General features: G+C 35.8%; 4 protein-coding genes and 2 pseudogenes across 5 annotated transcripts; 5 read left to right on the forward strand and 1 right to left on the reverse strand.

Annotated features, from left to right (window-relative positions):
• Positions 1 to 6,302: 6,302 nt before the first annotated feature.
• On the forward strand, positions 6,303 to 10,937 carry LOC114162361 (ribonucleoside-diphosphate reductase subunit beta). Of its 2 annotated transcripts, XR_014984464.1 has the most exons (6): positions 6,303 to 6,681; positions 6,784 to 7,032; positions 7,208 to 7,286; positions 9,034 to 9,112; positions 9,199 to 9,365; positions 10,692 to 10,937. XR_014984464.1 is itself a non-coding variant. In XM_028046222.2 (5 exons), exons 1-5 carry the CDS (start codon positions 6,403 to 6,405, stop codon positions 9,248 to 9,250), a joined length of 738 nt encoding a protein of 245 aa, XP_027902023.2. In that variant the 5' UTR covers positions 6,303 to 6,402; the 3' UTR covers positions 9,251 to 9,509. The 2 variants fall into 2 exon arrangements, 1 of the variants encoding a protein (XP_027902023.2); XM_028046222.2 differs by lacking the exon at positions 10,692 to 10,937 and having other exon boundaries at positions 9,199 to 9,509.
• Positions 10,938 to 24,343: 13,406 nt separating this feature from the next.
• Positions 24,344 to 24,913, forward strand: LOC146883675 (uncharacterized). Its single transcript, XM_085666689.1, has one exon. It carries the CDS (start codon positions 24,344 to 24,346, stop codon positions 24,911 to 24,913), a length of 570 nt encoding a protein of 189 aa, XP_085522815.1.
• Positions 24,914 to 27,636: 2,723 nt separating this feature from the next.
• On the forward strand, positions 27,637 to 28,407 carry LOC146883676 (secreted RxLR effector protein 161 pseudogene; annotated as a pseudogene).
• A 4,145-nt stretch (positions 28,408 to 32,552) lies between these two features.
• LOC146883677 (uncharacterized) lies at positions 32,553 to 33,146 on the forward strand. Its single transcript, XM_085666691.1, has one exon. The coding sequence runs from the start codon at positions 32,553 to 32,555 to the stop codon at positions 33,144 to 33,146; it is 594 nt and encodes a 197-aa protein (XP_085522817.1).
• A 1,755-nt stretch (positions 33,147 to 34,901) lies between these two features.
• Positions 34,902 to 35,411, forward strand: LOC146883678 (uncharacterized). Its single transcript, XM_085666692.1, has one exon. The coding sequence runs from the start codon at positions 34,902 to 34,904 to the stop codon at positions 35,409 to 35,411; it is 510 nt and encodes a 169-aa protein (XP_085522818.1).
• Positions 35,412 to 46,049: 10,638 nt separating this feature from the next.
• LOC146883679 (uncharacterized) lies at positions 46,050 to 47,162 on the reverse strand (annotated as a pseudogene).
• Positions 47,163 to 72,089: the final 24,927 nt, after the last annotated feature.

Raw genomic sequence — 72,089 nt, forward strand, 5'->3', positions numbered from 1 at the left:
ATCACGAGCATTGCACAAGGACTCATGCTATGTTGCACCCACCCCTTTTCTAACAACTCATTCACTTATTTTTGAATTTCCTTAGCCTCCTCGAGACTAGTCCTATAGGCTGGCCTATTAGGCAAAGATGAGCCTTGTATGAAATCAATTTGGTGTTCTATACCTCTTAGGGGTGGGAGACCCTTTGGAGGTTCTTGAAAAACATCTTTGAACTCATCTAATACTAATGACAAGTCTAAGGAACATCTAGAGTGAGGGTTTTGGAAGGAGGGGAAAGATTCACTAGGATAAGCTAGGAAGATGGGTTTTTGGGCAAGCATTACCTTCTTCACCCCTTTGAGGGTGATCATGCTCTTCTTGGACTCATTGCCATGCCCTTACGCCTTCTCTTCTTTTCTTTTCTTTATCATTTGCAATTGTTCCTCATTGACTTCTCTTGGTGAAAGAGGTAGTAATGTGATCTTTTTGCCTTGGAAGCTAAAGGTAAATTTGTTGGCATGGCTATCATGAAAAGCTTTCCTATCAAATTGTCATGGCCTTCCTAATAAAATGTGGGTTGCTTCCATGGGCACTAAGTCACATAATACCTCATCTTTTTAGTTTCCAATGGAGAAGTTAATAAGGACTTGTTTGTCCACTTTAGTCTCACCTTCCTCATCTCTACCAAGGAAGCTTATAGGGCTTGGCATGAGGGATGGTTTTCAAGCCAAGCTTGTCCACAACCCTTGTGCTAGCCACATTAACACAACTTCCACTATCAATTATGAGGGAGCAAGTTTTGTTTTTGATTTGGCACCTTGAGTGAAAAATATTTTCTCTTTGGTTTTCAAATTCTTTAGGCACTTGGCCTAGCATGCGCCTAACCACCAACAAACCTCCTTCATTAGGTTTGATTTGATCCTCACTTGAAGATTGGGAAAAAGTGTGGGAGGAAGAACTTTTAGGGGAAGGGGGAGAAGAATGTTCACTTTCAACCTCTCCTTTAGGGTTCAAGATCATGTTCCTCTTTGTTGGGCAATTTGAAGCAATGTGACCATAGCCCAAACACTTAAAACATTTGATGGAACTAGTTCTTGAACTTTGAGAAGAGTTTGCACTTTCATGGGAGGTTCTAGAAGAATTAGTCCTAGGTGGGTGGTCTTTGGAAGGTGGTTTCTCACCCTTTCTTTCCTTTCCTTTCCAAGTTCTAAAGTAGTATTCATTGTATGAAGTATTCCTTCTCCTCTCATCTTCCCTAAGCTCAAGTCTTTGGATGTGCTCTTGTAGGAAGATCTCACTTTGCCTCCTATCCGCCCTCAATTGGTCAAAAGTTTCTCTCCTACTCATTTCCATCTCACGTAAGATGTTGGCAAGGGTCATTTGTTCACTTTCTTGGGCCATAAGAGTTACCATGGGAGGGGAATAAGGTGAGGCTGACTCCTCCTCTTCCTCTACCTCCAAGATTAGATCCATATTCATGTTCCTACACCAAAACTCACCAAAAACCGAGACAAAGAAGAGGTTAGCTATCAAACAATTCCAAACCCGAGACCAAGTGTGGTCTTCTCAAGCACCCAAGTGTTTTTTATCACACTCCCAAAGCACACAAGCAAGGCTAGCACTCAAAAACCTTCCATACAAGTGAAAACACCTTTAAAGAGATGAAAACCTTTTCAATTCTCAAACAAGTGGCTCGGCCACAACACTATAGGAAGACAAGGAAAAGAAAACTACTAAGACAAAACAAAGATTAACTAAAGACAAGCAAGCAAAGCTCAAAAAACAAGAAAGTTTAACTTCTAAGGAAACTTGTTTTTAAAGACAAAATTTGAACAAGACTAAAACAATGAAAAGCACTTTTAAGGACTGTATGGAAAGCATTTGAACAAGCCAAGATTATACCTCAAATCATGCATACACCATGAAAGATCATAACCAAGTCAAAACATGGAACTAATTTGCCAATATCACCCAAAATCCAAGTATAAAATTTGATAGCATAACACCTAGTAAAAATGGCCAAATGGATTCACCAAGCATTGTAAAAGCTCTCAGCCAAACTGTTTTTGGTCTTGAAAACACTTTTTCTTTTCAAAACTAGGTACTTAAAATGATGAGAATGATGTTTTAGGGTGTCTTGAACACTTAGTTCCTTAAAATTAGGTCAAAATCAATTTCAAGGAGCATACAACAACACAAGGCATAGATCTCATGCAATAGTTCAAAAACTTAGAAACAAAAACAAGAAAACTCAAAGAAGCATATGATAAGAGACTCAAGCAAAAGTTAGACACATTTAAAGACTAAACATGACATACACAAAGACATAAACATGTAGCTATCATGTATTTAAACTCATGGATTTGAGGCAAAGACTAAGCATCAAAAGACATGTTATCCAACCACATTTAGGAGCAAAAGAGTCACAAAACCGAAGCCAAAATTACCACAACATAACCTGAAAATGTTGTTTTTCGTATTCTCGACAACTCTGACCTTTTCTCACTCATTTGATCATAACTCTCTCCACAGAACTCCAAATGCATTAATTCTTTTTTTTGTTGGAAACTAGACTCACAGAGCTTTCTTTTGATATAAAGAACGTTATTTTGGACCAATGAGCTAGCTGCAATATTTTTTTCAAAAACGCACACGTTGCTGCCAGCACTGTTTTTATGTGGACCATTCAAAGATAGCTACACAAGACAAGGTTAGAACATGAAAAAGGATTAACTAGCAAACCCTAAACCTAATGTGAGAGTGAGTCTTGGCCAAGTGAAGGGAGATGATTGGTGGAGGCATTCCCATGAGGATTCTAGGCCAAAAGAGGAAGGAGACCAAGTGACCTTCTAAGGCATAAACCACAAAGGCAAAAGGAGACAAGGTACATGTCTACTTTTGCTTTTGCTTTATGCTTTTTGCTTTCCTCTCTCTTCCACTTCATCCAAGTGCTCCAATCACCAAGTGCCACCTAGCCATGCTCTGCTTTCTCTTAATTACCTACAAAACAAGACAAACAAGGATTAGCATGCTGGTTTAAGTTAATCTAATATTGGTCAAAGGTCAACTTTCGATCAAAGTCAACAAGTCAACCAAAATAAGTCAACTAGAAACCAACTTAGGGAATTCAAACTAAAGTAATGCAAAACAAAGATAAAGGTGATGGAATAGAAGACTCCCCTCTAGACATGCTTCTAGTGATCCTTCTTGAGGGAGCTTTTAAGGAGGTGGTCACGCCTTCATCAGAAATCAACCGATTGATTTAGAAATCAACCTGTTGAATTTCGTAACAGTTTGACTATAAGAGCTGTTATTTTTGAAAGAGAGGTATTCTAATCATTTTTTAGCACGAAATTGTTCTGGAAACTCTCTCTTTCGTGATCATTCAGATTGCACCAGTTGAAAATTGATCTTGGATCAATTCTTGGAGCTTTTGACTTGGTTTGAAGCTTGGATAAAGTAGTTTGTGGTAGGTTGGGTTGTGCTACCATTGAGGTTTGATCTTTCTCAAGTTTTGTGTGTGTGCCTGGTGGTTTTCCAAGTCTGCAAGAGGGTTCTTGCTATGCTGGTGTGATTCTTGTGTGATTCAAGAGTCTTTTGTGTGGTTTTTGCATATTTTGAAAGTGTAAGTGTGGATATTTTTTAAATCTTTTGAAATAGTGCAAAGTCAAGCTCAGGTTGCCTTGACAAACAGGATGCAGCTCAGGTTTGAGTGAACTAGTATAAAAATCTTGTGATCTCACCTTTTCTCTAACCCTTCTCTCTTGCATAATCATTTAAAGTTTAAAGAACTTGAGTTTTAATCATCTTTTTCATGTTCTTGCATGCTTTCATGACATCTACATCATTGAGCATGTTTACATAATCATTTTGAACTTGTCTTGATCATTCTTGTGCACTGTTCCTGGTTTAAAACTCGAAACTATATTTATGCATTTTTCTCAGTATTTCAGTCGATTGTTTTTCTATTTCAATCGGTTGATTATACCAAAACAAAATTTGTTTAGTAAAATCAATCGATTAACTCTATTTTTGACCAATTGAAAGTGTACTGTCCAGTAGCTTTTGCATCCTAACTTGGTGATCCAATTGATTCAATTAAAGGTGATTTTTAGCTTTCAAAGATAGCCTAAATTTTTAACTAGCCAATTCAACCCCTCCTTCTTAGCATTTCAACCATTTCAAAACTAATAACTTTTAAGCCTTATCTTGAGCTAGACTCAAGTGGCGACACACATCCACTCATCTCCAAGGATCCATGGCTTTTGCCTATCCTTGAAGTGGCATGCTTCACTCACAATTTTCATCTCTTGCCTTCCATTTTTATGCTTGTTTCTTCTTCCTTTTCGATTCGTATTTACCCATGGTTATTCATCATGTTTGTTTCTTGAATCAATCCATTCCCTTTCTTCTCTAGAGTCTTTTGTAGTGCACATTTACATATAAATAGCTTGTTATCTTAATCTAGAGAATCTTCACTAGACTTTCTTAAGCAGCTCTCACCTAGAGCTTAGGGCTTAGGGCTTTAGGCTTAAGGCTTAGGATTGTATTTAAGTTGTTTATACTATTGACACATTTTTTCTTTAATGTTAAGTCAAATACTATTATGAAACATGCTTGAAATGTCAAATAAATTTAACAAAATTTGATTAAAAGGACCAAAGCCACGTATTTCGAGAGATGAAGGACTAAATGGGTCCAAAGTTTCAAAATGGACTAATTCTAAAATTCACTGAAAGTTAAGGGACCAAAAACATATTTAACCCTTTTTCAATGTGGGCTTTTTTGGCCCTCGCCCACATGGGCCAAGGTCAAGCCTTGTGGGCTGAGCCAAATTGACACCTCCATCAATACCCTCATTCTATTCTAATTCAATTACACAAGTCCAATAATTCTCAAAACATTCTCATGACTCACAATCCAATTCAGTTATAAATATCTAACTAACTCAAACTAACAGATAACTCACATAACCGAATATGTAAACCCAACAGAATTCACCTTCTCAATACCTCTCTATTATCATTCACAATTTATAATACAATAAAAATTCAGTATAAACTATCAGTACAATCACATTCAACAATTAAATCTCATCATTTATTTCACAAAACCCATTTAAGAGAATCACATTTGTCTCATTCTTTCTCATTGTTCTCGGTCCACTCAACAAATTTATTTAAAAAAAAAACATGCAAAAGACATCAAATATATTTATAAAGGACTAGCTTCCCTTACCTTGTAGACTTTGCTTAGCAATGCTCTTTTTCCTAAACTGGCTTTCACCCATAGAATCATTCTATCTACGCAACAAAAGGCCCAAACGACAAATCAAGGTAGAATTTTAAGATCTCAATTAGAGGGAGTTTCATCAAGAATGAAGAGAGATAACATGCAACTAAAAGGAAGCTTGAATGCGAGGAATAAAAGATTGCTCTATAGAGAAAAGAGCATAAATCCAAACTCACCTAAACGAGAGATTGACCAGAGGCTATGATTGGAGTTCTTCGCATGCATACGTCACTACAGTGGTGTTGGATAAAGGGAGGCCCAACCTGATGAAGGTATGGCGGTGAACGACAACGATAAATAAAGCTTGCCGAAGATGAGACGACACAGTCCGATGAGTATGGCGATGGAAGCTAGTGGCCACGGTTGACGCACAATGATTCCTGTCAAGAGAACCCTGAATCAGCTAGAGTGATGGATACTTGTGAGGATGAAAATGGTGATTAGGTCTCACTAAAAGCTAATTGACATAGGAAATGTTAGGGGTTTTGTCTGTTGTGCTCTTTTGATGAGGAAGAAGAAACGAGACCCGTGAGTTGTGGCTGGGGAAGACGATGATGATATCTAAAGGAAGAAGATGATTTAGAGGGTTTTTTTTTTTTGTTTTGAAATAAAATTGAGGGTTCTCATATACATTACATAAGTATAAAGTGACACGTGTAAAAATAAATAAAAAATATTAAAAAGAAATTGACACATGTTACTAACTTTAATATTATTTGTAAAGAAATAACTGATACTGACCAAATTAAATTAATTTTAAAAAATTCATAACTAAATTGAATCAAATTAAAAATATTAAAATTAAATTGAGAAAAAAAAACAAAAACGGAAAGACCAATTATAATGATAAAAATCACTTTTATTTTTACGAGAGAGCCAACTAAATAATTAAAAGAATTACTTTTAAAGATATAAATAGATAAAATTTGTACAAATAAAAAACTAAAGAAGCAACTAAACGTAGTTTTTATTCTCAATATATAGTGATTATTTTTACGAGAGAGAAAATAATAAAAGAAGAAAAAAACAGAGAGTGAGTGACTCCAGAAGGCAACATAGAGTGACAGTGGGAAAGAAGAGGAAGCGTTGTCGTTTTAGTATTATTGTAAAACTCTAAACCCTTCGAGCCTCATGTCGACCTCCGAGTACCCAAATGTAACAACCGCACAAGAACCAGAACCAGAGGCAGAGGCAGAACAGGAACAGGAGCAGCAATCGGAAGAATGGGAGACGATGGCTCGAGCGTGGCTCTGTTCCTTCCCGGAGGCGAAGGAAGTGAGCATGGCAGAAGTGGAGGCGTGGATAGACTCCAACCTTGCCTCTCTTCCGGAAGGCCTCCGATCCATGCCTCGCCCCGATCTCTCCAACCGACTCATCTCTTTCCAGAATTGCATCAGACTCCCCAACCAGGTTCCAACCAGTTCCACGTTTTCTTCAGATTTCGTTTCCTCTAATCACACGGGCGGCTCCTTCTTTTCGCTCTCTATTTGTTACGGAGTTTGATTTTTTCAGGAACAGGAAGCGAGTCAGCTTGATCTTCCGCACGCGCGGTTTCAGCGCACTGATCAGTGGATTCCGGTGTATTCGTGGCTGGAGACTTTGGATAAGGATGAGGTGGTTAAGTCCAAGGAGATTTCTGACTGGTTAACGGAGAACCCTAAGGTCCAAGAACAGTTGTGTTCCCGGCATTCGCGATACCATTTGATGCATTACATAAAAAAATGCCATCTCAAGATATTAAAAAGAAGGGATAAGAAGAAGGTATTCAATTCCTTCCATCTTCATTTTATCACATTGTGGCTATCTGGTGCCCTTTTTATCCTTTTTGCACTAATTCCTAATTATCTGGAGTCATGGAATTGAATATGATTTTTAATATTTATCATCTGTGAATTTTTTGTTCGGTGTTGACTTCACATATTTGTTTGCTCGACAGGGTGTAGAACAGCCTGACAAAGACTCGCCGTTGAAGGTTCAGAAAGATGTGGTGATGAAACACTCAGCTCCCCTTCCAAGTATGCATTATTCTTCTTACCTCTAAATTGTCTATGCTTTTTGCGGTGGAATCTTCATTAGGCCAAAATTGCACTTATTATCTATTATGAACCCTTCTTGTTTTTTCTTTTTCCTTTAAACTTTAATAGTTCACATTCTACTATTTGTTTTTTCCTAATTTGTTATGTTCTTCTTCTATTAATTTCACTAATGTCTTCTACCTTTTGACTTCATTAATATGTTTTTAATTCTCCTAGATTGATTGGGATTGTGTTTGGAAAGTGTGATTTATTGTTCATCATAAATTCCTTTAAATTCGGGATTGTTGTTTCCTTTTTTATTATGTGTAGTATAATTTTTTTAGTTTGCATTATTATAATATTTAACATACTGTTCATTCTGCTTCCAGCTATCCTGCTAGCGTTTTCAGAGTTAGCCGTAATGCAATGCTATTTGAGATTGATAACTTCCGACGCATAATAATTTTATTCTGTTTTCAATATATTGTGGTTTGACTTACTCTGTAGGGTACAATTTCTAAGTTTTTCTCATTTTCCAGTGGCCTTATTTACAGGCTTCTGTTCTGTGTCAGTGCATGTCTGTGAAGTGTTGTCGGAAACCACTCTAGCTTTAGTTGTCCTGAGGAGGAGGGAAATTTGGGTGGGTTAGTAGAGTATGCATGTTGTTGGATCTTGTGTATACTCTTATATTTGGTCTATCTCCATATTCTTGTTTGCTGACTGGACTAGTTAAAATAGATTCTGTAGATTTGTTTTACGGGTTATATGATTATATTCCCCAGAAAATGGCATTGGTGGGATTAAAAGGCATGCTTGGTTAACATTTAACTTTTTCTGAAATGTTTTTGAAAATTCTGATGATGATTGAAAGTATGTGATAGAAACTAGTAAGTGGATGTTAATAGTTGGGTTGTAAGATTATTTGCATCCTTGTTTCCCTTGCCATGAGAAAGCAGCACCTCTTATCGTGTAATTAACAATAATTAAGCAAGGCACGATAAAGTCATTCTCCCTTGAAATGCATAATGTCCAAGAATATTTTTCAAAACATGTTATGATAAAAGTGGGAATATCATTTCAAAATTCATTTTCTCCAAGTATAACTTCTGATGATGATTGAAAGTATGTGATAGAAACTAGTGAGTGGATGTTAATAGTTGGGTTGTAAGGTTATTTGCATCCTTGTTTCCCTTGGCTTGAGAAAGCGTCACCTTTTATCATGTAATTAACAATAATTAAGCAAGACATGATAAAGTCATTTCCCTGGAAATGATAATGCCCAAGAATACTTTTCAAAACATGTTATGACAAAAGTCGGAATATCATTTAAAAATTCATTTTCTCCAAGTAAAACTTCATGATCATTTATTATAAACACCCTATTTTTTTCATTGGAATCTGGAGTTTAATTCGCTTTACTAATATCATGCCACCTCCCCATATATTTTTTATTTCTACTATGGTACTTTAATATCTGCACAATTTGTATGCAAATGGTAGACTCTAGAAAATTCCAATCTGATTTTGAGATGCTCAAGCTCAGACATTTTGTGTTTTTTTTTAATTTTCTTATTTCCTATTCAGTATGGCTCATTTTTTTTTTATATGTCTAATTCTGCGCAATGTCAGACCATAAAACAATTGTGTATTTTGAATCATGCATGTGTTCTAAGATTTATGTTAGTACTTTTCATTTCTTTATATTTGTAGATATTATAGGTGTTGATCTTTCCTCTAAACTTTCCAGGTAGTTCTGTAAGTAATCTGCCCAAAGATAGCGATTTGTTCATGGCCAAAAAAAGTGAAGCCTATCGTAAATATGAGATGTAAGTGAATGAGCACATTTTCTTGTATGACTACGTAGGTAGCACTTTATCATAGTCCAGTTCTCCTCACATTAATTTTGTTTCAGTTTAGTGGAGTTGGAGAAGCTGCTTTCCCCCACATTCTCAAAGCAACCTTAGCATATAAATCAATTAGTGTTGGAAACATCAACTGTGGTGGTGTCTGCAGATTGTCATTCCCTGTGCAATGCTGTGGCTCGTAAGTGTTTAACTTGATAGGTGTCTATTCTCTTTACATTGAATGGTAGATCATATATGTAAAAAGTAGTGTAGCAGAAATATTTTTACCATCATCTGACCATTAAAGCAACTTCAGAAATGATAAGTCTGAGCTGGTCTGAAGTTTCCCAACGAGTAATTAAACATTTTTGTGAGCTTCTATGTGGTGATGAATAATTGACACTAGATAGGGCTATACTACCAATAGAAAGGACTACACAAATGATTTAAGCTAGCTCTCCAATTGCATGCCGTAAAAAGTCAAAGTTAACAGTTGCATATTCATGCTCCCCAATGCTTATATATATATATATATATATATATATATATATATATATATATATATATATATATATATATATATATATATATAATCAACGGCCCAATTCAACTATGACATTTGACAATATACTGAAGTGGTAAAATATTATGAAATAAAAGTTTGTGAATTTAACCCTTCTAGAAAATTTTCACGGCCTGGTATTATTTATTTCAAATTCCTTAAAACCTCTGTCTAGAACAAATTCCGAGGATAATTTGTGGATGTATTGTTAAACTTGGCTACGCCGGCCTGTGCGTGTTTCTTTACGGCTCAAAGGTGTTCTGATAATTGGTACGATGTATGGATATGATATATATATCGGATACGACACGTATCTGATACATCGATACATTTATATTCAAAATAATAAGATACATTACGTGATAGATATCTGATATATGAATATTGAAGAATGAACAATAATTCTTAAAAACATAATAAATATATGATCGATATTGTGTGAATCCAAAATAAAATTATGTACTAAAATTGTCAACATAAAAAATATAAATTATTGTTATCATAAAAGTACCATTACAAGAAAACTTTTAAATAATGACTAATTTTAGTAATCAAAAATATGTTGGAGATCAATTTTTTAATTGAAGACTAATATAGAGGCTAATTATTTTGGTAGCCAAATTTTGGTACTTAATGTTAGTGACTAATTTAAAAATCACTTGTTTTGGTAGTCAAAACTTTGGTAGTTAATATTAGTGACTAATTTAGAAACTAATTCATAATAGAAACTATTTTAATTATCAATTTAAAGACTAATTATAATTTTTTGAAACTATTTTAGTTGTTAATAATTTTTAGTTTTTAAATTAGTACCTAAATTAGTCATTATATAATGATTAATTAATTTTTGTTGCTACAATTGATCATTATTTAAAAAAATTCTTGTAATGTACTACAACTTTATAAATTAGACACTTCATTGGTAAGTATCGAACACATATATGTGATCCGGTGTTAGTGCATCATAAGTTGCAACAAATTGATTTATGATTTATCAACCATTGGCTGCGTAAGTGGTGTTCAGTTTTTTTTAATAACTTTGAAATCAATCATGAGAACTATGTCTTTCATAGTTTCTGCAATGGGTCCTTTTGCGAAAATGCATTAAACGGGCAAATCATGAAGAATGTGATGTAGGAGAAAAGTTTAACACGGTCGGATTCTTTGCATTTTAAAAATATGTATATTGAACTCCCAGAAGGCATCAATGAGGGAAGTAGTCGTTAGGACATATTGATTCTAGAAGACGTGCTGTTAATCTTTCGTTGTCTTTATATTATGCATTATGGAGAGGAAGAAAACAGTAAATTGTAGGGGTGGGCATGGATTGGATATTTAATGATCCAATCCACATCCATTTTATATCCAAATAATTGGATTATATTTTTGACCCAAATTCATTTTTTTAGTAAAAGTAGTTTGGATTTTGTTAGAATCCAGATCCAAATATTTGGATTAAGATTTAAATCCAATCCAAATATTTGGATCAAGTTTAAAATCCAGAATCCATTTCTAATAAAAGAAATTTAAATTGAATTTCTTAAAACTTGTGTCATTAAGGCCCGAATGACTCGGATGGGATCGATGATCCGGACGGACCCGACAACCCGGATGATCCAGACGGGCCCGACAACCCGAACGACCCAGACGGGCCCGATGACCCGAACGGGCTCGACAACCCGAACGGGCCCGAAAACACAAATAGGCTCGACGACGCGAATGGGCCGGATGACCCGAATGGGCCCAATGACCCAAACGGGCCAGACGACCCGGACGGACAGGTCCAAATAGTCGGGCCCAATCGGGTAGTCGGGCACGTTCGAATCGTGGGGCCCGTCTGGGTCGTTAGGTATGTCAAGGTCATCAGGCCCGTCTGAGTCGTCGAGCCCATTCGGGTCGTAGGGCCCGTCCGAGACGTCGATCTCGTCTAGGTCGTAGGGACCGTCCGGGTCGTAGGGCTCGTTCGTGTCATCGTGCCATCCGGATCGTAAGGCCTGTGTAGGTCGCCAGGCTCGTCCGGGTCGCCAGGCCTGTCAGGGTCGTCCAAGTCGTCAGGTCCGTCCGGATCGTCAGGCCCATTCGGGTCATCCAGCCCGTTCATGTCGTCGTGCCCATCCGGGTCGTAAGGCTCGTGTAGGTCGTCAGACCCATCCGGGTCTTCGGGCCCGTCTGGGTCGTCAGGCCCATCCGGGTCGTCAGGCCCATCCGGGTCGTCAGCCCATCCGGGTCGTCAGGCCCATCCGGGTCGTCATGCCCATTCGAGTCGTCGGGCCCGTTCAGGTCGCCAGGTCGTCCGGCCCATCCGGGTCTTCGGGCCCGTTCAGGTTTTTGGGCCTGCCTGACTCGTTCGGGTCTTTGGGCTGCTTGACCTATTTTCGTCATTGGTTCTGCCTGGTCCGTTCGGGTTTTCAGGTCCGCGTGACTCATCAGGTCATTGAGCCTGATCGACTCGTTCGGTTTGTCAGGCCTGTCCGATCCGTATAGGTCGTCGAGCAAGGCCCATCCAAGTCTGAATTTAGCATAGTTCATCTCAACCTTTAGTCTAACCCAACTAAAAATTTAAATTGAAATTTTGGGTTGGATTTTTTGGATTATCCATATTTAAAAATCTTGATTTATAAAATGGATATCCAATCCATAAGATATATAAAATGTAAATTAGATTGGAATCCATATCCATTAAATGGATTTTAAATGGATTAGATTTTTAATATAATGAATTATAAATGGAGTGGATTGGAGCAAAAGTAGATTGGATCAAGAAAATTAAATTTTTTGTCCACCCCTAGTAAATGGCCATGCAAAGCCATCTGTTATGTTGGCGAGCTCCAAGGGAGAAGTTTACATAACCAGCAAGGAATGGAGTAGTAGGCATAATTGGGGCTTTCTTCCTACACCTTAAAAAATGTCTAAAAATTTTAAAAATATATTTTGATTATTTGAGCAAAGTCACGTAAATAACATTTTCAAAATTATTTTCAGATGTTGACTTTTAGTAAAAGATATTTTTAGTAGAATTTTAGAATATATATATATATATATATATATATATATATATATATATATATATATATATATATATATATAAACGAAAGTTGAAATCCGTTTATACAAATATATATTTTTTTTCTTTTTTTCTAATTTAAAGTTTTATCATTTTCATTCAAATTTTTTCAATTTTATTTTTAATTTTATTTATATTATAGGTATTTTTATAATTATTTTATTTATATAATTAATGTGTGTAGTATTTTATACTCTATTTGAATTTTTTAATTCTATTTAAAATTTAAAAATTTCATTTTAATTATATTTTTTTTAATTTTTTTCATTATGTATTTTTTATATTTTTAAATTCAAATTTATTTTAATATAATTTGTTAAAAATTAAACAAAAATAAAAATAAAAAATAATTAAAAAGGAAAACCTTAAATTTTAAAAAAATGAATATATATATATATATATATATATATATATATTCTTTATCTTTTTTTAATTTAAAGTTTCATTATGTATTTAAATTATTTTTTAATTTTATTTATTTTATTAGTATTTTTATAATTATTTTATTTATTAATTAGTATATATATATATACATATTTGTTTTCTATTTTTTTGATTTTTTTAAATTCTATTTAAAATTTAAAATTTTTATTTTAATTATTTTTGTTTATTTTTTATTTTTTATACTTTTAAATTAAAAATTTACTTTCATATAATTTGTCACAAAATTAATAAGTTAAAATTAAATATAATTAAAAAAATAAACTTTAAATTTGAAAAAGAAAACCAAATATATATATATATATATATATATATATATATATATATATATTTATTTATTTATTTCCGGAAGTCGACTTTTAGTATTTATTCTTTTTGACATCCAGAAGTCCAAATTCTTCACCGATGTCGACTTCCGGAAATATCTTTACCAAAAGTCAACATCTAAAAATAAATTTAGGGGTGTGATCTGTGTATCTTTTCTCAAAAGGTCAAAGTTTTAGGTTTTAAAAAACTTTTGGAAGTGCAAAAGAAATCTTAGAGGTGTAGGAAGAAATTCCCACATAATTTAGAACCCATTTCTCTATAACTAAGCCTGATTGTTGCCCAAAGAATGCAGAGTATAAGATGGTGGCTTCAACACTAAAATTGTGGCCACAGAAAACTATTCTATATGCCTTGTTTTCAAATTTTTTTGAGGGTGATGTTAACAAGAGAAGGACCAAGTGACTCTTTCATCCACGTAACAAAACTAAATAACATTTATTTGTGTATATAAGGATCCATATCAAGACTTGAGTCATCTAAGCACAATCCTTTCTCTGGTTGGATATATGATGTGGGCTAATAGGCTCCGTGTAGGCAGCCATTTGTTAAGCGTCTTTTGAGCTCCTCTCCACACCTTATGGTGATGGTGCAAATCACTTGACACATATTACAATTACTAATAATTAACAATTTCTTTCTTAATACTCTTCCGTTGAAATTGACCTTGAGAGCAAAGGTCAACCGAAGGAAATTTAGCCTTGATGAAGGAAATATCCCAAGTAATGTTGGCCTCAGATAGATAAAAATTTAGAGGCAGTGAAAAATATTGCTTAGATGGATCACCAATGCACTTCTTAAGAAGGGAAAGTCCCAATTTTTTATAACAATATCAGCGCATCTCAGATTTGCAATCTATTTGATTCTATTCTGAGCACAAGCAAGGTTTTCTTTAGCTTTACTAAAACCGTATCGTGCAGTTGTAAAATTTGGTCAATCTCAGAACAACAAAAAAGCGCAAAGTCCCATAAATAATATGAAATGGGGTCAATGCCGGCTAAAATTTGATAAGTAATATTATACTAAAACTATGTTCAAGATAAGAAATCTAGCCATCCAAAAGGATGATTGAAGACAAAGCAACAAAGTTATGTGGAAAAGAAAGTAACAATAGAATAAGAATAAGAGAGAGTTGAATTGTGTTTTGAAAATTTTGTAATTTTCTAATATGTCATCCAAAGATTTTCTATAAGATAATTCGTCGGAAGATTCAATTATCTGAAAGAAGTTATTTAGAAGAGTGATTGTATCATTAGTCGGAGAGGTTGTTCGAAAGAGTGATTTGTTTCATAGCCATGAAGGCTACTCGAAAAAACAATATTTGTTCCATTGGTCGGGAGGTTGTTTGGAACAACGATGATTGTGTAATGTTGTGTGTATTATTTCGTTTATTAACTTATTTTACTAGCTTTGTTTAGATCATCTAAAATTTTGGGTTTTGTTACAGGTTATTCAATTTGGAATGAGTTTCATTTTCTTAGTTAGAAATAAAATGAATGGAAGTAACTTGGGAAAAATTCAAACTAGGAAAGACAAAGTTTTTAAGCTTGTTTGTTGTAACTAGCCACTATTTCCTGTGATTTTAACTTGGTTAACTGTCACATGTTTTACTTTTAACAAAAAAAAAAGATTCTTGGAATTTTTTTTTTATATTTTCAAATTTTAAATATTTGAGTTTATTTACAGAACTAGGGTTTTTTTTCTTTGTTATGTTAGTTTGTCCTTTTATTTGTTGTGTTTATATTTTTTTCATATTGATAATTGTGTTCTTTACACACGGAGTAAAGGATACAATTGTAACACCTTTGGCTAGGTGTCACAAACTTGGCTAGGTGTCAACACCATGAACAAAAAGGAGAAGAAAAACTATGTCTAGAAAAGGTTGGGAAAAGGAACTCTCAAGGTGCTAAAGAGTCGTCTAAAGCTTGGGAGTTGATTATCATTTATAACTTTGAGTCAACTCCCTATAGTCTAATGTAAGAGTTCTCTGTTAGGAAGGTTGTCTAACGAGAAGTCGTCTACTCAAGGGTTGTCTACTCGTGGGTCATTTAACACAATGTCGTATAACACTCTATATCCTCTAATGGGTAACGAGTCATTTGGTGATTATATTTGTTTCTTTTACTAATCTTAACACAATGTCTAGCCTATACAACTCTTAATTGTACATATGAATATCATTTAAAACACCAAGAGTTCAAAATAAACATCTACTCATTCTAAATGCTCAAGGAATAAGAAAGGAGGTTTCTAATATATCAGTTTATGAGACTTAACTTTTACATAACCATTAGGAATATAGTTCATTAAGTTTAAGCACACATTATATAAAACTTAAACAAATATAAAGGAGTTATGATTGTGTGGATCTCCAAGGTGACTACTCCCTTCCCAATTATTACATTTTTTAAAGGAAATTTTCCAAAATGCAAAGGAAAGTTCCAAAAGCATCCCCACAAACTCCTCATAACTAAGCTTCTCCAACTGTATCTGCACCATCATCTACTCCATCATCTACTGCAATATAATCCAAGTTATACGATCATTGCATGTGGAAACCATAACCACAAACATGTAAGGGTGAACTAACCATGCCACATACCACATAATAATGCATATCAACATACAACTCACATAGCATCATCATAATATAATATAAACTCATTCAAGATATCAACTATCACATGTTCTCATACCCAACAGGAAAGCAACCTAATATTACCACCAAGTAATACTAAAAAGAATGGCATTATTTCATAATTAACTACTCAACCAACTCTCGTACACAATTTACCAAAGACGTCACTTTCCATTACTCTCAAAGCGAGCCCCGACGAAGTTTACCACTTCCCATTATTCATATCAAAAGCCTCAATGAAGTGTACAAATTTTCATTACTCTTATCGAGCCTTGACGAAGTCCACAACTTCCCATTTCTCTTATCGAGCCCCGACAAAGTGCACTACTTCCCATTACTCTTATCGAGAGCTCCGACGAAGTGCACCTCCAGTACAATTTACACATAGATACCTTCCAAAACATTCATATTTAAGTATACACTATCTCATCATGATCACACATAAATAAACAATAACATGATTATCCACATGCATGATCATTAAATACTCAAGCACATTAAGGCCTCATCATCACATGCATCACAAAACATGGACATCATATAATCATCATCATTATACTTAACATACATCATTCATCATGGCCAACATCCAATATACTGCAAACAAAGGCTATAACAATTTATTACAACCAATTATCAACATAATACACCCTTGAAAACCCAGCAATCATGCGTAACATATATCTCTAACTATAGACCTTCAAACTTAGATCACACCGTTCAAACTAAAGAAAAACATGTTATGGACCAACTGTCAAAATTTTAGCTAAATAGAATGGTTAACAAACCATGAAACACAATTTTACGAAAACTGCAAACTAGAAAATCAGTAGCGCCATAAGCCAACACTTAATGCCAGAACCCTCATAAAACAGGTTTCTTAGAGCCCAGAATCAACGATTAACGCTCGACCTCTCGTAAAATAGGTCACTCAGCGTCCAAAATTAGCACTCAATGCCAGACCTCTTGTAAACTCACCCAAGACCAGCGCTTAGTGCCCGAGGACACACAAACACGCCCAGAAATATGAAAAATAACGTATTTACAAATGATTTGGTCATCTTAAGGCTCACAAACATCATGGAACATTAAAATTCATTCACCATACACATAATTTCACAATATTCTAATCCTTACCTTCTAAACATCCATTTCAAGCACCCATTCCACCAATGCAACCATACACTACACTAAGGCATTCATTCACACAACATTGTGAGTTCTTATTGATACTAACATTTTACTACACCAAAACAATGCAATTTCCCATGTTGACAACATTTTCACATCATAAGCATTCACTCAAAATAATCAAGACTAACCCTAATTAATTTCTAGCCCTAAACTCAACTCTATGCATCAAAATTTATCACATCTCTCTCATGCATCATTCTTCAATTTCTCATTAGCATAAAATAGAAAGAACACTTCAACTATCCATACGCCATGTTCAAGCCATCAAAACTACTACTATTACAATTTTTCACCAACATGGCCCATGTAATTTTTCTTTATTGCATCTCTTTTAATAACACACTCAACATGCCAAAACCACAAAATACCACACTCCAAAGCTATAATTCCAAGGGAGATAAAATTCATTCATGCTATTATATATACCCATCATCTCAAGTTTGCAAGACAATAAAAAGGAGAGAAAATAATCAATTCCAAAATACCCAACGAAACCCTCCATACAACAGGACACAATTTTTTCTCAAAAAAAAAAAAGCATCACCATCCCAACATGATTCCCCAAGTGCAAAAAAAGGATAACAAAAGGGGAAAAATAGAGTAGTCTCCTTGCAATCCATGGAAAAACCCATCCTCAATACACAACCATAAAAATCAAGAAGACAAGCTTAAAACCCATTACCTGAAATTCCTGCAGTAAGATCACCTTAGGTCAGCTATACTCCTCCCTTTCTCTCAATCTTACATTGATTCCTTTCACTTTTTCTCCTCCCAAAACCCCAATTTTAACTTAGACAAAACTCTTTATTTCCTTTAACAAACATTGTTTTTTTTAAATAAATTAAAAGTAATAATAGAAATACTTTTGGCTGCCCACTTTTTTTTAGTTTGTCCTGTCGCAACCTAAATCGTGGCGGGACGATGAACTAAAAATAAATTAATTTGGAAAAAGATATTTGAAGTCGCCACCATAGTTTATTCTGAAAAACTATGGAAAACCATAATAATAAAATAAAGTCTGCGAAAACCAAATTTAGGGTCCGGGAGTCGGTTACGCGTAGAAAATGTATTAACACCTTACGATGCCCGTCCAAAGGCGGTACCTTTAATTAAATTTACAAAAGAGATGTGTTGATTTTATAATATTTATTTTTCCCAAAAAATAAGAAAATATTGAACAAACTTATCTTTTTTAGTAAAAAGGACCCGACAAGGATTAAAACCTTGGTCCTATGTATTCTCATTAAAAATGAGAAATTAGGGCTACGTAGTTCTTTATAAAACTATTTAAAAATGATTTGGAAAACCTTTTAATTTTTGGGAAGTGAACCTGACAAGGACTTGCCCTGCTCCTACGTATCTCCATTCACAATGGAGAATCAGGGATCACGTAGTTCTTGATAAAACTTGATTAGAATATTTAATTTTTTAAAGTTTTCTTTTGACATTTTTTAAAATAAGTGTCAAGCGACGTGTGCGGCCGGGTTGACACCAAAATCATTTTTTATACTTTGTATTTTTGAAAAGGAGTGTTGTGCGACGCGAGCGGTCGATTAGACACCAAAACATTTCTATGATTTTTTATATTTTTGAAAAGGAGTGTCGTGCGACACGAGCGGTCGATTAAACACCAAAACAACTTTTATAATTTTTGTATTTTAAAAAGAAGTGTCGTGCAATGCGAGCAGTCGATTAGACACAAAAACAACTTTTATAATTTTTGTATTTTAAAAAGGAATGTCGTGCTACGAGAGCGGTCGATTAGACACTAAAAGAGAAAATAAAGAAAATAAATTTAAATTTTTATTTATTCTTATTTTTATCATTTTTGAAAAACATTTTAATTTTTATTTCAATTTAAAATATTATTATTATTTTTGAAAATGATGTGATTGAAATTTGATATTTAATTAGAAAATGGTAAAATTAGAAATAGAAAATAAGAGTATATAAGTGAGTATGTGGGTGCAATGAGAAAAATTATACACATGGAATGGGGTGCATACAGAGAAACGCGTGGTGCACAAGGTAAACACATCCTATTCTAAAAAAGGAAATTAAAGTTAAAGGAGTGAGATGTGTGCTTAGTAATGAGGTAACATAAAACTAATCACATTCAGCCATCTACGCCACCATACCATCATATGCGTCCTCCAATCACGTTCAAAACGCAACCATGCTGGCGGCAAAGCTGTCAACGGTGACAATGACCACTCCCGGAGGTTTGTCAACGTCGGCACCGACATTGCTCGCCACTGACCACTTATATCCGTGCGAAACACTACCACACCGTCTCCTCTACTCGCGTCTTCTTCGGGCCACCAAGACCACCGCCGTGACTGCCATTCCGTCAAAGAGATCGCCGCCAACTACTAATGCTTCTTACATCACCATCTTCCCTCTCTATTTCTCACCCACAACCAATGTCTACATGCCCAAACCAATTTTGTTAACAGAAAAATGTTCAATTCAATTTTTCTATTTTTAGTTGAAAATTTCTACTACCATTAATCATACAACAACAATGAAACAAACACAAAACATCATAGTAAACTTGGAAATTATGAACCTGGTTTTGTTCTGATATGCTCCAATATGTGCTTATTGTTTTTTCTTTGTATTGATCGTTATTGATTCGAAATGTTGTGATTCTGGATTGTGCTTTCAAATTCAGCATAGATGTGATACTGTGAAGATGAATCTATGTGTGAAAAAATGAGTGAAAAAATGACTTACATGTTTTTTCCTGTAATAAAAACATCCTATTTGTTTTGTGCGTGAAAAAAAGCATCCTCGAATGGTCGTTCCCTCTTTCAATATTAACGTGCTCTCTTTTAAAAAAATTCATAGAAGTTACCAATCAATTATCAAATACTCAACTGTTCCTGCTTCTTGTGTTATGAACAACAATTTTATTTTTTTATTATTTATTTTTTAATTTTTTAATTTTATTTTAGGATATAAAGCAAACGGTGGTGTGAAAGAAAAACAATGGGCCATTGAGCCCAAATTGGTTAACCAGAGGTAAACAAACTAAAAACAAGGGTTCAAAGACAAATTAATTAGGCTACCAACTCACTATAAAAAGAAACATGAAAAAGAAAATAATAGAAACGAAAACATTCAAAACTAAATTATTTATTATTATTATTTTTTAAATAATTATATTTTTTATTATTTTTGTATTTTACTTTTTATTTTTTCTAAGAAAAAAACATCTTTTAAAATTTCTCTTAAATAAAATTAAAGAAACTCTCTTTTTTTTAAACATTTTAAAGCAAATTTAGTTTTACCCTTTTTTATGCGACACTTATTTTATTTTATTTTGGTAAAATAATTTTTATTTATTCGAACAAAATTGGGTGTTGACACGTCCAAATACAATTCCGCCTTAACTTTTCACCTTCAAAGGTGCACCACAAATTACCAAAAAAAAAAAACACAAGTTCAACCCATTTTACTCTAGTTGAGATTTGAACACACAACCTTAAGAGTCAAGAAACACCCCAAACCATATCAACCATCATGTACTTCTTATCATTCAATACACACAACAACATTACAATAGCATCCACACAACAATAAGAAAATAAATAAACCATAATATTCCAAATAAATTATAAATCATTATAAAATATAGGCTCTAACCGACTGTGCTACTCTTCACCTCTGTAAAATTATTTATTTCTTAATTTAAATATTCCCCTCACGACCAATTATCACCTTAAATAATATAATTATTTTTCTTGAATCTTACAAAGGCTATGATGGTGTTTAGTGTGCTCTCAAGAGAAGTTGGCCAACTCTTAAGGAAGGGTGGCTAAAGGATACCTAGAATAGATGCTCTAGCCTTTGGTGACCTAAGTGAATAATATGACACAAAATTAATATCATAACAATACTCAATTCAAAGGTGAATTTACATGGGGGATACACCTATATTTATAAGCTTAAGTAACCTAAAAGGTGTTTCCAAATTGTAAATCCTCTTCCTAGAAGGAGGACACATGGTCACTAAATCCTCTCTATTAGGAGTTAGGCTCTAGGCCTTAGGGTTTAATGCACAAGGTTTTTTGGCAAGGCTTATTGTTAATACCATTTTTCTCCTTTTTCCTTAATAAAAATCCCTTTTTAATTTGGTCCAATTAGTAATTTCCTAGAATTAGGTTAGATTTTAGTTTTAAGTGCAAAAATAGAGTTTTGTAGAAGTTCTTAATAAAATTGTGATTCTAAATAAAAATCGTGTCTAAACTAAAATGTGTCATTTTTCTTAGGAAATTTTTATAAAACTAGAAGACAAATTTTTCTTTAAATTGGTTTTTTACCCTTTTGTCTCTATATTTTTAGTATTGCAGAAAAGCCCCAGAGCTTAAAATTGACCTTGCAATCCAACCCTTGGATTTTAGCATCACTAAACCTTATCACACAGGGGCTACACAAGTCTAAACAAGAAAAGTGAGGTCTCCTGTTATTGAACCTTAAAACAACACCCAAAACGCAAGTTGAAGTAGACTGTTTGAGTCAGAGGAGCTAGGTTCAAAAGAGAAGTGGAATTGGGTTAGAGAGAAGTGGTGATGAGCTGCATCGGACCTAAAGACATTTAGGTTTTTTTGTATCAATAAAAATGGGGGTTTCTTCTATTCTAAAAAAATATTCTTTTCTTCGATTCAATAGCTTATTTCCCCATTCTGTCCTTCTTCATTTCTTCTTACTAGAATATAGGTAGACTAGGGTTCGAGTGAGTGTAGAGTAGTTTTGTTTTAGGATTGTTCCTACCACACTCAATAGTCCCACATCGCTTAGAAGTCGAAGCCTAAAGCGATTTAAATACCCCTTGCTCCTTCTACCCTCTGATGCGCCTTTTAAGTATAAAACCGACACTCCAAAGCGGACAATACCTCGGATGAGCGGTGATTGACTCTAACGATGTCATGGAATCAAAACATTGGTGCCTAGTATGGGGCTGATAACGAGGTTCTACATACGAACCATCGATCCCTTAAGCCCTCTACTGGGCATGATCCCCTCATTCCCCTTAGACCTTAATTGGGAGGTTTATGTTCCTATCGCACCCAATAGTTGCACATCACTTAGAAGTTGAGGCCTAAGGCGGTTTAAATACCCCTTCCTCCTTCCACCATATGAGGCACCTTTTAAGGACAAAATCGTGATGGATTCGACATTCCAAAGTGGATAATACCTCGAATGAGGGTTGATTGACCCTAACGATGTCCTGGGATTAGAACAAGGACCAATAGAAGTTATGAAATTGCATTCTGAGTGCTTTCTAATCATGCTTTATTTCATATGTTTTAATTCTATATTTTGCATGGTTTTAATCTTTACAACTTTCCCGTACTTCATATTATAATTCATCTTCTAATTGGTATATGCATTAGTATATTTTTGCTTTGTGAAGCCAACATTTGTGTATTACTCCTACATTTATTTAAATGATTGATTCTGTTTTAGCATACCAACCAATAGAGGTTCTTGATTTCTTATCAGTTTCTGCATTAATTAGGTTCTATCAAGTTTATTTATGTATATCAGTTAGATCATTCCATTGCATAAAATTTGTTGTCACGTTGACTTACCTTTGGTGGGTTGGTTCAATTGAGAAAATTTTACCTTATGCATCTTGTCCAACTTTGATCCAACACATTCTATTGTATTTGCTACACCAAATGGTTAAATCTAGAATCAATTCACATTGCATGAATATGTGATCATCATGGATAGTTTCGTTCATTTAGTCTTGTATACATAATATGAGTTCACATTTCAAACATGGGTTGTCATGCCAACAAGTTGACAATCTTGGTTTAAAGTAGGGGTGACACACAGGTCAAATCGACCGTTTTAGCCCACCTGATTTTTTCCCACCTAAAACAGATCGGGTTGGCCCGCCAAGCGAAAACAGGTGGAACATTGAAACCAGCCCGTGAGGGGCAGATTGGTCCACCAACTTTGATTTTTTTTGTCCTGATTTTGTATTGGAGGCTCAAATTAGGGTACTAGAGGCAAAAAATTGTTGTAAGTGTACTTTACACATTAATTGCATATGTTCATTCATCCAACAATTAAATTTATGGCAATATAACATGGCTACAATATATAACATGGTTGTTTGTTCAACTTATGAGAAATATAAACAATTTATGGCAATATAACATGGATTCAATATAACACAAACAATTGTTGGAGCCATATCTTGCTTGCAATATATTTCATTGTAATTTATGAATGCATATATAACACAAATAATGCTCCATGATCCAGTGTAGTCCAATGAAGAAAAATACAATCACAAAAGCTTACCGCCTCACCATTATCTAATGTAGTTCATGTTTTAAGGAAAGCATCGGTAAAATAAAAGCACAAAAAAGTGTTTAAAATGCCTTACACAATCACAAAATGGTTAAGCGTCTGAGCTCAATCAACTATCAACTATAGATTTTAGACTAGTGATAAGTGTTTTATCTAACAATGGTATTAAAGCCTATAACGCATCTTGGTAATCACCAGACTCACTGATTCAGCAAAGGAGTGTTGAGAAGTCTCACATTGCTTGAATGAGATTTTGGAGTGCGAGTTATATATATGTTGGACAACTATTGTATCAATTTGTTTTAAGCTGAAATCTATGAAATAATCACTAAGAAGCAAATAAGAGTTTTATTAAAATAAGTTGAAAAGCATACAAGACAATCACATAAAAAATAGAAGCCCACTTGTATACTTATTTTATTAAAAAAACACCAATAACTCCTTACTAATCTAAGCAGAGAGTGAAGAGAGAGAACGAAGAAAAGGAGGAAAAGGGGTAGGTGAGAAAAGTGTGTACGTGTGTGGTGTGGAAGCATCAGGAGAGAAAGTGAGAAAAGAATTGGAATGGGCCTGCGTAATTGTTGTTGAGGCCCAACAGATTGGTATCAAGAGCAAGGTTCAAGAAGAGGAATCTTGGGAGTATTGCTGCGTGTTCTACTCATGGCTGGTGGAGGATTGATACCGGGATGCTTACCCATATTTGATGGAAAGGGTTATGATGATTGGTGTGTGAAGATGGAGGCGATTCTTGGCTTTCAAGAAATAGATGAGATCGTTAAGGTGGGTTTCAAAGAACTGCCCAAGAATGCTGATGAAGCGGCCAAGAAAACATACAAGGAGATGAAGAAGTTGGACTGCAAGGCTCGTGTATTGCTGCATCAATGTGTTGCTGCCCCTATCTTTCAGAAAATCTCAAAAGCTGTTACAGCAAAAGAGGTTTGGGAGATCTTGCAAAATGGGTATGGAAATTCTGGGAAACTCAAGAAACTGAAACTGCAATCTTTAAGGAGGCAGTATGAACTCCTCTCTATGACAAAAAAGGAGATAGTGGCAGAATATTTTTGCAGATTGCAAGTGATCACTAATGCCATGAAAGCGTGTGATGAGAGCATAGAAGACAACAAAATTGTAGAGAAGGTTTTGAGGACCCTAACCCCACGGTTCGACCACATTGTGGTTGCCATAGAGGAATCAAAGGATCTTGATGTTATGACAATAGAAGAACTATAGAACTCTCTTGAAGCACATGAACAAAGAGTGAATGAAAGGAAGAATGATGAGAAGGTGACTGAAGAGGCTCTATAGGCCAAGGTGAGTTATGGAGTCAGAGGCAGAGGCATAAGTGGCTGGAGAGGCAGAGGTAGAGGAAGGTCCAGAGGAAGATCTGGAAACAGAAATGGTGGCAGAAATAGTGAATCAGTGGCCCAAGAAAATTCTGGAAACGATGGGTCTGAAGCTAGAGGAGGAAATCAGAACAGAGGCAGAGGAAGAAGTGATAGGAGGCCATATGATAAAAGAAAAATACAGTGCTATAACTGTAGCAAATATGGGCATTATTTTTATGAATGTTGGCATGAGGAAACATCAAAGAATGGGTAGAAAGGAGAGGAAGCAAATTTAGTGCAAAAGGAAGAAGATGGGTCTGATTCAGACTAAGTTTTGTTGATGGCAACAACAACCAGTGAAGAGGAGGAAAGCATGACTTGGTACTTGGATACAGGGTGCTCTAATCACATGACTAGGAACAGAGATTGGCTGATTGATCTTAACCTTGTGTGAAAAACATTGTGAAGTTTGTAGATAACAGCTCTATTGTGGCAGAAGGAATTGGGAAGGTGATGATTACACGAAATGATGGCAAGGTGGCCTATATAAGTGATGTTTTGTACGTCCCAAGCATGAAAAATAATTTACTTAGCCTGGGACAACTACTGGAGAAAGGATTTACTATGAATATGCAACAGAAAGTCATTGAGATATTTGACTCTCAACATAGACTTGAGATCAAGGCACCTTTGTCTAAAAACAGGACCTTTAAAGTGAACTTGGACACCATTGAAATTTAGTGCCTATCAGCCACTAGTGTGGAGGAAGAGAGTTGGTTATGACACTATAGATACGACCACTTGAATTTCAAGAGCTTGAATCAACTCAGCAGTAAGCAGATGGTGAGTGGGCTGCCACAAATTCAGCAACCAGCCAAAATCTGTGAAGGTTGTCTGATTGGGAAACAACCTAGAAAGGTTTTTAAAACCTCTGCACCAAAACGAGCTAATAAGGTATTGGAGGTTGTGCACTCAGATGTGTGTGGTCCCTTGGACACACCATCACTTGGAGGAAATAGATATTTTCTCACCTTTGTAGATGAATTCTCAAGAAAGATATGGGTTTATTTGCTAAAAGAGAAAGGAGATGTATTTTCTGTGTTTGAAAAATTATGTGCACGAGTGGAGAGACGGGCTGAGAAGAGTTTAAAAATCCTTAGGACAGATGGTGGAGGAGAATACAAGTCCAAGGATTTTAGCAAGTTTTGTGAAAGGAAAGGGATAGTACATGAGGTGACTGCATCTTACACACCACAACATAATGGGTTGGCCGAAAGGAGAAATAGGATGTTGGTGGACATGGCAAGATGCATGCTGAAAGGTAAAAATTTGCCACATAGTTATTGGGGAGAGGCAGTAACCATTGCTGTCGATATCCTCAATAGGTGCCCTACAAAAAGGTTGAAAACAGTGACACCAGAGGAAGCTTGGTCTGGTGCCAAACCACACGTGCAACACTTGAAGATTTTTGGCTCAATATGTCATAGACATATTCCAGATGAAAGGAGGAAGAAGCTAGATGATAAAAGTGAGCCTTTAATTTTGATTGGATACCATCCAACAGGTGCATACAAGTTGTATGATCCAAAAAAGAATTTGGTGTTGATTAGCAGAGATGTGATGGTAGATGAGGTAGCTAGTTGGGATTGGAAGAATAAGGATGATGTGGTGACACATGTTCCATGTGTCTTGGAAGACAAAACTAAAATTATTGCTGCTGTTCCAGACAACAGAAGAACCCAAAGAACAAGGTTCCCCTCTACTAGACTTGCTGGCCATGAAGTTTATGGTGATGGTGTAATTACAGGTGGTGGTGATTTGGTTCATCACGCATTAATGGCTGATACAAAACCTATCACATGGAGAGAAGCTTTGAAAATACGAGAATGGAAGGATGCTATGAAAGAAGAGCTAGAAGCAATTGAGAAGAATAAGACATGGGAGCTGGTTGATCTGCCACATGACAAAATGCCCATTGATGTGAAGTGGGTTTTCAAGCTGAAATTGAAGCTAGACGGGTCTGTGGCTAAACACAAGGCCAGGCTGGTTGCAAAAGGTTTTTTGCAGCAACAAGGAATTGATTAAATAGAGGTGTTTGTCCCTGTAGCGAGGATGGAAACTATGAGGTTGGTCACAGCAGTTGCCAGTTCAAAAGGCTGGAAAATGAGTCAAATGGATGTGAAGTCAGCCTTTCTCAACGGCCCATTGGAAGAGGAAGTGTACATTGTACAACCACCCGGATTTGAAAAGGAGGGGAGCAAACACCTTGTATATAGACTGAGAAAGGCTTTGTATGGGCTTAAACAAGCTCCTAGAGCTTGGAACAAATTAATTGATGCAGTGTTGGCCAAGTTAGGATTTGTGAAAAGCACAGTTGAGTTTGGAGTGTATGTGAAGAGGACAAGTCATGCAAACACACTCATTGCATGCTTGTATGTTGATGACCTGATCATTACAGGGAGTGTGGAAGAAGAAATTGAAGAGTTTAAAGGGAGAATGAAGATAGAGTTTGAAATGACAAACCTAGGAACACTAAGCTACTTTCTCGGGCTAGAGTTTGTGCACACACATAAGGGAGTGTTCCTACATCAGAAGAAATACGCATAGGAGATTTAAAAAAAAATTAAGATGGAAGGATGCAATGAGGCTGCAGTTCCAGTGCTGCTTAAACTAAAACTGACTGAAGAAAAGAAAGCTCAAGTTGTGGATGGGACTTTGTACAAGCAGATTGTTGGCTCACTAAGATTTCTTTGTACTAGTAGGCTAGATCTAAGCTTTGGAGTGGGTCTGATAAGCAGGTTCATGCATGACCCGAGAACACCCCATATGGCTGCTGCTAAGCATATATTGAGGTACCTAAAAAGTACTACAGATTGGGGAATTTTCTTCCCAAAGGCAGATGAGCAAAATGAAGTTGTGTTAGAAGCATTTTCTGACTCAGACTGGTGTGGAGACAAGGTGGAGAGAAGGAGTACTTATGGGTACTTATTCAGATACTTAGATGCATTAATTTCTTGGTGCTCTAAGAAATATAAGGTCGTGGCTCTATCCTCGTGTGAAGCAGAATACATAGCTGCTTCAGAAGTAGTGTGTCAGAGTTTGTGGCTGGAGGTAGTTTTGGAGGAGCTAAAACTGGACTACAAGAAACTAGTTCAGCTCAACATTGACAACAAGTCAGCAATCAACTTGTCAAAAAATCCTACTCTACACGGGAGAAGTAAGCACATTGAGATGAAGTTCCATTTCCTTCGTGATCAAGTGAGCAGAGGAAAGCTAACCCTACTTTACTGTCATACAGAAGAGCAAACAACTGATGTCTTCACCAAGCCACTGAAGCAAGCTAGGTTCGACAAGCTCAGAAAACATATTGGGATGTCAAGCCTAGAATTTTTGGATTAAGGGAGGGTGTTGACAGTTGTAACCAAAAATTAGTTCCAATTTCAGTTTTTGTTTCTGTTAGAAACAGAGCAAACTAACAACATATAAATACTTGCTTCAGTTTCATGTACTTGAGAGATACACACGCATATTCAATAAAAAAGAGATTTTACCTTCTCTCTGTAAGCTCACATCTTTCCCTTGTTTTTTTCTTCCTTCATTATTCAAGTTTGTATGAAAGTTGGTGTGTGTCCTGCAAATAGAAAAGAATTAGTGAATGAGTGAGAAATAGAGAAACGTGGCTATCAAAGAGAGAGTTAGAAGAAGCAAGCCTTAGCTTGACGGTGGAGAGCCGAAGAAGCTTCGAACGGAAGCTTAGTGTGTGAGGCAGAGAGTGAAGAGAGAGAACGGAGAAAAGGAGGAAGAGGGGTAGGTGAGAAAAGTGTGTACGCGTGTGGTGTGGAAGCATCAGGAGAGAAAGTGAGAAAAGAATTGGAGTGGGCCTGCGTAATTGTTGTTGAGGCCCAAAAATAATGTCTTAAATTTATTCTCTACATCTATAGTTACTTTTAGAGATGGCAAATAAACTTGTCTCCGTGGGTATTGTCCGAGTTCGTCCCCATTTTGACAGAGAATTCTCGCATTGACTAGGTATGGGTATGTATGGGGATTCCCCGACTTTTTCAATTGGGTATGGGGATGAATATGGGGATGTACATATCCCCGTCATAATACCCGTCTCCGCCATATCTTCGTTTCAGTTTAAATTATTACAATTAATTAAGTAACCATATATATATATATATATATATATATATATATATACTTTCTATTATTTTATTTCTTCTAATTATTTGGTTTGTCATGAAACTCATTCGCATCTCTAATATACTTTTTATCTTATCATAACCTTTATGTAATTATGTTAAAATGATGTATGTCAATTAAAAAAATTTATATCTCACATTTGAATATTTTTATTATTTTTTAATATTTTTATTTATTATATATTTTCCTTTCACACGAGAATGTTTAATACTCTCAATTTAAATGTTTAATAGGTAATATAAAAAAAATTCTTTACTTATTATTATTAATTTTTGTTTCATTTGAAGAACTTTTTTGTTTAGTTAAAACAAATTTTGTTATTTCTCAACTATTGAGTATATATGTTGATATTAGAAAAGTTTTATTAGATCTCTAAGGTATCTTTCATCTTATCACACCCTTAATTATACATTTATTTTCCTTTGTGCGATTTCTTTCAATAGTCTCTCAAATTGTTTCAAAGACACACATTTGTTAATTTTTTAATATTTTTATTTGTTGTTTATTTTCATCATGTAGAATTTCGATATATTTTATCTAATTATTTTTTATTTTCTAACTTATTATCAATCGTACTATAAGTTTTTCACTATAATTATATAAATAACTTTTATTTACTACAATATAAAAATTTAATGTAATTGTCATGAATTTTTTTTATCACCATCCAACATTTAATGGAGTTTAAAAGATACAAGATTTATATCAAAATTTTATTATTATGTTTATTATTTGTTCTTTGCGTCATTTTGATCAAGTGAAGTATTAAAACTTTTATTAGTGTATAAAAAAGATATTCATTAGATTTTAAAATATTGAAGTAAACAAACATTTAAAATATATTTTAATTTGAATATTTATTTTCCTTTTATAATTTTTTAAAAATATTTTAAAATTTTATCAACTAGGTTTCATTAATGTTTGCAAATTGGTATTCTAATCTAAAATGTAAACAATTATAATTTATTTCAAAGTATTTGATATCGAAATTGAATATTTGATAATATTATGTTTCATTTACCGTAATTTTTTATTATTTTATAAAAATTAACTAAAATTAATATTAAAGTAATAAGAAAACGGGTATGGATATGAGATTATACTCGTTATCCGGTAGAGATCGAGATGAGACAAAAGTTTCATACCTGTTAGATTTGGGTATGGGGATGAGAATGAATTTTTTCTACAGGTATGAGATAATGAAACCCGTCCCCGTCTCATTGCCATCCATAATTACTTTTATTTTATGAATCCATATTTACTTTTATTTTCTGATACTAATGTATCAAACTGTCCAAATAGGTTAAATTCAGTCACTATCTTCCGCGGTAAGAAATATTGAGTAGAATGTGGAAAATAGCATAGTACTTTGTACATGGCAAAATGATCCACATATACCTTAGACCACAATACTTCACTCTTTAGTTTCTAACTCAAGGCAGAAAATCGTGATTGGTCATGATATTTACACTCTCTTCAGCAGACGATATATATATATATATATATATATATATATATATCCATTTGATATTCAATCATATATCTCTACATAAACATAAAAAAAGACATTTACATTATTTTAATGGTATATGTGCACTCTGATAGGCTAGAAGAAGAGACCAGCACGCCATGGAAACTTTGTCACTAGAAAAGAAAATCAATAACTGAAATAAGTTATTCTAGAGGATTTGTTATGTGTATGAATGGATGACAATTATTTTATCAGTTATGCTTGTTTTTTATGTGTGGGTCATAACGATTTTATAGGACAGTTATTATATTATGAGCAGGAGATATACATGCTTGAATGTACATTTGAATAGAGTTATCTCTTAGAGGTTAGATGTGTGTTTTTGTGGATTTGTACTCTAATCTGGTTGACAGAATTATTATCAATAAAACTGTCTCATTTATGTGTGGGATCTCTTTAGCCTAACATATAAAAAAATTAAATCAAATCAATGTGTGAAAATTGATATTAGCTGAGAATCCAAGAAGCTTCTTCTTTTGATATTTGATTCCGTGTATATATATATATATATATATATATAATCTTCAAGATATAATTCAAATACTTTCGAACTTTTATATTTATGATCTGGATTATAAGTAATATCTTCATATCAACATCAAAACAGTTACTATTTTTGTATGACGGGAGATAACCATTATAACTCATGCACAGAAAAAAAAAAAACAAAACTTTATCAGGAAGCAGGACACAACAAATCATGGCTTAAATACATGATTATTTCTGTCAAAGTTGGTTCTATGTAAGCATAAGTGCGTGGAACAATAGATAAAATTAAGTAAATAAATAAACTTGTCCCAACCGTACCTGAGTACACGAACCTCAGTAAACGATGGCTGCCTACCACGCAAGGACACCTCCATCTGGAATAACACGGCCCTCAGCAGACATGATGGCCGCCTACCACGCAAGGACACCCCCACATGGAGAACGCGACCCTCAACAGACCTCAACCACCCATCTTACGCATGCGCCTTCCTCTGGACAACACGGCCTCCAGCCAAACCCCATGGCCGCTTGCCCTACGATAGGCATCCCTCTGAAAGTAGACCACCCTCGACGCATCTCATGGCCGAATACCGAACACTGCCAACCCTCGGAGGACCCCCTGGTAATTTCTCTCCTTAACACTGGACCCTGGAATAGCCAGAAGAGGAATATTGGGCCCAAAGGCCTATCACAGGTAGGACCCACAAGTAAAAAAGTATAAATAGCACACTGTTTTATGCATTGATTACGCATTAAATTGTTCTCTGAAACCCTGACATCACCAGTGCTGACTTAGGCATCAGAAAGTCTTTTGCAGGTCCCCTGCGCCGCCCTCAAGCCCCCCCCTTTGGAAACAAGAGAAGATCAACCTAAAACAAGACGTCCAAGACCCTTGACTGATTTGTGGACTACAGACCTCGGTTCCGTAAGAACAATTGGCGCCCACCGTTGGGCCGAAGAGTATTTCATAGATCCAAGGCAGTAACCCTAGAGCAAGATGGTATCCACACGAAGCAGAACAGCAGATGTCCCCCCCTTGGTGCCGATTGTTGAAGTTGGGGATCCCGGCCCCGCCTCGGAGATTTCACGCATCCTGGAAGCTCAAGCCAGGATGCAGCAGGAGTTCGCAGAGTATAAGAAGAGGAATGCAGATGAAATGGAAGCTTTGAGAGAGGAAAACTCCCGCCTTAGGCAAAAGATCGAAGCAGATAAGGTGGCTGGGGAACCCTACCCCCCACTCGAGAGTTGACGTCCCTCCCCCCTCGAGACTTGATGTCCATCTGAAGACGAAAGTGAATACAAGCCCACCGGGCCCACAATGGGCGGTAACTATAGCTCCTTCGCCTCCAGGAGGAACCGTCGCCACCCCTTCATAGACGGAATCACCGAGACGCCTCTACCCCACAAGTGGAAGGCACCAACCGTTACGTACGATGGGACCACAGACCCGGACGAGTTTGTGTCCATTTACACCAACCAGGTGAGCCTATACTCCACCGACGACGCTGTGCTGTGTATGTCATTCTCAGTAGCCCTCAGGGGGTCGGCTCTAGAATGGTTCATGAGCCTCCCCCCTTACACCATCGACTCCTTCTCCACACTCACCTCTACCTTCACCACCCAATTCGACATGAGTCGCCGACATGATCTCACCACAATTGCCCTCCTCAACCTCAGACAAAAGGAGGGGGAACCACTCCGGGTTTTCATTGATAGATTTGGTGCCATCGAAATGAAGATCAAGGACCTTACCCCTAACCTCATCCTGATGTATATGATGACCTTCCTCAGGCCAGGACCTTTTGCCGACGAACTGGCCATGCGCCCCCCTCTGAGTATGCAAGAGCTTAGAAAGAGAGCAGCCATGTTTATTAGGGTAGAAGACATAGGGCGATATCAGAGCAACGCCTAATCCCCCTAGTGCGAACAGATATCAAGAGAACCAACAAGGAACCTACCCCGCGCGACCATAGTCACCCCTCAGAACGGAGGCCAGCAAAGTTCTCAAACTATGCCCCCCTGAACGCACCCAGGTCCCGCATAGTTGACGAAGTCCTGCAAGCAGAACTCATTCCCCCACCCAGGAAATACCAAAACTCGCCCAACGCAGACCTAAGCAAATATTGTCACTACCATCGCAACAATGGCCACACCACCGAAGATTGCGACACCCTGCACGACAAGATAGAAGAACTTGTGCGTGCTGGACATCTTAGACACTACGTAAGGGAAGCAGGGGAGGGCCCATCCTGATGAAGGATTGACCCCAACCAAGGATGGAGGCACATGCTTAAGAAGACTAAGCATGTTTAGAAAGGAAGTTCACTAATCCTTCATCCCTTTCATTTGTATTTGTTATTTTTGATTCCCAAAGTTGACTTAGTTGAATCAACTTTAGTTAACTTGTTGACCTTTGACTAGGTTTGACTTGTTGACTATAGTTGACTTGACTTAAGCCAACATGCTAATCTATGTTTATTTGCTTTGTAGGTTAATTAGGAGTAAGAAAGCAATGCTAGGTTGTGCATGGTGATTGGGGAGCATAAATGATGTGGAGGAGAGAGTAAAGCAAAGGCATAAAGCATAAAGTAAAAGGCATGAAGCAAGTGTACCAATGTACCTTTGGTCTCCTTTGTTTTTAGCACACTTTGGCCACTTTTTGGAGACATATGAGACACATTCTTTGTCTCCTTTTGTGCTAGAACGAAATTAGCCTTGCACACACCATAGTTAGGTCTTTTGTCTCTCATTTTTGTAACCTTATTTGACCTAGTTTCTAGAAGCTAGGGTTAGGTTTTTGTAGAGACATCCTTAGGTATCTTTTATTTGCTTAGAGGCCCCTAAACTCTTCTATATAAGGAGTGCTCCTAGACATGTAAAAGGGTTGAAAATTTTGAAGTAAAAACACTCTTGTGTCTCAACCATTTATGAGAGTTTCCTCCCTAGGGAGTGAATACTTTTAAGGCTTATCTTGCATAGCAATTGGCGGCACACATCCACTCATCTTCAAGGTTGCCATGGCTTCTAGCCTAGCCTTGTAGTGGCGTGCTTCTCACATTTTTTACCATTTCTTTCCTTTCCATTTTATGTTTTCTTCTTTCTTTAATTATTCTTGGTTTTCTATGGTTTATGTGCTTTCCATTTCCTTTTTATTTGAATCAATCCATCATCTTCTTCTCTTGAGCTTTGTGAAAGGAACCTTCACATCTAGATAGCTTGCTATCGTAATGTCCAGTGGGGATTTTACTTAGCTTTCTTAATCAACTCATACCATATTCAATAATCTTAAAAAGGAACAAGATAATCCTTCATCACATCCAGACCCCGGTATGATAGAAACGATAACAGGCGGGCTGAGCGACGAAATGATCGAAGAACCGAACGCAGAGAACCGAGGAGAGAGTCAGCCTGAACACAGAACACAGAACCAAAGGGACCAACACAACCACAACCCCGACGAGCAGACAACAGACCACCCCTACGCGGGACAATCAACACAATATCTGGGGGATTCGCAGGAGGAGGGAGGTCCTCCTTCTCTAGGAAGAGACACTTGAGAGCTGTCCAACAAGTAAACATAGGATCCGGTCGAACGCATAGAAGAATGCCGCCCATCACTTTCTCAGATTCAGATTTCCAAGGTAGCGACCCTAACCAAGATGACCCCATGGTCATAACTGTGGAAGTCGAGAACTTCCCAGTAAAGAAGGTTCTCATCGATCAGGGAAGTTCTGTAGATATCCTATACTGGAAAACCTTCAACAAGATGCAAATATCTCTCGCTGACCTAACCCCCCACAACGAACCCATATACGGATTCTCGGGTGAAAGAGTCCCCACCAAGGGATACATTGACCTCCACACAACGTTTGGGGAGGGGAGACAAACCAAAACGATACCGATCCGCTACCTAGTTGTAGACGCCCACACATCCGATAACATCCTCCTTGGACGACCATCCATCAATGCACTAGGTGCCATCGTATCCACTCCGCACCTCGCCATGAAGTTTCCATCTTCGCAAGGCGACATCATCACAGTACACGACGACCAAAGCGCGGCCAGAGAATGCTACATGGCTAGCCTGAAACTACCACACCCACCCCTGACAACCCACAACATTGAACAATCCCCAGTCGACACCACCCTGGCCGGCGACGACTTGGACCCAGAATAAACTCCGAAGCACGGCTCGAGCCCGTGGGAGAAACAAGACAACTCCAACTCGAACAGTAGGACCGTTTCCTCCATATTGGAACCTCCCTTCCCGAGGGAGAAGAGCGCCACATTGAGCAAGTGCTCAAGCAAAATGCCGACCTCTTTGCTTGGTCAGCAACTGATCTCCCAGGAGTACACCCCAGAGTAGCCGCCCACAGGTTATTAGTCTTCCCAAATGTAAAACCTATCTCCCAAAAAAAGAGGAAGCTTGGAGAAAGCAGAAGACAAGCAGCTATAGCGAAGGCCAATAAGCTGAAACAGGTCGGATTCGTCGGGGAAGCCTAGTACACAACTTGGCAGGCCAACGTGGTTCTCGTCATGAAATCCAACGGGAAGTGGCACATGTGAGTGGATTACACGGACTTGAATAAGGCCTGCCCATGAGACGCCTACCCGCTACCCAACATAGACAGACTCGTCGATGGAGCCGCAGGACATGCAATACTAAGTTTCCTAGACGCCTACTCTGGCTACAACCAGATACCCTTGGCCGACGAAGACAAGATCAAAACCGCGTTCATAACAAAGGAAGCCAACCTTTACTACAAGGTCATGCCCTTTGGCCTCATAAACGCCGGCGCCACATACCAACGCTTGATGGATAGAGTATTCCAACCGCTCCTGGGCAAGTCGGTAGAAGTATATGTCGACGACATCATTGTTAAGTGCCCAAACGCAAGACAACACTCCGCAGATCTGGCAGAGGTCTTCGAAGCCTTGCGCACATACAACATCAGGCTCAACCCTGAAAAATGTACATTCGGAGTGGACGGTGGGAAATTTCTAGGCTTGATGCTCATACAGTGGGGGATCGAGGCCAACCCTGAAAAATGCCAAACCATAATTGATATGAGAAGCCCCGTGAACATCAAGAAGGTACAGCGGCTAGTAGGCAGACTAACCGCCATCTCATGCTTCCTCCCGAAGTTGGCAGGTAAAACCAAACTAATGATCCAGCTCCTGAAAAAGTCGACCAAGTTCGCCTGGGACGACACTTGCGAACAAAATTTCAATACCTTGAAGCAACTGCTCACCACCCCCCGGTCCTGTCCAAACCGGACCTTTCCCTCACCCTTATAATATATATAGCCGCATCAGCAAACGCACTCAGCTCCGCACTCGTCCAAGAGAAGGATAATACCCAACAACCCATATACTTTACCAGCCGCATCCTCCAAGACCCAGAAACACGGTACCATATGGTGGAGAAAGTAGCTGTCGCAATCATAACAGCAACACGTCGCCTACGACCATATTTTCAGTCACACACGATCATCATCAAAACGGACCACCCCATACAGAAAATCCTACAAAAACCAGATCTAGCGGTCTGGTTATCCTCCTAGGCCATCGAATTGTCAGAATTCACTATCCGTTACGAGCCACATGGACCCATCAAAGCGCAATGCCTAGCAGACTTTGCCAATGACCTACAAGAGCAAACCCCCGAAGGCACCTGGTGGACCATGCATGTGGACGGCTCCTCGAACCCACTAGGCGCCGGCGCAGGAGTGGTACTCGAAGGACCCGACAATGTCCTTATAGAGCAATCTCTACGCTTCAGGTTCAAAACGTCCAACAACCAAGCCGAGTACGAGGCCATAATAGCCGGCCTCAACCTGGCACGAGACGTCGGTGCCCGTAATCTCTTGTGCAAGACAGACTCCAAGCTCACCGTAGGACACCTCAATGGTGAATATCAAATCAAGGACCCCACGCTCTCACAATATTACCACATGGTGATGTCCCTAATCGAACACTTCGAAACCTTCCAAATTCAACACGTCCCCCGAAGCAACAATACCAGAGCAGACATCCTCTCCAAGCTTGCCAGTACCAAAAAGAAAGGGCGTTACAAATCACTCCTGCAACACACCCTAACCACACCTTCCATTGAGCAACATAACCAATGCTTAAACATAACCACCACCGGCACTTGGATGGAACCTTTCGTCAAATACTTGGAAGAAGGAGTCACCCCGACAAACGAAGAAAAGGGTTGGGCTCGGAGAGCAGCACACTACACCCTAATTGGGGGAGAACTGTTTAGAAGAGGTTTCAGTAAACCTTTGCTCAAGTGTATAACCCGCGAAAAGGCCGACTATGTCATGCAAGAAATACACCAAGGTATCTGCGGCTACCACTCAGGCCCCAAAACCATGGCCGCCAGGATATTACGTGCCGACTACTACTGGCCTACAATGGAAGAAGACTGCACCGCATATGTCAAAAAGTGCGTCCAATGCCAGAAGCACAGTCCCGTAACACACATACACCAAGAGGAACTCCATCACATCTCTTCATGGCCATTCTCAAAGTAGGGGATGGATATAATCGACCCTTTCGCGCCAGGAAAGGGCCAGGTCAAGTTCCTCCTCGTCGCGGTCGACTACTTCTCCAAATGGATCGAGGCAGAACCTTTAGCCACCATAACAGCCAACCAAGTCCAGCGCTTCGTCTGGAAAAACGTCATCTGCCGCAATGGCATCCCCCACACGATCATAACAGACAACGGTTGCCAATTCATAGACAAAGGCCTCGCCAACTTCTACCGCAATTTGAAGATTACACATATAACAAGCTCTGTCGAACACCCGCAAATGAACGGCCAATCTGAGGCCGCCAACAAGATTCTCCTCGGACAACTGAAGAAACGGTTAGATGGGGCAAAAGGCAAATGGCTAGATGAATTACTCGAGGTGCTATGGGCATACAGATGCACCCCCCAATCTTCAACCCGTGAAACGCAGTACACACTAGTATACGGAATTAACGCCGTCATCCCAGTAGAAGTTGGGGAACCCTTAATGCGACAACAACACCACGACACACAATTAAACACCGACTGCATGAGTACACACCTCGACCTTCTGTACGAAATGAGAGAAAAAGCAGGTATTCGGGATTTGGCGGCCAAGTTGAGAGCAGCTAGAAGATACAACTCCAAGCTAAAGCCGCGATCCTTCCACAAAGGAGACCTCGTCTGGAGAATGGCCAGTAAAGCTCGCAAGCACAAGGGCAAGTTCTCGCCCAATTGGGAGGGCCCGTTCCGAGTGCTTAAAGAAATAGGCAACAACGCATATCGCTTGGAGAAACTATCCGGGGAGCCGCTACCCAACACCTGGAACGTCTCCCACCTTAAATTCTATTTCAGTTAATTTTTACTTGTAATCGGATGTACTTTTTCCTACCCTGGCATTTTTTCCCTAAGGAGGGTTTTGGCCAAGAAGGTTTTAACGAGGCATCCACCCATCAATAAAATGCAAGTTTATCACTATCTTGTCTACATTAACTCCCAGCCACTACTCTAAGTGCCGCTGGTCGAACAAAAATACAATCCTAGCCACTACCCTAAGTGTCGCTAGTCGAATAATAAGTAAACATTCCCAGCCACTAATCCAAATGCCGCTGGTCGAACAACATAAACATTCCCAGCCACTAACCTAAGTGTCGCTGGTCGAACAACATAAAAGCTCCCAACCACCGCTCCAGGTGCTGATTGGCCGAGCAAATAACTCCCAACAAGTTAAACAAGCATACACCGATGTATATTTTAATATAATAACTTAACCCCATATCTAACTAACAACACATTAAGGGCCAAAAACACAAACATCAGCTAAACGAATCAAAGTAACAAACCAGAAATTACTTTCATTTTCATAAATTATGAAGATTACTCGATACAAATTCATCACAATACAATGACAACCCAGCACCAAAAAAGCTAAAAGGCACACTCACCCCAAAAACAAGCCGGAAACAAACCAGCATACCCAAACTACAATCTTTAATCCCCAATTACATAAACAAAAAAGAAAAAAGTTTCAGCATCCTTGCCCCCAATATCTACACTAAATTACTCTTCAGCGTCATTCACCTCCTCACCAACCACGGCTTCCTCTGCCCCATCAGCCTCCTCATCGACATCCTCTCCCTCCCCCGCCACCCCATCAGCAGTGGCCGGTGGAGTCGCCACCACGGTATCTTCGTTCGCTATGGTAGCCGCCTCCTGCTCAGCCTTGAGTCGGCTAATCTCTGCGACGTCCAGCGTGCGATTATCATACACATCCAGATTAACATTAAAACGGCAATCAGTCACAGAAACTTCACGGCAGAGGAACTCGGCCTGCCTAAGAGCTTTCTGAAAGCTATTAACATGCTCATTGTACACGGCCTGTTGAAGACCAAAAACTTCACTAGTGGCTTCCTTGATAGCAGCATCTTTGGCGACATTCACCCCATCCAACTCCACCTGCTTCGCCTTCAACTTCTTCTCTAATCCCACAACACTCCCCTTCAATCTCTTCACCTCAGCCTCCAACTTCGTCTTCTCATCTGCCCAAGCCACATGTTCACGATCCCTCTAGCTTTTTAACGCAGCAACCTCCTCGGCTAACTTTTTCTTATCACCCGTGACCAACTCCTCTTGCAACATTGTGGCAACCCGCCAGCTCAAAACCATGCCGCGAGCCAAGTACTCACTCATGGCCCGCATAGTCAATCCTGGATCAGCAGCCTCCACAACAGCCACCTCCTCATCACTCAACTTCAGCTCCAAGCCCTTTCTCATTTGAATCTTGGCCTTCTCAAAACCACAAAGGTCAGGATTACTCGACCAACTGGACCCAACACTGCCGGTCTTCGCGAGGGCCCTCAACCTCTTGCGATCCTTCCCAACACCCTTCATTTTCGAGGGAGCCGACCTCTTCACAACTGGAGGCCGGTAGGTATCCACAACAGGACCCGCAAGATTCGGAGCTTTCGACTGTCCCTCACCCTTCGCAGCGTTCGCTATCTTGTCTCTGATCTTGGCGAAAAAATCCACTTCCCCACCCACCTTCTTCGCATGATCAGCCATCACACCTGCACAAAACTAAATTTTTCAGATTAGTCCAACACAGAACCAACAACAATGTCAGAACATACCGCATAAGTCGTGGCCAGGATTATCTGTCAAATAACAACAAACAACCCATTTCCCCAGCACCCTAGTCGGCAGCGTCTCTACACCTCCACCACCCTCCAACTATTCGCATCCAAGCCCTCTTTAGCCACTGCGTCCCTTCGAGCAGGCGCACCCGTCTAATGAAATGGGAATTTTGGCCGCCCCTCATCATCATAATACAATAACCTCCCGGCCGGTAGCACCCTCACTCGAAAAAAGTCGTCTTTAAACTTCTTAAAAGACTGCGTAAAGTCGTCCAACAAGCTAATTCTTGGCCTCCTAACTAGCGACACCCACGACAACGGATCCCTCGGATGCGTAACATAGAAATACAGAAAGCTCTCGGGAGTCAGCGACAATTACAGCGCTCTACAACTAAGCCGGAAAGCCTACAGGCTCCCCCAGCTATTAGGATGCAATTGCGTTGGCGCAACATTCAACAGGCGTAGAACCCCAATCGTAAACTCGTCCAGCGGCAAACGAACATGCAGCTTCGTAAACATACAAGCGTACATGTAGAAAAAGTCACCCTCCAACCCCCCGCGACCATGACACACGACCTCCACAACACTCAACCGCTCAATAGTCGCCGTACTCGGATCGGCCCACCTTTCAAACAAATAGATGCTATTCACCCAAGACCTCAAAAGCCTAGACCATCGGTACTTTGAGGAACAGGACCTCACCCCCTCAGACACCCACTCATACCCATCCCTCCTCGGCCAAAGCGACTCGGCATGCTCACTGGCCGGATCCTCACGCACCTCCCACTCAACCTCAATATGCAACGTATCCGACGAACTAAAAAATTCTAACCTAAGTCCACCAAAACTCGCCCCCGAATCACCACAATTAGAACCACTAGAAGACGTAGTCGACATACCTCATAAACCGGCTAAGCAGCAAACGGCACACGCACAACAACTGACAAACAAGCAGCAACGCAGGAAACCCAAACAAGACCAACGACTAAGAGCGACGAAAAATGTCAACTGATCCACTCCTATTTAAAGCACGTAGTCACAACTTTCCACCTTCCACCAAACCTCCTCAAAGCCCAAGGCCCAACCACAAAAAATCACCTCGAAAAACTCACTTTGACACAACCAGGCTAATCAACAGTCACGTCTTTTCAACTCACCTAACCCTTGACCAAGTGTCAGAGCAAACAGTGCAACTCAACTCACACTTCATAGAGATACCGGTCAAGCTACCGCAACAACTCGGCCAACATTGACCAAAGAAAACGGCCCACCATCACACCAGAACTGTATAGTCTATACGTCACTTCTTGTCTCTAGACTGGGAGGCTGGTATACTCACAAGGTACACAGCCAAAGACCACAAATGAAATTTGCAAAATAGTCTATACGTCACTTCTTGCCTCTAGACTAGGAGGCTGGTATACTCACAGGGTACACGGCTAAAGACCACAAATGAAATTTGCAAAATAGTTTACACGTCACTTCTTGCCTCTAGACTGGGAGGCTGATGTCCTAACCGTACCTGAGTACACGAACCTCAGTAAAGCACGATGGTCGCCTACCACGAAAGACACCTCCATCTGGAATAACACGGCCCTCAGCAGACACGATGGCCGCCTACCATGCAAGGACACCTTCATCTGGAATAACACGACCCTCAACAAACATGATGGCCGCCTACCACGCAAGGACACCCCCACATGGAGAACGCGACCCTCAACAGACCTCAACCACCCATCTTACGCATGCGCCTTCCTTTGGACAACACGGCCTCCAGCCAAACCCCATGGCCGCTTGCCCTACGATAGGCATCCCTCTGAAAGTAGACCACCCTCGACGCATCTCATGGCCGAATACCGAACACCGCCAACCCTCAGAGGACCCCTTGGTAATTTCTCTCCTTAACACTAGACCCTGGAATAGCCAGAAGAGGAATATTGGGCCCAAAGGCCCATCGTAGGTAGGACCCATAGGCAAAGACGTATAAATAGCACACTATTCTATGCATTGATTATGCATTAAATTATTCTCTGAATCCCTGACATCACCAGTGCTGACTTAGGCATCAGAGTGTCTTTTGCAGATCCCCTGCGCCGCCCTCAAGCCCCCCCTTTGGAAACAAGAGAAGATCGACCCGAAACAAGACGTCCAAGACCTTTGACTGATTTGTGGACTACAGACCTCGGTTCCGTAAGAACAAAACTATATTAAAAATCTTTTTATACTAATAAAAATTAAATTATCTTTAAAAAATATAACTTTTTTACCAAGTTATTTTTACTTTAATATTATATATTTTTATTTCTTTTTTATGATAAAATAAAAAATAAAAAACAAGATTACCTTCATCCCGTACTTTCCCTGATAAAAAAGAAAACGTTTTTTTATGCATGACCCAGACTAAAACTCCTCCCTCCATATCCTCTAGAACTAAACAAGATAAACAAAGAGAGAAGAACAACACTATAAGAAGAATTGGTGAATAAATTGATACTCTGAACTCACAAGGAAAATATTCTTAATGTACTCATGGGATTATTATTTTAATTTATTTTTGTCATTCTATTTGTCACTACAAATATCTTTAAATTTTTCAGATAATGTTCATTCTTTATGCATGATATTTTATACCAGAGTAAAAGTAAAACAAATTGTGAAACTTTATAAACAGAAATGTCAATAAGACATCAAATATAAATTTAAGTTTCTAATGAACTTTGTGTGATACATGTATATAAAAGATGACTCTTATTTTTAGATATACGATATAATAATTATTTTTAAGCAAGATTAACATTATATTAAAGATTAATTAATTTTTTATTTATTTATATTTTAAGTTTCTGAGTAATAACATAAATTTTCAAATTTAAGGTAAAGTATGTAATTAAATAAGTACATAATTTTGTTGTCTTTGGACCTTCACTTTTTTTAAGAGGATGGATGAAGTGTTTATAAGTTTTAACAAAATTATAATTATTTTGATCATGTCACAAATTGTAGTTTGTACTTCTTAATATATATATATATATATATATATATATATATATATATATATATATATATGCTTGAATGTACATTGGAATAAAGAGTTCTCTCTCAAAGCTTAGATGTGTGTTTTTGTGGATTTGTACTCTAATTCTGTTTGACAGAATTAGTATCTATAAAAGTGTCTCATTTATGTGTGCAATCTCTTTAACCTAACAGATAAAAAAAATTAAATCAAATCAATGCGTGAAAATTGATATTAGCTGAGAATCCAAGAAGCTTCTTCTTTTGATATTTGATTATCACAATCCGTAGTAGAGGAAAAACCTAATTCAGGATATATAACATAAATGATATATATATATATATATATATATATATATATATATATATATATATATATATATATATATTAACAGAAAATTAATTTTTAATATTCTTAATTTCATATTTAATTGGAGATAGAGAGATGATACTGCATGTAACGTACAAGAGGATAGATATTTAGAAGATGTAAGTCATTTTAAAAATGTATACCATTTTATCATTTTATCTCATTAGATCTTGTGTTATCGGCTTACAGCTCTCCCTAAATCATTAAAAACCAATAGAATAAATGGTTAGTATCACTACAAAAAAAATTGAAATTACCGACGGAATTTTATCGACAGATATACTTCTGTCGATAAATTTGAATTACCAACGGATTTTACCGACGGATTCTCAAATTTTAATTACCGACGAAAAAATCCGTCGGTAAAAAAAATTTCATTTACCGACAGAAAAATCTATCGGTAAAATCCGTCAATAATTCAAATTTTTTTTACCGACAAAATTACCGACGGATTTTTCTGTCGGTAAAAGAAGCGAGAAATTTTCCGCCCAAATTTGAATTACCGACGGATTTACCGACAGAAAAATCCGTCGATAAAAGAAGCGAAAATTTTCCCGCCCAAATCTGACCTTATAAGAAGACGAGGAGAAGGAGAAAAGAAGAAAAAGAAGGAGAAGAAGAAGAAGAAGAAGAAGAAGAGAAGAAGAAGAAGAGAAGAAGAAGAAGAGAAGAAGGAGAAGAAGAAGAAAAAAGAGAAAGAGAAGAAGAAGGAGAAGAAAAGAAGGAGAAGAAGAAGAAGAAGAGAGGAAGAAGGAGAAGAAGAAGAGGAAGAAGAAGAAGATGAAGGAGAAGAAGGAGAAGAAGATGACGACGACATTGACGACGACATTGACAGCGACGACGACGGCGACATTGACGGCGACGGGGACGGCGACCACCAAAAAAAAATGAAAAAAAAAATTGAAAGAGGGAGGAGGAAGAAGATGAATAGTGTAACAAATTTACCGACGGATTTTTGGTATTTACCGACGGATATTTCCGTCGGTAATTATCGACAGATTTAACGACGGATTTTTTTATCGATAATTATCGACAAATTTATCGACAGATTTATTCGTCGGTAATTACCAACGGAACATAATTTTCGTCGGTAAAATTTTACAGACAAGCATTTTACCGACGAATTTTTGACCGTTGATGATCCGTCGGTAATGTTGATTTAGCGACAGATTTTGGCCATTACCGACGGATTTTGACCGTCGGTAATAATGATTTTTCTTGTAATGGTATGTCTCAAACTCTAAGCATGTGTTTTGAAACTTTAATATTAGCCCAATTAAGGTAACGATCTACGGAACGATTCAATTACGGAACGATTCAATTAATATAACTAGTAACATACAGTTACAAGAGCAGATCCCACTCCTGAAATTATGAAATCGATTTACATCTCTCAAAACACATTATAAAAAAAATTGTGTTTTAATGACCACTCATTTTGGTCGCTAAATAACAAAAAATTGGTCACAAATCATTTAGTGACCGAAATAGAGACTAAATGGAAGTAGTGGCAAAAATTCTAGTTGCAAATCAATTAGTGACCGAATCGAAATTGGGTCGTTAAATAGCCATCGAAATTTTATAATTGCTAATTGGTCGTTAAAAGGATTGGTCGCTTTTAACTCTTAAAAACCAATTTAGTCACCAAAAATTTCGTAGCTAATTTGGTGTCTAATATTAAAAATTTAGCAACCTCTTTTTTTTTTGTCGCTAATGACAATATATATATATATATATATATATATATATATATATATATATATATATATATATATGATTTTAAACTATTTTGGTCGCTAATTCGGTCACAAATGTCATAAAATAACGACCATTTTTTTCGGTCACTAGTAATAAACGATGTTCTTTCTAATTAAATTACTTTTTGTCACTAAATCGGTGGCAAAAAACTAGAAACGTATAGCTACAAATATGTTTCGGTGGCTAAATCAATGACAAAAAAAATCAGCAACAATATCTTTTATGGCTACGTTTGTATACATAATTTTACTTAATTATACGCAATATTTAAACATTTAATTATGCTAAACAACAATCAAGTCAAATATATAATGTATTAAAGACTAATATAAAAAATTAAAAGTATATATATTACATGATCGAACATATTCTAGTCACAAGAACCATATCGTTTTTATCATATATTTCTCTCACTTTATGCAACCAAATATAATGTAACCATAAACTAGAAAGAAATCTAGCTATTCCCAAAAAGAAAAATGGATATAGTTGTGAGCAAATTTGAACTAATGAAAATTATTAGTCCTATGGTCTATCATCACAAGATTGGTCTACTATATAATCATTATTAGGAGGATCGGAAGGAGGAGTTGGCATAGAACTCTTCAATTGGATATGGTGCAAAATAAGTTTCATTTGCTCATTTTGTTGGCACATTTGCTCATTTTGTTGGCGCATCTGCTCATCTTGTTGGTGGATGCATTCACTCAGTTGCTTGTGATTTTTCATCAAGTGCTCCATCTTTTCTTCAAGTGTCCTCACCTTAGCATCCTTTGCCATAAGTTCAACATTTAATTTTTGAATAGTTTCACGCATTTCTTCTATTTGATGAACTATTGGAGTTTGGTTGGTACTAGAGTAAGCACCTATAGAAGTAGTAAACCTTTTACTCAATGCACCAAGTCCATACACATTACCCTTTTTATTTCCACCTCCAACTAAAGTAAAGTATATTTCATTGTCATCAATGGAGGTAATAGGAGAGTTCTATGAAGGTGATCCTTCAAGCATTTGATTTTGTTGAGCTTCATAATGAAGTAAAAAATGTTATTATTGTGAAGAAAACCTGTAACAAACATTAAATTATAAATTTTAAAATATAAACATACTGCAAGGTCACGGGTCTTATCATTGACCCACTCTCTAGTCTTTAATTTTTTGGTTCTTTCTACAACATAAATTGAATACGTAAGTCTAATATATTGTATTTAAGCACAACATAAATTGAATACGTAAGTCTAATATATTGTATTTAAATTAAATATAAAATATAAAGAGATAATAAGATTACCATTTTCTCAAAGTGAGATGTCATAGATATGGAACCACCACAATATGCAAACAATTATTGGAATCTAGGTCCCTTTATCCTGATTAGTCCTAACTTTGTTCATTGCATTTTTAGAATACGTGAGCCTTTTGTATCAAAAAATGATCTTATGACTCGCTCTTGTTCAAGATCCCACACCTATACTCTTTCTGCATGAAATATAAGTTAGGAAACAAACATAGTAGAATTATAAATTACATTTTAAACATTAACATAATTGGAATTACCTTACACTCTCCAAACCACATGTCTAGAAGTTCAATTCGAATTTTCTTCCAATTGGGATTAAGTTTATCAAATTGTTGTTTAATGATGTGAGATTACAGTAGAATGACCACTTGCTAGTGTAAACCTATGTTCAAACATAATGTCAAAATGGTAGATGCAAATAATGACATCAAAGAATAACAAATAATCTTAGTCTTGACTAGGCATCTTAATGAAACCTCACACAAACAACCTTCTTCAAATAAACTGTCAAGTGATTGGGAGAATCCAATATATATTAATTAATATTAAATATCAATTAAATTTTGATAGAGAATTTAGTATTGGTGACAATGTAAGGTGAAGACAAGTTATTGGAAATATGGCTCAACATGGAGACTACATTTGGAGAGTTGGGTGATGTTACCTTAGTCCAGTCTAAGCTACCCAAGAAGCTCAAGAAGAGAACGCATGTTGCTACTGAAGATGGTTCTACTAGGTATGTAACAAACTCAGTATGCTTTCTATAGTTCCCACATTCTACATGGTGACACTTATTCAATTTTCTTACATCATTCTTGTTAATTTAATTTAGCAGAATTGAAGGATTTATCGTTTTTTTTGTTCCCTGAAGAAAGTTAGACAACTAATCTTAATATCTTAGAAGCTGCTTACAAATGCATGCATAATTTTAATTGAGTTATAGTATGAGTTTAACTGCCTATATTGCTTAGGTTGTATCAATGGGATAGGAGTTTAGCAATATTATGAAGCTTCCTTCCATGATAAAAGAATCAAAACTTAAACATAATGAAGTGGCTGATGTAAAAAAACTTCTCCTTGATTTACATGTACATGTTCACCATCATTATTCCTTCTACATTGCACATGCTAACACGAAAACCTTATGAAGTTCTAAGTAAGCTGAATTATCTTGATTCTTATTTTAGAAATTGGTGCATCTATGTTTTTAAATAAAAATTACTTCTTAATCGTGAATATTCTCTATTGTAATGGTAATATATTAGATATTTTTGAAGTTATTTGTCTCTCAAAACAAACGTGATACAAACATATAACAACTATATATCAAGAAAATATTTACACTTTTAATTTCAAGTCAGGAGTATAGAACTTTCTAAATAGAAATAAAAACAAAAGTGTTTAAGATCAACTTTTAAATTGACAATTTTCTATTTTTTTTTTCATGTTAATCATTTCTCGGACCAATTTTCAACGTGTATGCAACCATCCATTTTTCTTGTCCTTGTTTTGATTTATTATATCTTATGAGTTCTTATTTTCTAAATGTACTTTCTGTGTGGAATGAAATTGACAGCTTAGATCATAAACTTGAAGTTTTGTCTCAGGGTTTTCCTTAATAAGATAGTTTGAGTTCAAACAAATGATAAAAAAATATATATAGGGATGTCTCATCTTCCAAGGCTACAAATTTGAATGAAGTGCTAATGTGTCTTACCAACACTAATTTGAAGAACAAACATGTCCCTTCAAAAAGTGGAGTAAGTAACTCATCAATCTGCAAAAAAAAAAAAAAAACTCATAAACATAAAATATACTTTATGCTAACTTATTCCCCTTGCACCAAATCATACAATATTTTACCCCAATGAGAAAACCCCGAGAAATAATTAGAAAATCAAAATTTTGTCAAAATAAACATCTATTGACTAGAAAGAACTGAAAATGTTGTAGAAAATTTAACAAAAGAAATGGGTATCTACCAAACCTAGAAAAGAAGGTAATAGGTGTGAAGATCTATACCTACCAAACCTAAGTGAACGGTGAACGACGTTTTCAAATCGATCCAAATGGTGGAATCCGAACTATCGAATGTGAAGTAGTGAGAATGCGAACCAGACAAAACACGAACGCGAACTAGTGAGCACACAAACATGAACCAACGAGTACGCGAACCGAACCAGTGTGAAGGAAATCGTTGTTAATGAACTAGTGAGAACACAAACCATAAAGAACGAGAACACGAACGACAGATGGTGGAATGCAAATAGTCATAGAGAACATGAAGAACGCGGAGGCAACGAGAAGGAAAAGGGTTTTGGTTTCACTAAGACAATGAGGATGGAAAGGGTTTTGGTTTCACGACACATAACCAATTTGAGGGAAGAATTTTCCCTTCAATTTTTTTCATTAAGACGGTAGCTGAAAATTAATTTTTCTAAATTATTTATAGTTTATTTTTTTTAAATTGTTAAACACAATTGTTTTATAGTTTAGCCCACATATTTTAAAGCCAACACTTGAATAAATGTGGCATAAAGTATCAATATTTTAAAAAGTGTTGCCATTAAAAGTTTTTAAGCTTATAAAATCGTTGCCTATACTGGACAAATATAGTGTTGCTTAAAGTTAAAAATGTTGTAGTGATCAAATATATTAAATTAATCAAAAATTTGTTAACACAAATAAATTAAGTACCAATATATTTTTATAAGATTTAGATTTAAAATATTTTTTTCACCTAATTATCAACTTCTCCTAATCGATGATGGTGGTGGTGGTGGTGATGTTGGTGATGGAGGTGGTGGTGGTGGTGGTGGTAGTGGTGGTGATGGTGGTGGTGATGTTGGTTATGGTGGTGGTGGAGGTGGTAGTAGTGGTGGATGTGGTGCTGATGGTGGTGATAGAGGTTGTGGTGGTGGTGGTGGTGGTGATGGTGATAATGGTGGTGGATGTGGTGGTGGTTGTGATGGTGTTGGTGGTGGAGGTGGGAGGAGAAAAAAGATATTAGTAGCAACAAATTGTAAAAGTAAATAATTTAGTTATTTTACAATTTCTATTAAATATTAATTTAAAACTTTTATCATATTCTTTTAATCTAATTAAATAATTATATGAAAAGAATATGTGTATAGTTTAGCCAGAAAAATATTCGGTGGCTAAATACCATATTAAATATATCTTATAAAATAATATTATTATCGGTTGCTAAATCGGTGGTTAAAACATTACATATTAAATAATATTTTAGCGACCAAAAGTATTCGGTGGCTAATTACCATATTAAATATATTTTACAAAATAAATTTTATTTTGGTCACTAAATCGGTGGCTAAAACATTACATATTAAATAATATTTAGTGACCGAAAATATTCAGTGACTAATTACCATATTAAATATATTTTATAGAATAAGATTTATTTTGGTCGCTAAATCGGTGGCTAAAACATTACATATTAAATAATATTTAGCGACCAAACATATTTGGTGACTAATTACCATATTAAATATATTTTGCAAAATAAGATTTATTTTGGTTGCTAAATTGCTGGTTAAAATATTACATATCAAATAATGTTTAACGACCAAAAATATTTGATGACTAATTTCCATATTAAATATATTTTACAGAATAAGATTTATTTTACAGAATAAGAACACTCTTTATTTTTTCTTCTACATCAACAAGTGCAAAGTCTATATCACACGAACATATCCAACTTATTATATATCACACCAGCTACGAACAATAACTTTTCTCATCATATTTCTAGTGTAACATCCTGTCTGGATATTACAAATTTTAAATAAAATAAAATAAAATAATATTAAAACCTCCTTTAATATAACTGATATCGCTGTCGTTAGGCGATCAAATTACCACTACTTTAGCAACTTCAGTATTGCCAGTTTGTAGTGAAGAAAATAGTTAGGGTTAAGATAACCCTGAGTCGTCTCACAACGAATACGGAATTGATCTCAAATATTTGATTCTCAAAAATGCAATTTAAAACTAGCAACTATAAAAATAGGGAGGTTTTGATATGCAAAGAAAATGACACGGAAGATTGTAAACACAGTAATAGTAAATAGGTCAATTCCACTGCTTTTTCTAAATAAGATTCTTCATTGGTTATCTAGAGATTATTGTTAAATTAATTATTGTTGTTGATTTACAAATAAATCAATGTAAAGACTCAATTCATTTGTTGGCATCCTCACTTTTAATCAAAGTACAGTCTCAATTAAAAGTGAGAATTATTAGATTGTCCATAGTAAATTCAATCAAAGTACAGTCTCAATTAATTTTACTATGCCTAATCATGTTTATTCCTTTGTTTCTTTACCAAATAGAAAACTTAATTAATCAAAGTAAAGTCTTGACTAATTTTAGTTAAAGTAATTACCTCTAATTAAATTAAAGTCTCAATTAATGGCAAAAACTTATTTAATCAAATGAAAGTTTCTAAACAAAATCAAAGTAAAGTCTCAATTTAATTTAAAAACCTTTTAACTCATATGATTAGCATACATGTAGATTCAAAATCATTATTTTCTATTCGATTAAGAAGCAAAGGACATAGATAAACAAAAACCACAACAATAATCAAAATAACAAAACATATAAATTCATCTAACCTCAGAATCCATTTAAGAAATTACAATGGAATCAACCCTAAAAGCTTAGCCCTCCATGGCTTTGATGGAATACATGATGATATGAAGGAAAGAAAATAAAGAAAGAATGAGAGATGTGGTGGAGATGGTATCTGCCAAAACCAGTGAGTTCTAAGTGTCTAAGCTGTCAGCTGTAAATCGCCAGTCCTCCCTTTTGCTCCCTTAAGTCTCTTTATATAGGCTTCCACTGGACTTTGGGCTTTATCTGTCAGTTGCTAAAATCTTTTATTTTTATTTAATTAATTAGCAACTTAATTGCTGTCAAATTTCCAATTCTGCCCCTCTCATTTAACCATATATGCAGTTTTGACCAGAGTTTGACCAGTTTGACCAGAGTTGACCAGAGTTGACCAGTTTTGACCATTTCAGTGTCCATTGAGAGGATGACACGTGGCAGCTCCTTCTCTCTCCCAAATTAGGGTTTCCGCTTGCTCCTTTGGCTGCAGAGAAGTGCAAGGTTCGTGTGGAAGCTGCTGCGACGGCGTGGTGGCTTCTCCGGTGGGCGCGGTGGTGCAGGTGCAGTGGCGGCACTGGTTCGTGCGAAGATCAGTGATGCTGCTGCGGTGCGGATGCGAGAAGGCGTCGTTGCTGCTGCGCGGTGGTGCGCCAGTTTCCGGCGAGTTTTAGTGGTGGCCGGTGAGGTTGGCGGCGGCGGCTGCCGTGGAGGGTGGAAAGGAAACTAGGGTTAGGGTTTCATGTGTGAGATGGAGGAGATGATGATGTGGCAAGATCTGATTGGTTAATTTGGTGAGGGTAGGATTATGACACGTGGCTTGTTCTGGTTGGCTAATTTTAAGAGGTGGGGATTGCCACATGGCATGATCTGGTTGAGTGGAGTTTAAGTGGAAGGAGGGGTGGAACTTAGTGAAAACTGGGGGTGCAGAACAGGTGTTTGGTGGTCTACTTTAGAAGGAGTGTGCAGATAAAAACTGGGGGTGCATTTAGCTCCTGATTTATTCTTTTTCAGAATTTCTTGATTTTGGACTTATTTTGTAACTTTGAATACTTCAAAATCACACTATTAATTGACCAAAAATAAACTCCAGCTGCATTAACAAACGTTAGAATATCCAATAATATTTTATGCAACTAAAATCAATATTTACGCCACTTTTACCAAACTTACTCAATAAATCCAATAATCACAAATCCTAATTAAATCAATCTTTAAGCACAGAAAATTCAATTAAATCCCCAAATTTAAATATTAAATGAGGGCAAAAATTTGAACTCATCACACACCCACACTTATCCTTTTGCACTCCTGGGCAAAATTTAACAATTTCAAAACTTTATTCTGAGGTCTTTTATTCCATATTTTCAGTGGATTAAAGAAATGAATACCAATGGAAACAGATCAAACTTCTAGAAATCATGTTGTCATGCACAAACAAATGGATAAAATTCTGTTTTTCACACATGAGTTAATCTTTTGAGTTTACAAGATAATCAAATATGAAAGAGAAACACTCAAGTTAAATATATATTTTCTCACCAAGATTCGCTCAAGTGTTTTGGCTTGTGTTTTCACTCAAAATACCCATGCAAGTAAACACTCTCAATGCTTAGCAAGACTCTAATATCACAGCTTTCAGAAAACATGCATTCAAAAATCATGAGGACTTTTCACAGGTTATAATGAGGCCAAGGCAAAGGTAGGAAAAAAAACTTTAGGATTTGTGTTTTTTTGAAATAGTAGGGAAGAAAGAGTTATGGAGCATAGTTTCAAAAACAATCCCCCTTTTTTTTTTTTTCTTTTATCCTTTGTTTCTCTTTTTCAGACAGCAATCATTTCAACACTCTGTCATCAACAATTATTTTCCTTTTTGCCATTTTTACAACTTTGTGGGGGAAATACTCACCCCCACACTTTATCCATGCATTGTCCTCAATGTATTCAATATGTATAAAATGCAAAGAAAAAGTATGAAGTGTACTTACCTCCTTAAGGTGGAAGGTATGAGGGAGACGTCAAGTTCATCCCATCCATCATCTTGTTCAACATATCTTGATTTTCATTGAATATCCGAAGACGATGCCCATTAACTTTAAAAGTTCTTGCTGAAGATTCTTCTTTGATCTCCACTGCTCCATAAGGGAAGACTTCTGTAACAATGTATGGTCCTTCCCAAGTAGAACGCAACTTACCACTCATGTGACCAAGCTTGGATTTGTATAGTAACACCTTCTGGCCTACCTTGAAATCCTTTCTAGCCACAAGCTTTTGGTCATGGAACTTCTTGGTTCTCTCTTTGTAGAACTTTGAATTTTCATAGGCTGCAAGCCTAATCTCCTCTAGTTCTTGCAACTGAAGTTTTCGCTCATTTCCTGCTTCTTCCAAATCCAAGTTGCATGCTTTCACGGCCCAATAGGCCCGATGTTCAATCTCCACAGGTAGATGACAAGCCTTTCCAAAAACCACCCTGAAAGGTGACATACCTATAGGTGTTTTGTAGGCTGTCCTGTGTGCCCAAAGTGCTTCATCCAATCTTGTGGCCCAATCCTTTCGACTAGGCTTCACTACTTTCTCTAGTATCTTTTTAATATCTCTGTTAGAGATCTCTGCTTGCCCATTGGTTTGGGGGTGATATGGTGTAGCAATGCGATGTGTCACCCCATACTTCTTCAACATGTTCTCAAGTAACCTATTACAGAAATGAGTCCCCTCGTCACTGATGATGGCTCGTGGTATCCCAAATCTGCAGAAAATGTTAGACCTGACAAAACTCATAACAACTCGAGAATCATTAGTCCTTGTAGCTATGGCTTCCACCCATTTGGAGACATAGTCTACAGCAAGCAAAATATAAGAAAACCCAAAAGAAGGAGGAAAAGGACCCATAAAATCAATACCCCAAATATCAAATACCTCACAATATAGCATGGGTTGTTGAGGCATTTCATCCCTTCTTGTAATGGATTTGGCTGCCCTTTGGCACTGCTCACAATTTTCATATACCCTCTGTGCATCTTTAAAAATAGTAGGCCAATATAATCCACAATCCAACACCTTCCTACCTGTTCTTTGTGTGCCATAGTGTCCACCAAAAGGAAACGAATGACAGAACTCAAGCACATGAGGTATCTCGATATCTGGAACACACCTCCTTATGACTTGGTCACTACCGATGCGCCATAAGATTGGGTCTTCCCAGATATAGTACTTTGCCTCACTTTTTAGCTTGATTCTTTCATATTTGGAGAAGGAAGGAGGAATAGCAGTAACAACCAAATAATTAACAATGTCAGCAAACCAAGGTTCAGGAAACATACCTTTCACAGCAGTCAATGCTAGGAGGACTTCATCAGGAAAGTCATCCTTAATAGGAATGTTATCTTCTCCATTTTCAATCCTGCTAAGATGATCGGCTACTAAGTTATGTGCTCCACTTCTGTCTAGAATCTCAATGTCAAACTCTTGGAGCAGTAGCATCCATCTGATCAACCTTGGTTTCGAATCTGCTTTCTTCAGAAGGAATTTTAATGCTGCATGATCAGTATAAACAATTACCTTGGAACCAAGTATATACGGTCTGAATTTGTCCAAGGCAAACACAACAGCCAATAATTCCTTCTCAGTCGTGGTGTAGTTGGCCTGCGCTGTATCCAATGTTCTGGAAGCATAATATATCACATGTGATAGCTTCCCATCTTTTTGTGCAAGAACCGCTCCTACTGCAAAGTTTGATGCATCACACATCAACTCGAACGGTAATGTCCAGTCAGGTGGTTGGATGATAGGAGTGGTGGTAAGCGCCTTTTTCAATATATCAAATGCATCTTTGCACCTCTCTCCAAAGTCAAATACTACATCCTTTTGCAACAAGTTGGAGAGAGGGTTGGCTATCTTGCTGAAGTCCTTGATAAACCTCCTGTAAAATCCTGCATGTCCAAGAAAAGATCGAACCTCTTTCACAGAAGAAGGGTAAGGCAATTGTGAAATAATATCAATTTTAGCAGGATCTACAGATATACCATTCTTGGAAACAACGTGGCCTAAAACTATACCTTGTTCCACCATAAAATGACATTTTTCAAAATTTAGAACAAGGTTAGTTTCTTCACATCTCTCCAAGACTCTAGCAAGATTAGACAAGCAATGATCAAAAGATGAACCATATACACTAAAATCATCCATAAAAACCTCAATACAATGCTCCAACAAATCTGTAAAAATACTCATCATACATCGCTGAAATGTTCCAGGAGCATTGCAAAGGCCAAATGGCATTTTCCTATAAGCATATGTACCGAATGGACAAGTAAAAGTAGTCTTATGTTGATCCTCTGGGGCAATACAAATCTGAAAATACCCAGAGAATCCATCAAGAAAACAGTAATGAGACTTACCTGCCAATCGATCTAACATCTGGTCCATGAATGGTAAAGGAAAGTGGTCCTTCCTGGTGGCCTGGTTTAGTCTTCTATAATCAATACAGACCCTCCAGCTATTCTGAATACGAGTAGGTATCAACTCGTTCTTCTCATTCTTGACCACGGTGATCCCAGATTTCTTGGGGACCACATGTACAGGACTCACCCAAGTGTTGTCAGAAATAGGATATATAATACCTGCTTGTAGCAACTTGGTGACTTCTTTCTTCACAACCTCCATCAGCTGAGGATTCAGTCTCCTCTGAGGTTGCCTCACTGGCTTAGCATCCTCCTCCAAGAGTATTGTGTGCATGCAGAAAGAAGGACTAATACCAGGAATATCTGCCAAAGTCCAGCCTATTGCTCGCTTGTGATCTTTGATAACCTGCAATAGCTTTTGTTCCTGCTCGTCAGTAAGCAAGGCAGATATAATAATAGGGAGTTTCCCATCCCTCTCAAGATAAACATATTTCAAATGAGATGGTAAAGGTTTCAACTCCAAAGTGGGTGGCTGTTCCACAGATGGCAACATTTTACTGCCTAAGGTAATTTCAGCCACCTTAGCATCACACTTGGACGCCACAGAGGTATCAAATAGTGACACCGCGTCCTCAACATCACCTGTTTTAAAATTTTCTCTTTCGTCTAAAATTGAGCCCGAAACATTCGAAAAAGAAAAATCCAAAGAAGAAGAAAAACCAGATAAAACATCCAAAAGTCCAAAAGCATAATTGTTCACTACATTACTCAATAAATCAATACAAAACAAAGAATGGTCTTCAATTGGGTGCTTCATGGCTTCTAGCACGTTGAACTGCACCTTCTCATCTCCTATCTCCATAGTCAAGGATCCTGCATGCACGTCTATCTTGGTACGTGCTGTCATCATGAATGGTCTTCCCAAGATGATTGTGGTTGAACTCATTCCTTCATCATCCTTCATGTCTAAGATATAGAAATCTGCAGGAAAAATTAACTTGTCCACACGGACAAGCACATCTTCTAGCACACCTGCAGGGTTAACTGTGCTACGGTTGGCCAACTGAATGACCACACCAGTAGACTTAAGAGGTCCAAGATGAAGTGAAGTAAAAACAGATAAAGGCATTACATTAATGGAAGCTCCTAAATCTAACATAGCATTGTCAAACTTAGTACTACCTATAATGCAGGGAACAGAAAACATACCTGGATCCTTACACTTTTGCGGCATTCTGACTGCAGGCTTCTTAATTAAGCTAGAGACGTTTCTTCCCATGTTCACTACCTCTTTGTCCATAATACGCCTTTTATGTGTACATAATTCTTTGAGAAACTTGGCGTATTTAGGAATTTGTCTCATAGCATCCAACAAAGGAATATTTATCTCCACTTTCTTGAAGGTATTCAGGATTTCTTTGTCTAACTCCTCCATCTTTTTAGTTTTTGGTTTCAAACGGTTTGGATAGGGAGGAGGAGGAGAATAAGGAGAAGGATTTTCAGAGGAAGTATTAGGGGATACCAACCTGGAGTTATCACTGGGTGCAGGCATCTCAGATGTTGCTGCTTGTGTTGTTTCATCTGATCTTCCTCTTTCATCATTAGGTACAACTTCATTGTCCTTATCTTCATCTTCTTGGGCATCCCCAAGACCTTGTATTTGCTTACCCGATCTTAAAGTAATAGCACTGACATTTCGCGGGTTGATTACAGTTTGTGCAGGCATATTGCTTGAGCCTTGCTGAGACTTCATCTGATTTAACTCATTTGCCATTTGTCCAATCTGATTTTGCAAATTCTGATTGGTTGCTTCCATTGTTTGTTTCAACTCATTGATTTGTCCCTTCATCATGTCAGCCATCATTTTCATCATTGCCTCCATGTTTGAATCACCAGAGGTTGCCGCTGGTTGTGGTTGTTGCCTCTGTTGAGGTGGAACATAGACTTGTTGGTGTTGAGGCTGTTGATTTCCCCATTTCTGGCTAGGATATTCCTTCCAATCTGGGTTGTACTTGTTGGAGGACAAATCATGGTTGTATTGCTGCCGAGGTGGTCTATTATTGCCATAGATGTTTGCAGCATATGCCTGAGGTTGTTCATTATCTAACGTCCCTGTCTCTTTTAACATAGAACAAGCCTCTGTAGGATGATTAGTAGAAGCACAAATTCCACATAAAGTAGAAGGGATAGGCTTTTTCTGTAAGTCTATCAAGGTCCTTACCATGGCTGCTAAGTCATCCAACTTCCCTTCTAATTTCTTGTGATCTGCAACATATGAAGCTTCTACTCCATGGGTTCCCTTCAATAGAGTTATAGAATTACTCCTTGTGGAAAATTGTTGATGGTTTGACGCCATAGTTTCAATCAATTGTCTTGCATTTGTTGGCGTTTTGTCCACCAATGACCCTCCACTTGCAGCATCTATCATTTGTCTATCCATGATACTCAATCCCTCATAAGAGTATTGAATGAGGAGATGCTCGTTTATTTGGTGATGAGGACAAGAAGCACACAACTTTTTGAATCTCTCCCAATACTCGTGAAGACTTTCTCTTTCTTGTTGCCTTATCCCATAAATATCTTTGCGAATAGCAGCAACTCTAGATGCTGGAAAAAACTTTTCCAAAAATAATCTTTTCAGAGTCTCCCAGGTATTGATGGATCCTGGCGGAAGGCAGTATAACCAATTCTTAGCGGCATCTTGCAATGAGAATGGAAAAGCCTTAAGCTTGATATGTTCCTCTGTCACTGTTGTAGGTCTCATGGATGAACAAACAACATGAAATTCCTTCAAATGATGGTATGGGTCTTCTCCTGCTAATCCATGGAATTTGGGTAAAAGATGGATTAACCTAGACTTAAGCTCACATTCTCCATCTGGGTATTGGATGCACATGTTTTGTGTAATGGCTGCATCCGGTGAAACCAACTCTCTTATTGTTCTTTCTTCCATTCTATCTTCTTGAATTTCTGGTTCAGGTGATGGATCAGAAGATATGTTAATCACCGGAGGTGATTCTAGCGGTACACTTTCAGTGGTAGGTTCAGATGATGATGGTGCTCCTTCAGTAGAACACCTGAGTTCAAGTCTCCTACGTGATTTACGCAAGTTCCTTTCAAGTTCTGAATCAAGTTGATAAAATTGACCCGGATTGGCCCGAGTCATGCACTATGCAAGTCCACCTGAAAGTGTTTCTCTGTGTGTTTTTTTTTGTCTTCCTATTCTTGTTTTGGAGAAAGATTTCAAGAAAGAAATGAGTTAAGATGTCGTTGGGTCTACTCCCAAGAAAGAGAGGTGCATCACAATGGACAACTTAAATACCAAGTCTTTCCTAGACAGAGTTTTCCAAACTAGTCTTAAAAAATTTCTTAAAAGAAATTCTTAATCAAAACAAAAATAGAAATTTGCTTGGAATATATTAACAAAAAACTAGATACTACAAAATAACAAACTATATCAAACGTATATGCGTAAAATAAATAATAAATAAAAATAAAAAAATAAAAAATAAAATAAAATAAAATAAAATAAAATAAATAAAAACAGAATCGAAATAAAAGAAATACTAACCGTATTCCCCGGCAACGGCGCCAAATTTGATATCGCTGTCGTTAGGCGATCAAACTACCACTACTTTAGCAACTTCAGTATTGCCAGTTTGTAGTGAAGAAAATAGTTAGGGTTAAGATAACCCTGAGTCGTCTCACAACGAATACGGAATTGATCTCAAATATTTGATTCTCAAAAATGCAATTTAAAACTAGCAACTATAAAAATAGGGAGGTTTTGATATGCAAAGAAAATGACACGGAAGATTGTAAACACAGTAATAGTAAATAGGTCAATTCCACTGCTTTTTCTAAATAAGATTCTTCATTGGTTATCTAGAGATTATTGTTAAATTAATTATTGTTGTTGATTTACAAATAAATCAATGTAAAGACTCAATTCATTTGTTGGCATCCTCACTTTTAATCAAAGTACAGTCTCAATTAAAAGTGAGAATTATTAGATTATCCATAGTAAATTCAATCAAAGTACAGTCTCAATTAATTTTACTATGCCTAATCATGTCTATTCCTTTGTTTCTTTACCAAATAGAAAACTTAATTAATCAAAGTAAAGTCTTGACTAATTTTAGTTAAAGTAATTACCTCTAATTAAATTAAAGTCTCAATTAATGGCAAAAACTTATTTAATCAAATGAAAGTTTCTAAACAAAATCAAAGTAAAGTCTCAATTTAATTTAAAAACCTTTTAACTCATATGATTAGCATACATGTAGATTCAAAATCATTATTTTCTATTCGATTAAGAAGCAAAGGACATAGATAAACAAAAACCACAACAATAATCAAAATAACAAAACATATAAATTCATCTAACCTCAGAATCCATTTAAGAAATTACAATGGAATCAACCCTAAAAGCTTAGCCCTCCATGGCTTTGATGGAATACATGATGATATGAAGGAAAGAAAATAAAGAAAGAATGAGAGATGTGGTGGAGATGGTATCTGCCAAAACCAGAGAGTTCTAAGTGTCTAAGCTGTCAGCTGTAAATCGTCAGTCCTCCCTTTTGCTCCCTTAAGTCTCTTTATATAGGCTTCCACTGGACTTTGGGCTTTATCTGTCAGTTGCTAAAATCTTTTATTTTTATTTAATTAATTAGCAACTTAATTGCTGTCAAATTTCCAATTCTGCCCCTCTCATTTAACCATATATGCAGTTTTGACCAGAGTTTGACCAGTTTGACCAGAGTTGACCAGAGTTGACCAGTTTTGACCATTTCAGTGTCCATTGAGAGGATGACACGTGGCAGCTCCTTCTCTCTCCCAAATTAGGGTTTCCGCTTGCTCCTTTGGCTGCAGAGAAGTGCAAGGTTCGTGTGGAAGCTGCTGCGACGACGTGGTGGCTTCTCCGGTGGGCGCGGTGGTGCAGGTGCAATGGCGGCACTGGTTCGCGCGAAGATCTGTGATGCTGCTGCGGTGCGGAGGCGAGAAGGCGTCGTTGCTGCTGCGCGGTGGTGCGCCAGTTTCCGGCGAGTTTTAGTGGTGGCCGGCGAGGTTGGCGGCGGCGGCTGCCGTGGAGGGTGGAAGAGAAACTAGGGTTAGGGTTTCATGTGTGAGATGGAGGAGATGATGATGTGGCAAGATCTGATTGGTTAATTTGGTGAGGGTAGGATTATGACACGTGGGGATTGCCACATGGCATGATCTGGTTGAGTGGAGTTTAAGTGGAAGGAGGGGTGGAACTTAGTGAAAACTGGGGGTGCAGAACAGGTGTTTGGTGGTCTACTTTAGAAGGAGTGTGCAAATAAAAACTGGGGGTGCATTTAGCTCCTGATTTATTCTTTTTCAGAATTTCTTGATTTTGGACTTATTTTGTAACTTTGAATACTTCAAAATCACACTATTAATTGACCAAAAATAAACTCCAGCTGCATTAACAAACGTTAGAATATCCAATAATATTTTATGCAACTAAAATCAATTTTTACGCCACTTTTACCAAACTTACTCAATAAATCCAATAATCACAAATCCTAATTAAATCAATCTTTAAGCACAGAAAATTCAATTAAATCCCCAAATTTAAATATTAAATGAGGGCAAAAATTTGAACTCATCAATAACGTTAATTCCCCAAAACGCGGGAAATTTAAAACTTTCATTCATCATAGAATAAACTTTAAAACCAAAATTATAAGCTTCATTACAATCATCAAAGTCTAGTAATATAAAATATTTCAATTTATTTAGAAACATAAAACATAAAACTCAGAAAACTCTTTTCGCCCACACTAGCCCTACTCCGGCTCTATGCCTCACCAGATTCACCTGCAACATCATATGCTCTCGTGTACCGCGTACACGATCATCGCCAAACATAAGCAGATAGGGTAAGCTAACAATTAAACAATCATATATATATATATAACATATATATACATACAAACACACCAAAGGAATTTCATCCTTTGATTCCATATCACATGACCACCACCATGTTACCTATGTTCTATGTCTTCTCATGAGTACCTCAAGATGTCTTGCTACCATACCTACCAGCCACAACTGGTAGAGCACGTGCGGGAAACCATGCTACGGACCACACTCCGTAATGCCAGGTGGAGTTCCCAATACGAATAACATTCATAACGTCCCAAGACTACCAAACTCGTTGGTCTCATACCAAGGAGGGCAATCTATTTGGACCCATCGTACGTGCCACAACACGTACACTCACACCGGCAACACTCGCCAACCCGAGCCACAACTTAAGAGTTTCTCGTGTTCATCCGCCATTCTGAGCCACATCTCAAGAGATGTCATTCTGAGCCACAACTCAAGGAATGTCACGTGCTTAACCCCTATTTCGAGCTACAACTCAAGGAACCCAGCAAGCCGACCTTCGAGGTATCACCAAAGCTTTGTAGATCACGCACATCCAAAGCAAACAAAGCTTATGCCTTTGCATCATTGCCTAGCGTTGCTCCGGAGTCGCCATGCAAAACTCGCTTCCAGACCGCCTAGCAGGGAACACGTGCCACCAAGCGCCAAGTGCCTCTAATGCTACTATTTCTGCAAGTATCGCCTGGCGGGACAACCCTTACCGCCAAGCGTCACACGCTTCAATACTCTACTGGTTTAGTAGTTATCGCTTAGTGGTCAAACACCACTGCCAAGCGCTACACCAATACTTGCGCAGTACTAGTTTTTAAGCACCTAGAACAAAGTAAAATCAATCCTACTCTTATAATTATGCATATACATAATCAAAAATATAGACTTCCAAAAATCAACATGACTCTCATGCACAATCTCAATTTAGATGGCTTCATCATACACATACACAAGTATCACCATATATCATATGCATCAATCCCCACATATTCATATATATATATATATATATATATATATATATATATATATATATATATATATATATATATATATATATATATATATATATATATATATATATATATATATATATATATATATATATATATATATATATATATATATATATACATACATACATATATATATATATATATGTATATACATACATATATATATATATATATATATACATATGTATGTATATATATATATATACATACATATATATATATATATATATGCATATTATATATATATATACATATATATATATATATATATATATGTATATATATATATATATATATATATATATATACATATGTATATGTATATATACATGTGTATATATACATGTATATATATATATAATATGCATATATATATATATATATATATATATATATATATTCCACCCTTTAAATCCATGCTTGCATTCAATTCCAACTTATGAATAATGTATGCTCAAACAAATATAAAGTAACAACACTCTAACAACTTAAGCATATAATCGTATGCACCAGTGCAAATTAATATAGCATTATCGTCTCTCCTATGCAATAAGTTAATTTATATTGAGACACATGCATTTACCAATAAACCAATTCTCAACATGTGACTAACCCAAAGGAACATTCAAGTTCATGGAGACTTACAACATAACTCAATCATGCTTCATTAGAAGTTACTTGAAACTATCAAGAGCTTATTCATGCATTTTAAATACTTCAAAACCAACAATAATGAGTAACATATATCTCTAACTACTCACCTCTAAATAGAATCTCCATCGTTCAAAGTGAAGAACTACATGTTATGGACCACTTGTCAAAATTTTACCTAAATCGGACGGTTAACAAATCGAAAAATATAGTTTCACGAAAACTGCACAAACAAGAAAAATTTGTGGCGCCTAGCCCCTAGAAATCAAGAGCCTGGCACTTGGCGGTATAAAACCAGCGTCTGACGGTTCCTGCTACGCAAAAAGTACGAAAAATAGTGTTTTTGCATAATGTTTGTGTTGCCTGGCGGAGTCACCCTTGCCGCCAAGTGGTTCATCACAAAAACCTAGAAAACAACACATAATTCATGCATCGCCTGACGAACCTTCAATGCCGCCAGGCGGTTTCTGGAAAAATTCTAGAAACGTGAAAACAACGAAGGTTTTGATCATACCAAGGCACCACATGCACACATTATACTACACAAATATCATAAAACAGTTATACACATAAAAGAGCTCCCCTAACCTGGATTCCTTGCTCCAAAAGTGTGTAAATCTTTGAGTTCTTAATCCTAATTGACCTTAGCTTGTGATTCCTCATTCAAGACTCCTTCTCATTTTCTCTTTTCTCTCCTTGCACGCACTCAACACACTTTCCACAATACTTACTCTTTAGCAGCTTCAGAAAACCCTTTCTCCTCTCTCACAATGCTCTTATTCATTTGATTAAGCATCATAGATTCCAAAACAAAAGTGACATTAAACTTGGAGTTTAATTCATTCAAGGTTCATTAGTGGTTGTTTTTTCAGCCTCTCTTGGCTGCTAGGGTTTCCTTGCCCTTTCACATTCACGCCAAAAGAAATTTTGGCAAAAAGAAAGTTTAATTTGGATCTACCAAGTTTCAAACCCATAACCATGTCATTATCCAATCAATGCACAACCATTCAACCAATTCATATTTCGTGATAATTCTTATAATTATAAGATTATATTATCACTCAACATGTTCAAGCATTTTATTAAAAATAATCAATTAATTAACATATAAATGACATACATGGGACTTGAACCTAAATCCTCTCACACAACCAAATACCTTCAACCATTTGAGCTAATACTTTTCCACATCATACATGTCAGTATTAAATGTCATAAAGGCTCTCACTACCCGCATTTATTAAATAATTATTTACTTAATTATTTAAATTTCTTGGGTCTTACATTTGATACTCATCACATTTTTCCACTAGTTAACGGCAACATTTTAAAATAGGTATTATTTTTTTAAAATTTAAATTAAAAATTAGGCATCTATTAGAGTTAATTACTAATTTAGTATTATTTTGGAGAGGCACAACATTATCCTACTTAAAAAAAATTAAGATTCAGTTGAGTTAAAATTTCAAATAGAAAGATTTAATTGAATACAAGACATTGACATTTGACATTCATATTGACATAGTATTGACACATGACATGTGCCACTGTGGTTGTCATGTGACATAACATAGATCTGACACGTAAAAAAAAACTTAAGAAAAACAAAATAAAAAATTAAAACAAAAAAATTCAAAATATTATGAACTGACAGGTAACATGTATAGAGACCGTGTTTATACAAACCTAACAAAAATAACTAAATTGAGTAAATTTAACACAAAATGGGACTTAATTAAGAAAAAAAACTAAATTGAATACTAAGAAAGAAAATTCATACAAAAAAAGGATTTTAACCTAGAAATTACTATATTTTGTGGGAACACATATATAGAGCTGTCAAAATGTGTTGGAACCCGCGAGCCAACCCGGCTCATCACGAATTCGGGTCGGGTTGAGTTGAAATTTTTTTACAAATTTCAATCCGGGTTGATTTTTTACTCGACTCATCTAGAACCCGACTCATCTGGGTTGAACCCGTGGTAAGCCGGGTTGACTCACCAACTCGCAGATAAAAGAGTTACACAAGTGTTTTTTATTAAGTTGGGCTTTACATTTGAGTCATGTTAAGTTTTTTTTTAACCAACACATAAATAATTTGTATTTTTTTATTTTGGTTTGTATTTGGATTATATTAAAGTTTTTTTATATTTTTTAACCAACACATAAATAATTTAAATGTTTTAAATTTATTTTAAATTTAAATATTTTAAAATTATTTTTAGTTTAAATATTTTAAATTACTTTTAATTAAAATGTTTTAATTATTTTTAATTTAAATGTTCGAAAATTATTTTTTAAATATAATTGTATATATTGAAATATAAATCATAAATATAAATATTGATAAATTAATTAAAATATATAATACAATTAGATTAAATATATCAATTTTTTAATTTTAATAAAAGAATTCAAAATTTTAGATAAATATAAATTAAAGAAAGAGGTAGCTTGATATAGTTTAACTAAAACTGATTATACTTTTTATTTACTAAGACACTTTTAAAAAAAAATATTAAAGTTCTTTTCTATTTTTTTATTTAGAAAATATCTTTATTTATTTTTTAATCAAATATTATTAGTTACCCATGTAACTATTTTTTATAAATTTCAAAGAAACAACAGTTAAGTTATATTAGAAAGTTAAAATTAAAATTAATTTTAATATATATATATATATATATATAATAATTAATTGTAAGCTTTAAAATTATTTTATTTAATTAAATCAAAAGAAATATTAATATTGACATAATTTTTTTTACATAATAGCATTAAGATAAATTTAGTTAAATTACATTAAATTATACTATATAGCTACATTTTTTTAAGTGTTAGTATAAAAATTATTAACAATAATATTATAACAATTTTAAAAATGTCACATATATTATTACATTTTTTCTATTTTTATTAACATTCTTTTATTATAATTATTAAAAATGTTACTGCATCAAATTTATAAATTATAATAACGTTTATTATTATTATAAATTGTATGAAATTATATTTTAAACAAATATTATTATAAATTATTAAATTATATTAATATTTTATTACTATTAATAAAATTAATTTATTATATTATTTTTTAACACTAAGCCATTTACTCAAATGCACACAAGACACACTTATAACATGACACTCAAGGGGAAACCAGGCACTTCCCACGGATCTTCTTCATCATCCAATTTTTTCATTCTCTGGTGGAACTAGGACAAAGACCTCCATTTTCTCCAATCTTTCAACACTCTCTAATTTCTCATTGTTCTCCATCAAACCCTCACAAACCACTCACATTTTTCTATTTCTCTCTATTATCGTTCCTCCTCCGCAAACCACCATGCAACTTCCGTCTCAACTCCACGACACCACCGCACGAGCTCACCACCAAAAGTTTGTGAACCAAAGCGAAAAAGAATGGCGACGCGAGAATAGAATTAGGCGCACAACCGTCTGCGGCCTCATTAGTCACTGTTGGAACCTCGTTGGTGCCGTCGAGGTTCATCCTTATTCTCTCCTCTTCCTCTGTCTGCTCATTTTTTGGAATTCATTGTTTAAATGTGGGTTGGATTTGATTCAGTTAGGGGTTGTTGAGGCCAAATTGAAATGTTAAGCTGTTATTTAGGTATCAGTGAGCATTTTTTGTTATTTATATTGAACCTATTTAATGCATTGGATTAGTGTTTTGAATTTGGTTGAACATGAATTTTGAAGGATATAGTTTATCGGTTTTGGTTTGGAATGAAAAATTAAATAGACTTTTAGTTGTGCTTATTTCTTATTATTTGAATTTTATGACGTGTGACATAATTTGGAGTAACTTGTATCTCTCTACAAGTTATGGTTGTGAATGATGGTTGTGATATGGTGTTTTCTTATTGTTAGCATTGTTAGATAACCTCTGTTATATATTTTTATATATTGCAGACTCGGCCTAATGCCATATTATAGAATAATGCAATTCAAATTAACTATGCTATTGCCTGGGATAATTTAATTTAGTAGGGAATATGTTCATACCAAAAAGAATTATTTTATGTTATATTGTAAACTCAAAATCTAGTTAAAAAATTCTAAAATTAAGTAAATTCTAAAAATTCAGTTCATGCCAAGATTTTCATTTTTATTTTGAAAAAAAATATTCTCCCTTTTTCACATCAAAAGAAGACATTGATTTATTTAATTAATAAATCAGATTAATAAACATTGAAAATTAAAACAAAAAAGATATTCTCCCCTTTTCACATCAAAAGAAGATATTGATTTATTTAACTATTAAATTAGAGTAATAAACATTGCAAATTAAAATGGAGAAGTTAATGGAATATCATACTTGTTATCCTTTGAGCCGCTTATTTCACTTGGCTACGTTAGATTCAACCCTTACAAGTATAGAGTCTATTTATAGTGAATTTAAATTCCTAACATCAAAAGGAATTTCTCGATTTAGGTTATTTCTTGATAAGTCAATAAATTCTTTTGCATGTCTTGGAGGTAACGCTAATACTATTTGGTCAAGTTTTATTGTTATTTCCTGTTTGTGTACATGATAATTTATACAAATTCTTTCAGAGGTATAGAGAGAAACTTCATTACAACAGGCCTGATATACTTGAAATGTTGAGGTTGGCCTTCTTATGCTTTTAATGTCCCTCTTTATTGGTAATCCTATGCTTATGCCCTATGTAGTAGATGATGCGGAGAAAGATCTTGTTACTCTCGACTTCCAAGTATACTGATTTAGTTTGCAGGATTTTGTCTGTTTGAACATAAACAAAATAATGTGGGTCTTAGGTGTTCCTTTAAAATGCTAGGGGTCTGTTTGAACAAACTTCTCCATAAGCTCTTTATGTGATAGTAAGTGTATAGAACATTTATTTTATGTTTTTCCAAAAGAGTGGTAGTTTTGCTCGTAGCTATTAGCTATCAGTGATACTTTCAATAATAGGCTTAAATATATATTGCAAAATTTAGTTGTTTATTTATCACCCATAGAATAGAAAGTCAATAATGTGTGGTACAAGTATTTGAAGGTCTCAATGAAGAAAATATACCTATGAAATTCATTGTAAGTATGTGTTTATTCTATAAATGTTAAACTATTTATTTATAATATGGCTAATATATTAATTTTGATGTAGGAATCATATGAAAATGCTATGACTGGAAAAATTGCAAGAGCAAGTGAAAACACAGTTGCAAGCATATATTGATATGCAAGCATTAATATAAGCACAAATGAAGGCACAAGTAGAAATGGAAGCACATACTTTTATGTTGTTTTGCACAGTTTGACATAATTATTAGGAATTCTTTTTGTTGATACCCTCTGATGCTTTTGTGTCCTAAAACTATTATACATTGGTGAAAACTTTTATGTTGTTTTGTACTGTTTGATGGATATACTTTGATTATTGTAGGATTGATTATCTATCCTTTTGAAATAGTTATTGCAAATATTAGAGGTATTTAGACACTTTTTGTGAATCATTTATTTTCTTTGTCTTCTTTTTTTATTATGGGCATAGGTTCATGAATAACAGTGAAGTAATTGCAATTAAGAAAACAATATTTGTAGGAGATTAATAGAATTGCAATAAATTAGCTAATCAATTGTGATACAAATTAATGATAAAAGAATTGCGACAAATTAATTATGGATTAGTGAGAACAAAATTATGATATATTAGCGACAAATTAGCTACAAATTACGGAGAAAAGAATTGCGACAGATTAGTTATGGATTAGCGAGAAGATAATTGCGACAAATTAGCTATGAATTAGTGAGAACAAAATTGCGACAGATTAGCTACGGATTAGCGACAACAAAATTGCGACAGAATAGCTACGGATTAGCGACAACGAAATTGCGACAAATTAGCTACGGATTAGGGATAACAAATTTGCGACAGACTAGCTACGGATTAGCGACAAAAAAAATTGCGATTAGCTACGGATTAGCTACAAATTTTAAAACTTTTTAGAGAGGTAATAAAGAGAGATTAGCTATGAATTAGCTACGAATTATATCCCTCTCTAATTAGCTACATGTATTTAGCTATGAAAAATTCTCTAGTAGTTTGGTAGGTAATTTGTCGCAAAACATTTTAGCTAGGAATTAGTTACGGATCAGCTATAAAATTTTTCGTAGCTAATATATAAAATTTTTGTAGTGGAAAGAAAAATATTTCTACTAAAATAAAATATTAAGACACAAACCAAATCATATAATAACACAATTTTAAAAGAATAAAATATTAGAGATGATATATATATATATATATATATATATATATATATATATATATATATATATATATATATATATATATATATATAAATCATTTACCTTTAAAACCTTGAATATATATATATATATATATATATATATATATATATATATATATATATATATATATTTAAGTGTTAAATTCAAAGGAGGACAATACATAAATTTAACTTGAATCTGGTGTATAATCTATACTAAGTGACAACTTATGACAATCACGTGGGGTTGTCAATAATATTAATATTGGTCCATTTTCAATAGCAATTGTTTATAATTCTTAAATACTTGTTATACAGGAGGAACTTATCCTTTATTCAAAGGTTTTCCTTCTATTTATTAGCATTTTACATAAGTTATTTTTTTACCTATTGGTTAATAATATTAATACATTCTATTAAAATTAGTTGATAGAGAGTTATCCATAGATTTCATACAAGAAGTACTTGAAGATTAACATTTACAATTCAAAAGACCTATGATAAGGGCAATGAGTAAGAGATTGGAAAATCATATTTATTCAAGGTTCTTGATGCTACAAGCAACTACAACTAAAAATTTAAAGGATATGAAGATCATGGCTTGAAGCACATTTGAAGGATAGTTATTAGAAAATTAGTTTATGTTTTTGGACTTTGAGTTTTCTTTAAAAAATTAGTTATCTTTCTATGTTTTTGGGCTTTGGGCTTTCTTTTAAAGATTAGTTTATGTTTTTATGTTTTTAGGACCGAACCTTCTTGTAGGGTTCAGGTTTTCTTAAACTTTGTATATAGAGGTACCAAAAATTAATGTAGACACTTTTAGTCATATATTGAATTTTATTTCATTAAAGAGAGGATTCTCTTTGTTCTTGGCTTAGGCCTCCAATTCTTATCAAAGATTGACATCTTTGTGTCCAATGGCGGATCTTTAACCAATATTTTGGGGCTCCAAAATATTGGTTAAACTACTTTTTTTGTCCATTTTTTCATTCAAGAATGTCAAGTTAGTTCTCAATTTTTTTTCAATCTCAATTTAGTCCCGATTCTTAAAATTTGATACAATTTGGTCATTTTTGTTAATTACATCAACAAAGCAATTTAACAGAAAAAGACCAAATTGCATCATTTTTTCAAAAATCGGGATTAAATTGAGATTAAAAAACAATGGAAGACCAACGTGATATTTTTGAACAAAAATAGGAATTGAAAGAGAAATTCCAAATCTTGTATATAAACCAGTAAAAACATTGTATTTACTTTTTTATGATAATAAAAAAAGTATTATACTTATTGTTATTATTATAATTATAAATTAAATATAAATAATTTTTATAGTTTTGTAATAATTAATTTCCATTTATAATAATTAGTTTTAAAAAAACAGTCAAATAAAAAAATGGTTAAATTAAGAAAATGATCACTTAAAAGATAATATTAATAAAATAATTATTTTTATTTAAAAAAATATTTAAAAGGTAAAATTGAAAAATAAATATTGACAACAAAAAGAAAAATCTTTATATTAAGATATAGATATATAATTTTTTTAGAATATAAAATATGTAAAATATATTTAAAATATTTAATTTTTAAAAAATATTTAAAATTATATAAATATATAAAAAAATTTGTGGGATTCATGACACCTTTTAGTCACAACTATGGTCCGTCGCAATTTGTGGTAAATCTTCACTTAACTTATCAATATTCTAGATTATGATGTCCTCCATCTTTATCTTATTATGCGTTCTTTTCTGATTTTTTTAGTGTGAATCTTGAAGATTCAAATTCAGAAATGATCATAGTTGTGTATCTTAGTGTATTTGCCTCGTTAGAGAATGAAGTTTTTCTCATTATAGTAAATTTATATTACATTATAAAGAAAAAGGTTAAATAATGGTTTGGTCCTAGTTTCCGTTCGGTTTTTTCAATGTGGTCCTACTTTTGTTTTCTTTTTGAATTTGGTCCTAATATTAGTCAATTTTATTCAATTTGGTCCTTTTCGCTAACACTATTAAAATAGTTTACGGATGTGATCAGTAATCACCACGTGTCATTTTGTCATTTTTTTAATCTTTTGATTTTGATTTTAAATTTTTTTATTTAAAAAAAAATGTACACGTGTCAAGCTCATATCATGCCACGTGTCATTTTTGTGATTATTTTTTTTAAAATTTATTTTTTTTAAATTTTTTTAATTTAAAAAAAAATCCACGTGTCAAGCCAATATCATGCCATGTGTCAGAATCAGTTTTTTATATTAAATTTGGTCCTAATAATCGTTATTTGTTTTTAATTTGGTCCTATTTTTTTTTAATTTAGCATTTTTTTCCTCTCCAAAATGAGACAAAATATAATTTGTATATAAATGTTATTTGGATATTCT

Source organism: Vigna unguiculata, chromosome 9 (assembly GCF_037176805.1).
Source record: "Vigna unguiculata cultivar grain cowpea cultivar isolate G323 ecotype 2 chromosome 9, ASM3717680v1, whole genome shotgun sequence".
NCBI classification, from domain to species: domain Eukaryota; kingdom Viridiplantae; phylum Streptophyta; class Magnoliopsida; order Fabales; family Fabaceae; genus Vigna; species Vigna unguiculata.

Excerpts from the sequence above, each read along its gene's own strand:
- LOC146883678 (XM_085666692.1), top strand. The coding sequence starts at position 34,902 with ATGGTCATAACTGTGGAAGTCGAGAACTTCCCAGTAAAGAAGGTTCTC.
- LOC146883675 (XM_085666689.1), top strand. The coding sequence starts at position 24,344 with ATGGCTGGTGGAGGATTGATACCGGGATGCTTACCCATATTTGATGGA.
- LOC114162361 (XM_028046222.2), top strand. The coding sequence starts at position 6,403 with ATGTCGACCTCCGAGTACCCAAATGTAACAACCGCACAAGAACCAGAA. Across the intron at positions 6,682-6,783 it reads GCATCAGACTCCCCAACCAG|GAACAGGAAGCGAGTCAGCT; the intron begins GTTCCAACCAGT and ends TGATTTTTTCAG. Across the intron at positions 7,287-9,033 it reads ACACTCAGCTCCCCTTCCAA|GTAGTTCTGTAAGTAATCTG; the intron begins GTATGCATTATT and ends TAAACTTTCCAG.
- LOC146883677 (XM_085666691.1), top strand. The coding sequence starts at position 32,553 with ATGGGCGGTAACTATAGCTCCTTCGCCTCCAGGAGGAACCGTCGCCAC.